The sequence below is a fragment of the Homalodisca vitripennis genome, unplaced genomic scaffold, assembly GCF_021130785.1.
Source record: "Homalodisca vitripennis isolate AUS2020 unplaced genomic scaffold, UT_GWSS_2.1 ScUCBcl_513;HRSCAF=2684, whole genome shotgun sequence".
NCBI classification, from domain to species: domain Eukaryota; kingdom Metazoa; phylum Arthropoda; class Insecta; order Hemiptera; family Cicadellidae; genus Homalodisca; species Homalodisca vitripennis.
The window spans coordinates 82,451-136,431 of NW_025776629.1; the positions used below are offsets into that span (position 1 = coordinate 82,451).

Sequence of the window (53,981 nt, forward strand, 5' to 3'; positions counted from 1 at the left end):
ATACGTTTAGGATACGTTTAGATTACGTACTCTGGGTTGGTACGTTCTTTTTCTATTTTTGGAAAATCAAAATTCCTGTTTAATCAACACTAACGAATCAATTTGTTACAACAAAATATATACTTACTACAAATATAGGAAGGGGTTTTGATACACACTTTACTACAAATAGTTAAAATTAACAAAATTTTACATGACTGTACAGAAAATCACAAACAGTACAAAAAACAACACAACCATCTCCATACCACTTTGATATGGCTACATACACAAGACACACAGAGTTAATGTTTTAATTATTACATTGTCTTTTATTAGTTATCACATGTCAATTTTACAAAGGTACGACACAATATTGCTTAAGGTACTAAACATCATAAATAGAAAAATACCCTTAACATAAATTTGTATATAATATCTCAAAAAAATTTATGATTTTCAACCTTGGAAGCTTGTTAAAATCATTTATTATTAGTTAAATTTATTAATAGTTATTAGGAAGAAATTTTTGGTCCTGGTATATTGAATAAGATTTATAAAAAAATTAACAACACTGACATAAAACATGTTACGTTATAATTATTAGTAAAACTTGATTTACAATTTTTTCTAGTGAAGTACTGCAAAGCACCTTATGTTATATCTGGCACTTTAAAATACACATACATTTGAAGCGAACAAATGTCATGACAGATCATATTATTATATGGCACTGAAAAGGTTAAGAACACCTGTTCCTAGGAAATCATCACATAAATGTCACTATTAAAGTCAACAATTAAAACTAATACCAATTAAACATTTTGAATATCAAATTAATCTCCAACTTTGCCACCTCGCTGCCTGCAATAGTTCAAAGCGAAAAAAGATATAATTACCCTTAATTGATACTAATAAAAAAAAAAAATTCCACCAAAGTTCCCCTTTAAAAGATTAAAATCTTAGCGTACTATATACGTGAAATTCATAAATGACAATAATGTGTATTTATTATAAAAATAATACTATCAAACTATATAAAGAAACCTTTTTTTGAACAACGAAATAGATTAACAAAAACCGAGTGTAAAATGTTTTAATAAAAACTTCATATACTCTTGTAATAGTTAAGAAGATAAATATTACATATATCAGCTTGCATTGATAAGGCGTAATACACCTTAGCAGATCTGATATTTTTTACACAATGTAGTATAATAAAAATAAATAATCAAGCTGAATTATATGAAACCTCATATCATTCTATTGGACATGTACGTGTCATCTTATTAGTACTAATTAGTAATTAGTTTAAAACATTTCAATAAAATGACAACTACACTACAAATGGGGTTTCACTATTAAATGTACACAAAATTAAATACTGTGTGCACGAACTTCTGATCTTCACATTTTTTAAAAATTAACAGAGAATCTCAATAGTATAATTTATTAAAAACAAAATTGTAATTATTTTAAGACATCTTTCGTACGTACAATTTTTTTTTATTCATGTAGTTTTATTGAACAAAGTAAATAAAAATACTTCTTAATCGCCCTCAAACATTTTTCTGATACTTTGGTATTGAATCCATATGCTTTGGGTGTATAAAATAAATAAATATGTCCAAACTTAAGAGATGCTTTATTTGACTTTCATTATAACTTTATATTTGTTTTGTTCTACTGATTTTTAAAAGTTTAGTTGACACAGTCATGGATATGTAATTGTATGTACATGAGGCATGCTACAAAGTGAAGCTACGTTGAGGTATATTTACTCTAGAAAAACAATTTACTTTTTGTGTTGTGCTGCAAAACTTAAATAACAAGGATCTTGAATTTCTTGCAATACGCTGTTTTACTCATACATTCTCATACTGTGTAATTATCATTAACAATTAGCACGCTAATTTTTAATTAAGGCATTTCAGCACCTTGGAATTCCAATTATTTTTGTTGTTTGGCATTTGATCATCATGATATACTTTTGTTCATCAAGACCTTTATTGTATTAAATAGTTGTAATAAATTGTATAAATAAATTTATATTTTGTTTTCAAGTTATAGGTTAGTTTCTGATCTTAAGTGTAGTCAATTGTAGAGCTACATTCTGAGCACGACAGCTTCCATATATTTTTCCTTATATGAAATAGAATAATACACTATATTTGAGTTCTAAAATTGTGATATGTACCAAAGACAAGCATTTTCTAGTTGTATTAAGTGTTGCAGAGTTTGTGTAAGAAAATAACTGGGACCTGTTGTGATAAGATTGTAGTGCCTACAATTGACTACACATAAAATCAGAACTAACCTGTAATTTGAAGAAAAAATTATTATTTTTTCAATACTCGTATAGTCAATTATTAATCTTCATCACATACTATATATCTAATTTATGACAAAATAAATCAAATTCAGCAGTAACAAGAATTCTTTGGCAAAATTAGACAACTGACAAAAAAAGAACAAAAATCAATACCATGAATCAAACTTAAACTATTTTTAAGTGCGTGGAAAAAGATTAATACAACATTTTGTACGAGCGACTGTCTTATCAGTCATATCTAGATACTATTTTTTCAGTTCTACATTGAATTAATATTTATACTACACAGTGGCATCATTTTTGACAACTACAACTGGCAGGCCCATTAAAATGAATATTAAAATGAGTTCCTGAATTTAATTCAGGGAACTACCAAGTACCTTATGTGTGAAAGTGAGATTTTTCTGTGAGGCTTCTGCATGTCTAAGCAATTTGAACACTTCCAGACCAATAAACTTAAGTTTTGATTCTAAATAATTAATTCTGACTAATCTGGTTGAAGAACACAGATTACAAAATCATTGTTATGGGCTGATAAAACGACAATACAGAAGGGGTTGTTTAGGTTCAAAAAATCTATTATCTATCTATCTATCAATTTAGCAGTGAAGAGAAAGTGGAGAAAATGTCATGAGTTAACAATTTGTATCAAAAACACAATAATATTAAAAAAAACAAGGCTCCAAGAAACATCTTAACCCTAGAAGTGTGTCCATGTTACCAAAGATAAAACGTCAGTACATTTTTGACGTGTTGCAAGGGTTTTTTTAAAAATTCGTAAAAAATACTTAATATCAAGAAAACATATATTGTTATATATCGTTTTTCTTCTCAGAAGTTGTACTATTTAAAATAGGAATAAATCTTTTTATATTCTTTGGTTTAGTATATATTTTCATGAAAATAATGAGAAATTGCAAAAAGTTTTATATGAAAATTTCAAGTTTGGACCTCTGTAAGGTATTGAAATATTACAGTAAGGTCAAAATGTTAAATGTATAAAATGTAGAGAATTCTATGCCAAATAAGAAAATATATTAAAAATTTCTATTAAACAAAAATTGTAATTTTGCCATTTGTTTTTTACAAAAGCGAAAATTTACAAAAATGTACAAGGGTTTGGGCTTTTCATTTTTTTACCTCCAAATGTGACTATATATTTATATGAAAAACAGTTTTCTATTGTAAATTATACATGCTATTTGAAAACACTAAAAGTAAACAACAACAAAATAAACTATTATTTTATTATAAGCTTACAAAAAAAATCTTTTGAAAAATGAAAATATTTTGTAACAAAATTTAGAAACAAGCTAAAAATGTTCACTTATACTTTATGTTTATGTAATTTTTTAATATACCCTTAGTACGTATGTTTGTTTAGCTAAAATAAAATATAAGATATGTTCAAATACTTTGAGAAGGAACTGAGTTATGACATTTTTTGTTAACAGTCGCACGATGAAGAATTTACTCATAAAAAATAATCTGGTTTGCAATGTAAAAAAAATATGAAAACATTTTTTAAATTTTGTTGCTTGTTATATTATGTTAGCACATAATGTTTGAAAGAAATACACTCAATAATTTTTGACATTGAGTAAAGAATAATTGTTGTGCGTCAAATATTGTAAAACATTGCATTGTAAAAATTTTTGACAATATATAAACAATAGCTATTATAGTTCAAAATAACATTGTTTTATAATGTTTCTGTCATTTCATATGCATTTATGCAGTTGAGTATTTCAACCTGAAAAAATAGAGACCTAAATTATGAAAATCGGTAAAAAAATAAGCTCGTGGTGAAATAAAATGGTCAACAATGGCCGACAGGGATGGGTTGGGTTGGTCTTGATGCGACGCCGTGATTCATCTCTTTCGTTTCGCACTGCCGGAAACCTACTGAACTAAATTTACCGTTGAAAGATTGTACCGGTAGATCGTTTCTTTCACTTTACACTGTTTTTTTTTATTTTCTTTATTGACAATAAATAACTGTGTGAATGTTATTATACTAACCAGCATAAAATATGCTGGTTTACAACTTTAGAATTGTCCCTTTTTATAATATTCATAGTAAATCAACTATTCGTTCTAATGACTTTCTGTTTGCACTGGAAGAAAGAATATTTCATTCCGCGTCTATTGACATATGGCAGCACTGTTTGCAGGCAATACGTAACTTGCTGTGATTGGTTTAAAATGACGTATTTCTTTGACCCGGCCACCCGCGAAATTCAACTCAAATGATGACTTCTTCAGAAAACATTTCACCACGACCGTAATATTGAAGTTAGAAAATAAAAGTTTATATGATAATTGTAGAGTGGAATCTCACAATTTCAATGATACCAAAAACATGGTGATTGTTTGAAGATAAATAATTGTTTTTAATGAAAAACTGAACCGACATACAATATGCTGGTTCCGCACAACACACATAAATTACAACCGACATAAAATATGCTGGTTCCACACTTCTAGGGTTAAGTAGGCTTTCTCTAGTTTATCTAGTTCTCCTTCCAGTTTTTACTTTCTCAATCTATACTAGTCAGAGAAGTAGCGACAAATGTAGAAGTCTTTTACATCTTTGAAAGAATAAAAGGAGTTTGGACATTTGCCATTGTTATTGTCTTCTTTCAAGACATCTATTGTCAATAACAAACATCAGACGTAGACGATTGGTTGTTTTACTTTAATTTTGATGTAATTATTTATAATGAATCGAAAAACATTAAATTATATACGATTTTAAATAAAACCAATAGGACTCCAAAAATTACTGTATTAAAATTGTGGAAAATTTGAAAAAAAAAAAGTTAGGCAATTTGAAGTGACTGCGGAAAAACTATCTATATTGCACTTCTCAAATTATGAAGTTCTCAAAATTTGGACAAAATATTTTAATCCACACTAACACAGTACTTAAGAATTAGAATGTTAAGTAAACATAATAATAACATTGTAAACTTCTATGTCATGAGTTCTAACTTGAAATTATTATTGTTTGTTAAATTGTGGATTAAAGAATAAGAAAAATCAGAACCAGTTTAAACAGTGTGGTATTTAAATAGTTTTTAAATATTATGAGTACATGGTTACATAAAAATAAAATAATTAGATAGTTTCATTTAATTAGAATAACAAATAATGTATAATATGTTTAAAATATACATTTGGATTATATTCGACAGTACAATCTTAAATTAACAAAAATTAAGATTGCACTTGTTATTTGAGAAAATTATAAATGAATCAAAGAAGTTTATATTATTTTCTGGTACAATCCATAAAACAGTTAAAAAATCTGGAATGGGGATTAGATGAAACAGTTTCATACATTCAAATCCACTAATTTAAAGTCACTGCAAGAAGACAATAAAAATAAATGTTGTTTACCTTAATTTATGTAAATTGTTTACATCGATACTGTACTTGTGTAGTAACAGCTTGTGAGGATTACACACGATTTTGTGTACATTAGAAATGCAATCCTAATTAAGACCCTGCTATGGCACTAACTCTAAGGCTGTCATTTACATTAAAAGTCTTTGAATCAATAAATATAAAATCTTACGTATCTATTAAAAATAAATACTTTGTTGCATCATAACTTATTTCAACCTAATTTTACTATCACAGTTACCATAGAAACTTTCTTCATTTTGGGAGTTGCTTCATTTTGGTTTTGATGGCTTTGGATCAGTTGCCCTAAAACAATACAATTAATTTATTACGAACACAGTAAAAACTTTGTAAACTTTAATAAAACAAGAATAACAATCTAAAATACACGTGGTGTTTCCATATTTATTCATCTAATTTAATGTTGCAATTCATCAATGAAGAAATTGTTGAATTTCAAGTAACATTACCTGGTTTTAACCATGTAACCATGTTGTTGTTAGTTTTATGATAAAATACACAGTTTTTTATAGAGCCATCCAACGATGCAGGAACGAGAACCTCTGTTTTACTTGACAGTCCTGTAATGACAACAAGTCTATTGTGGTGAAAATTTGGCCTAATAAACTGAATATCCATTATTAAATTTAAAGTTATTTTTAAATTGACAATAGTCAGTGTGTGATTAGTTAAAGAAAACTGCTACATATTTTTATCTGAACCAACTTCAGCTATTTGTATTCTTCCAAAATATGTGATTAAAATTATGTTAACTAATTTATTAATACTGTAATAGCACCAGGAATAACGAGAAATTAAATTTTAAACAAATGGTGTTCTTTTTCAATTAAAAATTAAAAATTTCACTTATATTACAAAACAAATCCTAGGACCCTGCCAAATGTTAAAATTAAATACAAATTTTTAATATAGATAACACTTTACATTTTATATTTTTCAAACAATAGCATCAGTTTAAGCTAATAAAAATACAACAATAAAATTAATATCTGATCAATATTATATTTTATACACAAAGAGAATATTTAAAGGAAGGGATCTTCGAAAGCAAAGTTAATTTAAGAAATGCAATTTATTTTCATTACTTTGCGCTTGGGCAGAGTCTACTTGGTCTTGACCTTAGCCTTTTTGATTGTAAGGGATGTGAAATGAGGAAACTCTATTTCACCTCCAGCTACGATCTTTCTCAACATGCAAAAGAGTAAGATTTGAAATTAAATGCAAGATTTCAGAAGCTGCACTAAGTGGAAGGTGAAATGGAGCTGAACTTAACACTTAACATTAGAATTGAATCACTCTTCCCACCACAGCTACATTTTGTGTAGAAAACTCAGTTGCTCCACCATGCTTTAAGATTGTTTTTAAAACTTTGTGTGCACTCAATTGAGCCCCTGATTAGAAAAGGAGAAAACTTTTCATCTAGATTACACTTGAACGTGAAATCTAGGTGTCTCTGATGTCAAAAAATTCAGCGTTTTTTTTAAACTTTTCCTTTGCCTTTTTTTTGGATCTCTTCTGACAAACGGGACTCCAGATTCCAGAATCAAGTCTGAGACAGCGTTAGATTCCAGGTGCCGCACTAAGTGGAAGGATTAAACCAACTCAATCAAATAGCTATGTTATCCTTACTCTGCATGCCATCCAATCCCTTCCTCCTTATAACATGTCAAAACATTCACCAAATAATCAGCCTTTTGTTTTCATGAAACTCTGTTAAAAGTTTAGAAATCCAAAGAAAGTATAGCTTCTTTAAGTTAAAATTTTCAGAAACAATTTTTCACACCACTGACGAAAAAACTTGAAGGAATTCGTTTGAGAAAGTAGTTTTTGTGAAGCATCCGGTTTTACAAAATCACACTGAGAGCAGGTCTCATCATGGATTTTGTTACAGCCAACTTTAAAGGTGTGACCCTCTTATGCACTTTGCCAACAATCATAGCACAGCACCGTAACTTCACAAATCTGCCGGTAAATGGGTATAGGGCGGATGATTTGATAGTTTTAATAATTTTCAAAACACAAAACAGACCGTAAAATTTAACAACGGACAGTTGTAACTGAGAACAGTTCTAAACAACTGCCAGAACAGCTATTTTTCAGTCCAATTTTACATTTTACTGTCATGAAAGGTATTAAAAATATTATAATTACGTCTCTAATCGAATTGATACACGAACACATGGTAAATTTCCAATGCTGTATTTTAATTTCATGATATATTTATATAAAACAAATTTTGTATACAGAATTAGTATAAAATAAAAGATCTATATACAAAATATTCCCTAAAAGCAAAAGTACAATCAACATTATTAAATAGTAAGCGTGAGCTTTCAAGTAATCTCTTGTGTCTAAAAATCTGAGATTTTTCATGTGGTAAATTAGAGGAAGGTTTCTATCAATTCATATCCACCAACAAAAAGCAATATTCCTGTTTTTTTATTTGCCATCCATTAGTTTGTCTCTTTTGGCCTCTACATTATTTGTTCATAAAATACAATTACTTAGAACTGTTACCTCGTACCAGATAATAGAGATGTTATGTACTCACCTTACTGGGAGTCTGCTGGCCAACCTTGTCACTTTCGGTGGCAGATTCTCCACTGACATTGACCTCTTGGAGTGGTTCACCTTCTCTGTCTCCAAGACACACGACTGCGGTCGAACTATTCCTGACCTTGTCGAACCCAATTTGGGACTCATTACGGTATTGTTGTTGATGCAAGACATACTCTTCTTATTTCCAACATCCTTTTTCGCATCGACGTTCAAACTGTAGCGTTTATTCACATTTCCAGACCTAGTCTCGATTCTGGTGTAAGTGTTAGAGATGACCCCCACATCCAGGCTGTACCTCTTGTTCTCCTTCTTGGACGTCCTCGTTGTCCGACCGGGATACTTCAGCCGGTCAGATGTTCTGGGGGAGTATGGATGGATAGAGTCCGACACGATTTCTTTATCCGGCAGTAAAAGCTCTTTCTCGATTTCTTCATTGGTCAAAGGCTTGAAATTTGCTTTCTTCACAGGTAAGTTGCTAGGACGGTAATTGAAGTTGATATTTTTGTTGATGAGTGTCGGTCTGGACGTTGTTAATACTGGTAGAGTCCTTGTACCGGTCTTGTGCTCTGAGTTAGATTCCTCCGAGTCTAACAGCAGCAGGGGACGATGGACTGGTCTGGGGGTTGGTATTCTCTTGACTACTTCCGTCGCAGTATTAAGGGGTATCCCTGCATCCACTAGAAACTCATCAGGGTCATCCATTGCCAATCTGGAAAAATATTGAATAATGAAACACATAGTAGCAAGAAATGTTGAAATTTAAATTATGTTAATAATTAGAAACCACTGTAGAAAGACTAAATTTGTTAAAAGGATAGGTTCCAGAAACAGTAATAGTTGATAAACTGAACATAGGAACTATCATTGTAAGGAAAGCTAAAAACTAGTAATATAATTATATTTGTAATATATTACATTTAAAAACTGTAATATTAAAATAGTCATAATAGGTTGACTATAGAGGAAGACAAACATCCTGTTTATATATTCTGTTAATTTGAATTGTCCAATACATACTTTTGCATTACTGTTAATTATTTTAACTATAACGTTTTTATTAATATTTACCATTTCATCCTTTATTGTTATATTTCATCACCATAAAACAACAAAAGCTTTTTTGCTTTTTTGTATTTAGTTCTTTGGCTAGTCCTAAATAACTTTCACTATCTGACAAGTGTTATAATTTTGGAGGAAGGATTTCACCACCATTTGGTATAGTTTCCTCATTGCTAGATTAATAATTTCTTACACCATTCCATAAATGTGTAATAAATTTAAAACCCGAAAGAAAAGACAGCCGCTACAGAGATACCCAATATCAAAATCATGATGCTGGATGATGTCACAACTAGTTGCAACAGTTAGTTCATAATGGCATAAAGTTCACTTGCAAAATACTACATTTTTCTCGAAAAACAAATGATGGACCTTCTATGTTTGATCTTGACAGATATTGAGTGTCTTCATTCCATAAAAAAATCATTTCAATTCACAGATAACATGCATTGCTTATGTTCCATACATTGAACATGTCATCCATAGACTTTCTCAGAGTCAAAAGTTCTTTGAAGACTACAATCTTTTTTCATGGTGTTCCACTATGGGACAAATGAGAGAAATTTCTTTTAAAGTTCAAGTTTACAGACTAAACAACTTTCAAGTACATATCTAGGACACTTGAGAAAATATACAGTTACATATTTTATTGTATCGCTTACAGTTTAGCAATTACAATTTCAAAATATGGCCAATTTCTAAGATTTCTTAATATTGAAAAAATACTTACAATACTGTACAATGCAGTGAAGTTGATGGTTGTAAATGTAATTAAATAGTCTCAAAAATGTATTAATGTTTAGTCACCATTTGTATTTGTAACAGTTTAACTTATATTTGACTAAGTGATAGTCGAATGGTTATTATCTATTTGTTGGATGCGGTGAAGCGCATGCTAAAACACTCGGCGTGCTATAAAACATTTCAATGTTTATCTGTTTTCTGTCTCATCTGTATTTTTGGCTGTCAGTCTGTTATAGACTACACATATTAAAGTCTTACATTTGATAAACAGACAAAAACGTCAAAGTTAGCCTGTTATTCAGTCTTATTGTACAAAATCCTTATTTTCTGACAGATGTTTAATAAATTTTGCAGTACTTTTTGATTAAACGGAGGTACCTATTCAAAGCAAGCTGCAGCTGATGTGGTTAGGCGATTTAGGTTTACTAACCGTTAGTATTTATTGTTTAACTGCACACCCAAAGTTGCTCTAAGTCCTGTTTATTATCGGTGGCCTCCGTTTAATCAGAAAGTACCAAATTTTGCACTATGGTTTGTCTTGATAGTAAAGCAATTTTAATGATGATTAATATAGTTAGTTTGTAGATTGATCTGGTAATTAAGGCTCGATTTCATTCATATATGACCAAAGGAGACAAAACCACAAATAAAGTAAGTGAATACAGAAACTTTGTAGGTAATATTTTTATTGATCTGATCTTATAAATTTGAATGTATATTATATGGCTTATGATTGAATTTAGTTGATAGAAAACATATTTAGAGCAGAGTCCTATGGAGAACAATTTCTCTAACACTGATCTGTCTTTGGAAAGAAATCTCGATTAGATCAAACATATTTTTTATGAGTTCATCATGAAGCTAAAGGAATCATTTCAATCAAATTTGCAAGACTGTAAAACTCTTGAATGAAAGCAGTGGTTATTTATTATAATATTTTTAAAAGGAGATTCTGAAGCCCTTTTTATTTACAAGGACAAGACACTGATGACACCCATACTGTACTCAACTCAATAAGATGTTTTATGCAGCTTCTCAAATTACAGGATATTGAGGGTGGATGTGTGTGAGGGATTGAGGTGGCTACAGGCCGACATCAAGTTGAGTGGTCATTATTTCAGCCAGGCTGCTTTGGAAGAAAGTCAAGCTAAAAAGTCAGACTCTAGCAGTCAAAAGTGAACAAAGGATACTTCTCTCTCACGTATAAACTTACTGACCTTTTAACACATTCACTGTGTAAAATAAGACAACAAGCAGATCTAAAATGCGGAAAGATACAAATGGTGAAATTCCCTTGTTGACTGGAACTGATAACGTAATTTTCGGTAGTGGAATTTCAGTGCATTGCCACTGGTTCCAGTCCGTATTCAATACTCTGCTGGTTTCTCAACCCCTATCCCAACTGACATCTGTGAATCAGTTTGTTTATTTTTTTAATATTTATCGATAAAACAAAAATTTACTCCTCCCCCTCTCCAACAACAATATCCACTCTCATACAAGTCGTCATCATCAGAACGATTTGAACTTGACTCGGATTCTTCTCCATCAGAAAACACATGTTCAGTGAGTTTCCTCACTTGGCGTACAGTACATATGCACAGCCATGATAAACTTAATACCCACAAAATAGAACGAACCAAGTTGGTGATCATAAAATACATGAAACCAGCAATAGATACAGTAAGCAGCATAAAACTGGTCTCACGCTCTGAGGTAATACGGCAGAGTGGAGGGGCACCCATTGGGAAACTTGCCCAAGTGGCACTTGTGCTCTTTCTAGACACGCAAAATTAATCGATATCGGGAATATTTTTCAACTTGAAAATTACGAACTTAGCGTGACAGGCAAGGCCTGTCATCGGTAATTACGCTGATGCTAATTGATGACGGATGATATACTCCATCATTGGTAGCTAACGGATTAAACGATTTATACTACTGAAAGAAATGAAGATAATATACAATAATATACATTTTTATTTATTTAGAAAGTGTGTAACATAAAAGTACATTTGATAAATTATTAGTTTGTGTTTTAATCATACAAAATAGATTATCACTAAAGAAAGAACACTACCACTTCTGTTTACATCAGGAAAAGGGAGGGGTAGGATGTGGATTCATAAGAGGTAAATCTGCAACCAACTCATCTCCTAAAAAATAATATAAATTAAAATTATAATTTGTATTAAAGATAAATTTATTCATTTGCAAACTAAGTTAAAGTTAATCTTTCTGGTACAGCGATAATCAAAAAAGATTAATGATTGACTGCTATCTGAAATTTAAGTTGATGTAAACATACTACTAATATTGTTGCTGTGATGAGGTATTAGCTTTATGTTATGAAGATTTTCCAAATTTTGAATTGCTATGTTGTAGGTTTAAAAGAACAAAGAAGATTTATGGAATCATCTCTCATTTTGTAATATTAAAAATCATAAATTACAAGCATAACTAGCTGTTTCATAAAGATCAAAGTTATAACATAGTTGTCTAAACTATTTTGCTAAACCAAATGAAATTATCACAAAATAGTAAAGTAGAAGCAAAATATAACCGATTATATATTATACACATTATGTCCAAGTGTATTTAAAAAATAATAATTAATTTTTATATCTAATGATTGTATAATTTAAAGTGTGTTTTAAAATTTAGTTTTGTAGATTCTTCAGATTCATTATAACATTCATTCAGATTTTGCCATATTTCATTTACCGAAGAGTTTTCTACGTGTTACTACTTATTCAATCAATAACTGTTCAAATTCTAGTATTTCAAAAGTATTTAATTTTTATTTAAACCAAGGTTTTACACACTCATTAAAGAAAATAAGTACAAATAAAAATAAAATAACACTTCTACGTCTTAAATTAAATTCTTAAACAATTAAGATGAAGCATTTATGTGTGTGAATATTTGTATTTATTTTTAAATGTTTCTTTTTAAGAAGTAATAACTAGCTGATTATATAATTATTAAAATAGACTAATTTATATTTGAACTAAACCTCTTTATGAACACACTTTATTTTAATTGTAATGTATACTATTGTTTCTTCAAATTATAATTTATATACTATTAATTCACTTTTATTTTTGAGTTTAGATAGTGCAGGTCATCCCTATATTAATCTCAATGTATGGTGGAAATTTTATTCGATCACAAAAATCATGACGGAAATTTCAAGAACAACAAATTTCTTAAGTCAATAGTTAACTTTACAAATGTTCAACAATAATGGTGTCCAGGATTACTTTATAAATTTTAAATCTATTACGTGACCTTGACATTTTTAAATACCTTTGTAATGATGGCTTTCTTTTTTCACCTGGTGCTTTGACCCCGGACTTCTGTTGTGTGGTGCGGGGGGACACCGGATACCTGGGAGAACCTGTTGTCGCTGCCGGCGTGCTCTGGACTCGAATAGCCTGGTTACCTGCACATCACAACACAGGTAACGTACAAGCTTTTTTCACAAGGCTTCTACCAGGTGATGCAGGAAAAACAAGTATGAATTTTAACCCTTCCCATGCTGTAGATGGATATTTTAGAATGGTAGACTTTGTCCAAAACACCAAATACAATTATATCCGATATTATAGATTATGTCTCTTGGAAAGTTTTTTTAGTTCATAAGGCCTTCGAAATGCCCAGTGCATGCTCCGTGCTTATTGCAGTTGCCAAGGAAGTATTTATAAACGACCTTCACTCTGCAGCAGGGGGAGGGTAGCACCCTTTGTGTAACTCCGACCACCTGCTCGTCAGTTCTGCGTCTCCTACAGAGCCATAACCAAACATATCCATGGCATGTATTACTGCTTTCTCAGTTGTCAAGAGTAAGCATCTACTACGTATTTTGTTATTATTTTTCATCGTGTGGTAGTGTTGTGATTAGTTTGAAATCTTGTTTTATAGTGCGACAAGGTGTTTTCAATTTAATTTAAATTTATTTGAAATAAACAGTTTTATAAATAGTTCTTTTTATATTTTTATCAATAAATATGCTAATTTTAAGTAAAATGCTCTGTTTTATACTTTTTTTTGCCAAGGCATGAACCCCTTCATTTCCTAAGTCACCCTTATAACCAAGAATCCCAAGTAATTCTTATGTCCAAGAATCCCGTCACCCTTATGCCCAAGAATCTCAGGACAAAGTGTCATTTTTTTGATTCTGCAAAGAAAAAACTAACTGATAACAATCCTAGTCATGTTTGGAGTTCAAGACATGTCATCTCCTTTTCTTGGTGAAGGAGCAAGGAAAATGTTCAAGGTGTGCTAAAATAGAGTATCAGAAAAAAGGATGTAATTTGACAAGAAATATTTCACAAGTTAAAATTTTAGTGAATGTCATAGAAAACAATTTTTGTCTGAGAAATGTTTCAAAGACATTCACAGGTATCCTAAGGTTTGGGGATTTTTTATACAATTCAAGAAAATGCAATAAATTGACCAAAAAAGCAAATACTTTTTTTGTAATTTGAAACTATTTTTTTTTTTAATGTAATATAAAATACACATCATTTTTATGTGTCTATAATAAAAACTTGTTGAGTAAAGTACTCCGAAACATTGCATTGATAATGTCCTAGTTCAAATACATAGTTTCATCAAAGTAGGAAACTAAAGAAACTGATATCAGGCCGGTTGGCCTGACGTGGCAGCTAAGTTTAAAATGAAACTAGTTTCAATTGTAGTGTACAAGCAGTTCTTACCAGTATAAGGTTTTGGTCTGGAAGAAGCTGCTTGTTGTTGGCTGGCCACGCTGTACTGGGATGATATACTTCTTGCCCTGTAACAATGTAAGTAACTTGTTTTTAAATCACCAATACATAGAAAGCTTACAAAAATAAACATGTTATTTTGATGTTTTACTGGTTTCAACCACCAAAAATCTGTTCTATATATATATATATATATATATATATATATATATATATATATATATATATATAAAATATAAAAGCTGGTGAACACACATTTACTAAATTAAACTGTAAATCTAGATAAAAACAAAATTTCTAAAATATGCATTTAAAAATACTTACGATGATTCACTAGTAAAACTTCTCATATCTGTCAAAGCTGAAACAGAAAAATAACATTAGACTGCATACTAAAAATAACGAAAAAATACTTAACTGGTACAAAACAAATTTGAAATAAAAAAATGTAATAATTATTAAAACTTGTGTTTAAAAATACAGTAGTATCTCTTTCATCTAACGTTATAGTAGATTTTTAACTACTAATTCATAATAAAATAATGTATTTATCTGACCCTTGTACATTGAGTATAAGGTATAAACACTCACGTGATATAGTATTGGAAAAGCCCATTGTATTGCTTTTCCGTTGCATTGAACTGCTTTCACCATCTGGCTCTAGCCGTTTACTGCCCAAAACCTAAACACATGTAAAGAAAAACTGATTAATGTCTCTAGAAATAAGCATGAGCAACAATTCAAATACAATTTTAAATCTCCATACACTGGTAGTTACAAGATTTTATCATTATAATGATTTTTGTAACTAAAATTATTGCTATCAATTTAAATTAAAATAAATACTTAACCCATTGGCCTAGACTCACGTATATACCACGTGCAGTGATGCACGGACCGAATCTGGACTCACGTGTGCAGCACGATCTGGTGACGTTGCGATGTACTATTTAAAGTATTTATAGTTTTTTCCCGTTAAATGGTATGCCAATACGCTTTCTGCAAGACCTTTTGAGTTGTTTGTGAGTTCAGGTGTGCCAGCTATGGCAGAAAAATATTACTTTTTTCAATAATTGTAATCAATGCTTATTTTGTGTTGATACTAGGATTATGTTACGTCTAAAATTACGGATAGCACTTCTGACAATATTATTGAAAGTTTATTACAGTAGTTTTATAAAATCCATTTAAATATTTATTTGTGATATTCGGTAAAATTTTGTTTTGTTGCAAGGCTAAAGGCTAGCCTGCAAAATAGAAACAATGTCGTTTGTCGTTTGTTTGTGAAGTTTTATTTTTTATTTATTTTATTTTTACAGTGTATTTTTTTAGTGTAGTTCTGTGTTTTTATATGCAAATTGTGTGTGAATGCTACAAAATCTGCGACCCGTGCAAACTGATGGAAAAACTGCACTTGATGAGTACTCAAATATAATTTTTTCAAAATAATAAATGTTCAAATAAAAATTTTAATATAATTTATTTTTCATGACAAAAACTTACTGAACAATAATATATATTCAGTTTTTAGATAATAAATAATTTTAATAGCGAAAAAAAAAAAAATTAAAACTAAAGTTTTTTAAAATAAAAACCCAACACTTTTGTTTTAATTAACATTATTAGTAAATTTAAAACTAAATAAAAATTAATTTTATAGTTGTAAAATGTAGTTTAGTTTTTTAGAAACATGATGGTAAAATAACCATGGTAATAACTTAATTAGTTAGGTTTCTATAAATATTATATGAAACCTTTACACTTCCAGCAAAATTAATTGCTAGTTCAAGTCCATGCAGCACCAGAAAAACTACTAGGCCAATGGGTTAATACACATAAAATACCTAATATGTTACAACTAAATAATTGTCTAAGGTTAAGCAACAGGGGTTGTAAAATAATGACACAAACAGGTTACAAAACCCATAAGTTAGGTTTTAATACAGCCGCTCTATATCAGAACACTGGAAGTACTGGGTTAAATAAATGTTACCAATATTTTGATACAACTCTATGTTTTTTTTTTACTTTTTTCATATGAGTCGATGAATGAATTACTTTATTTCCATCAAGATTTTACAATGTACACAGGAACAGAAAACATACACGAAATAATTATTATTAATCTAAAGGAACAAAATAAAAGTAACTAAACTGGTTTCTTATGATAAATTCTTATCTTATCTGCCTGAGGAAAGGTCGCTCTAAGGAAATGGGTCTACATAGGCAATGTGCCCTGTGCGTGGACCCGAGTTGCTCAAGTAAAAACAATAATTGCAAGAATTATTCCAAAAAGGATGAGTTTGAACTATTATTGTACGGTTTAATTGATTAAAGCCACAACCCCAACTATATGCAGCTAATTGTGTCGGGGGGAGGGGGGTGGATGGTGGAGAGGTAGCGGTCAAAGCCCCGTCCATAGTTGGTCGCTATCAGTGACCGGCCTTTGATACAGTTCAATTAAAAATTATGTTATTTATGTTTTTTCAAACATCAAAATTAAAGATGCTGAAAAATATTAGTATTGATTATATTTGAAGAAATATTTCTATATCAAATTTGGGAGATGTAGTAGCAATTTGTTGTTGAGATCGATTTACTCACTCTGAGAGATTGAATTCCAGTACTATTGGAATAGCGGATATTATGTGAATGTGAAACTGGAGAAAAGAGGTTACTGGAATTTTTGTAAATAAAAAGTAGGAGATTCTTAATGTTAAGTTGTCTTATGGTAAATATTTGAATTTCTCTGTATAAAGCGTCAGTTGGGAATCGCTGGGGCTTTCACTAAACTTAAAATAAATACGGGCGTACACAACGTGTGCGGCGAAAGTCAGTTAAACCGCTGCAAGCCGGTTTCTCTGTATCCCAGTTTATCTAATCTAAGGTGTAGTCTGGATTTATTTTTTTTTATAAGATTAATTGATCAGCCTATCACTGGCGACCCTAAAGTTTGAGAATGAAGTGTGTGTTTAAAAAAAAATGTAATTTGGATGTATTTGTATGTATATTAGTGTCTACAGTCAAGATTCGCAAGCTTATTATAGATGAACGAGGTTCACTTTTGAAAAAGTGGTGGCATTTCATAAATGTGATTACGGCACTCAATCTCCTAATCAGCAAGCAATCTATAAATTAAACCAGGGGTTTCAAGAGATATGTATATTAAGTGATTACCACATGTATAAACAATGTAGGTGGCAACTTTGGGAATTTCTGTAACTGGTAAATTACAATAATTCTATTATAGTTAAGTAACGTATTAATTTTATTACGTTATGTCTACATGAAATAGAAGCTAGAGCTACGCTGCACCGATTCTCTGACTATCACCACACCTTGTGGACTAAAATGCAGTGTTATAAGAACCAAAAGAGCAAGCACAGTACACAACTGTTCTTACCTTCACCTTGTCACCCTCATCCATGAGATTCAGTGCGATCTTGAGCTGCATCTGCACGTCACGGTCGGTCTCTCCACTCATTGAGGTAGTGGCAGCATCTATGCTAGCCAGCAGCTTGCGATCTACTGGATCCATAGCTATTGTTTTCAATTTTGGCAACAGCTTGCAGAGCATCAACCGAATGTTGGGCACCTTATCTTCTACACAGACAGAAACACAGATATCAGCGCTATCGAAATCTGCAACTGCATGTTCTGATCGGTCTCTCCACTCATTGAGCCACTAGCAGCATCTATGCTAGCCTAGAACTTGCACAGCATTAATTGAATGTTGGGCACCTTATCATCTACACAGACAAACACAGATATCAGTGCTATCTTGAGCTGCATCTACATGTCCTGATCAGTCTCTCCACTCATTGAGGCACTAGCAGCATCTATGCTAGCCTAGAGCTTGCACAGCATTAATTGAATGTTGGGCACCTTATCTACACAGACAAACACAGATATCAGTGCTATCTTGAGCTGCATCTACATGTCTTGATCAGTCTCTCCACTCATTGAGGCACTAGCAGCATCTATGCTAGCCTAGAGCTTGCACAGCATTAATTGAATGTTGGGCACCTTATCATCTACACAGACAAACACAGATATCAGTGCTATCTTGAGCTGCATCTACATGTCCTGATCAGTCTCTCCACTCATTGAGGTACTAGCAGCATCTATGCTAGCCTGGAGCTTGCACAGCATTAACTGAATGTTGGGCACCTTATCAATACTAAATATTAAAATAAGGTTATTGCCATTTATACAATTTAACTTAAATAAAAGTCGTTTGACAGGTATGTGGTCTTCCGATCATATGTTAGTTTGCTTATTTAAAAACACATATGTGACCGTTACGGCCAAATACAAAATAATTGAATCGGAAAAAGTATGCGCTCTGTGGTGTAATGGTAGCACATTCACCCGGCAAGTGAGAGATCCAGGTTCGACTCCCGGCGGAGCAAGTTTCTTTTTGTGAGTCAATGTTTATTGAAATTAAATAAGGCTATTGCCATTTATACAATTTAACATAAATAAAAGTCGTTTGACAGGTATTTGGTCTTCCGATCATACGTTAGTTTGCTAATTTAAAAACGCATATGTGACAGATACGGCCAAATACAAAATAATTGAATCGGAAAAAGTATGCGCTCTGTGGTGTAATGGTAGCACATTCACCCGGCAAGTGAGAGATCCAGGTTCGATTCCCGGCGGAGCAAGTACTTTTTGTGATTCAATGTTTATTGAAATTAAGTAAGGCTATTGCCATTTATACAATTTAACGTAAATACTAAATATTAAAAATATAAAACTTGTGTAAAAATATGTCCTTTTTTCAAACAGAAACCATTATATACAACTATTTGCTCATGAAATTCTTTCAACATTTAAAATATTTACGTAAAATGGTATGTGTATTTCAAATTATTTTAGCTGCTTGAATTTTAAACGTTACTTAACCAAATTCCGTTAAATGTTCTGAAAAATTCAAACTCCAGCTTTGTTACTCATTGAAATAATTGCGTTCTCAGACTAAAAGGCTCCTATTTATTTTTCTTCACATTTAAATATTCAATTATTCAAAATTGGGACCTGATGTGGGAAAGTTGTTGAATTTACATTTCTAAAAAAATAAATCAATGTTACAAAAGAGGAAAGATTGTGATTTATTTTAAAAACAAATCATTTACACCTTACAGGAAAAATTTCAGAAATCCTTGATTCTTCATCAGTTTCTCTTGTCTCCATAGTGTTGAGGGAGAAACAAGCCAGGGGGGAGGGAAATGTTGAGGGTGTCCTCCCCCGGTGTCTATGCCGCCCCGACCATCGCGACATAGTGTAGCGGTCATCCACTTCATCACCGCTCCCATGGTTGTTACACCAAGACTTCGCCCCACATCGCCTTGCAAGTAGACACAACGGCCGATTGGTTGCAGGTGGTTGTAGAAAAGAATGTCTGGTTAGAGATTCTTGAAAACCTTGAGGAGCGCTTCTAGGAGTCGAGCTCAAAAAGATGAAGAATCCGATGAGTTGCAGAAACCTTTCTACTGAAGTTGTAACTTCTTTTAAAAAGAAGAAAGCTTGAAGATCTGCTTTAGACTCGGTACACCTGTCCTGCTGGAGCGGAAGCTCGAAGATGGACCAGAAAGAGTTTGGTGCTTCTTCTAGGTCGTTAACTCGACGTGCAAAAGGGGTGTGGCACTCCTTGAAGATGTTCCTTAACTTTCCGAGTTAAGACCTTGTAGACTTTTTTGCTGAGGTTGGGTCCTCTTCCAAAACAAGGAACGCTGGTAGTTGGGGCTTTGGTAGACTTCTTTCCCTTCCTGTGGCTTCTACGGAGGTGGATTTATTAGCGAAAACCTCCTAGAGTTCTTCAATCGACCTTTCCAAAAGGTCTCTGGAAGCCGAAGAAGTCTCTGGAAGTCCTTGCTTTCTTGGTTAAGGACTCTCGACCGGGAAGACTAAAGCCTCTTTGATTAACGAGCTGAGCTTTATTTGCTGGAAAAAGAGCTTTGAAAACACGTCTGACTAGCTCAAAATCTTTACTAAAAGACACCTTGAATCCATGGAAATAGTGAACAATTAAGAAAATTCGGATTGTTACTGTTTCCATGTGAGCAATTTGTAGAGAGATTCGCAAGTTTCACAAAATATCCTGACAAATTTTTGATTCGTTTATCTTCACTTAATTATCCAGTCTAAATTGTAATTAATTTTATTTATTAAGGAGATAGAAAGAAGAATACTTTCTTAAATCACTTTAATTTCTTATTTAGCAGATCGTTAATTTCAAATTAAAGTTGACTTAAAAGAACAATGCTTGTACTTGTTAGATATTTAAATTTAATTTCCAAAAGCATGCACAACTAATTTTGTACATTGTTTTCTCAAGAAAAGGTTTTCTTCTTTCAAATGAAATAAATTAAATTACAGTTAATTCCTTGTTTCAAAAATAAAATCGAACTAAAAATTTAACTTTCTTATAGATTATAAAGTTTATAATTAACTCAAAATAAAATGTACCTTTCTCTATTATAAACGAGGCTAAATAAAACTGAATTAAAAACTTCCTGAAAAATTTACAACCTTTACTATTAGTTCAGATCCAAAGTATAAACTGTAAACTATGTTTCACCCAAAAATATTTACTCAAAACCTTATATCTTAATGTATAAACATTATCCTGGCTATTGAATACTAAACGATTATTACAAGTAACTTTTGAATAATGTTAAAATTGAAGACTACTTTGAAGCACAATTGCAACGACATGTACTCTCTTAAAAACTTGCGATAATTAATAACTGAATTCAAATCTTATTCCCCTTTTGTATAAAAATTATACAATATCCGTAATATCCCAGTGCAGACTGGTAGGATAAAAAGAAAAACGCAAACCACTAACAAATTACCGCAAAACGATACTCAAAGAAACGCAGAGAATCGCGAGTCTGAGATTTTTATACTGATAACAGTGATATCTTGAGCTGCATCTACATGTCCCGATCAGTCTCTCCACTCATTAGGCACTAGCAGCATCTATGCTAGCCTGGAGCTTGCACAGCATTAACTGAATGTTGGGCACCTTATCATCTACACAGACACAAATACAGATGACAGTGATATCTTGAGCTGCATCTACATGTCCTGATCAGTCTCTTCACTCATTGAGGCACTGGAAGCATCTATGCTAGCCTGGAGCTTGCACAGCATCAACCGAATGTTGGGCACCTTATCATCTACACAGACACAAATACAGATAACAGCGATATCTAAATGCTGCACCTAAACATTCTGATCGGTTTCACTGTACAAGGTAGCTGGTGCAGTATATACACTAGACAGGAGCTTGCAATCCATATGATCAGAAGTGGTGTCTATAATATCAGCAATATATGTCTCAATATAATTTTTTTTTTAATGAATCAGAATGGTCTTGTTGAGGACTCAATATCATAAAGAAAGAAGCATCTTCAAGATTGAGAATTTAGGTCACAATAATATAAAGAAAATTTAAGGTACTGGCTTATCTTTATATTTTTAAAACTAATTATTATATTTTAATAGCAATATTTTCGCCCCTAGCCGTTACACAATAACGAATTTATAGATCTACACTTGAATTTTACTTTGGAATTTAAATATCCCAAGCTAAATATAATGAGTTTACAAATATGTAGCTCTTGACTCAATGCAACTAACCTGCCATGGAGGTAATGTTGTGGAAGAACAACTCCTTGAGCATCTCCGGTGAGACTGTGACGAGCGAGGACATTCCTCGCAGAAACAGCTGCCGGCAATGGAAGCTGGAGTTGTTACACAGCTCTGTGGAATATTTATTCTAGTTACAAAATAATAATGCTCTAGAAACACTAAAAACAGTCGGAGACTACAATCACAAAGTTTTCAAAAAGATTTATTACCTAATTATAACTAAATTATAAAAGGTAAAAGCAAAACAAAAATATATAAAACAGGGCATTTTACTTAAACGGCATCTTTGATGCTGAAAGGCCTTGTGTATAAAAATAAAATTATTGGATAATTGTGACTTTTCTTTCATCAATTATTAGAAAACGGTGTATTCCAATAAGAAGAGCTCCTCCTTCAATAAATATACCTTGTTGCACTATAAAATAAGATAAATATTTCAAACTTATCATAACACTACCACACGATGAAGAATAGTAACAAGATACGTAGTAGACACACACTTGTGACAACCGAGAAAGCAGTAATACACACCACGGATACGTTTGGTTATGGCTCTGTAGGAGACACAGAACTGACGAGCAGGCAGTTGGAGTTAGACAAAGGGCGCTCCCGTCCCCCTGCTGCTGAGTGAAGGTTGTTTATACAGGGTTCCCACTCAATCTAAATACTCAAATTCACGGCTAATTCACGGTTTTCACGGTTAAAAAAATTTAAATTCAAGGTCGGAAAGTTTTCATAAACAACGTTACCGGTACGAACAAAATCGTGTTGGAGAGGGGCGAAGTTGAGACGTAAACACTACAGACGCGGCGGAGCGGTAAAATACAATATAAAACTTCTTCCCATTTGACTAACGATGTCATTGGTCGTGCAGGAATTGACGGAAACGTCTAAAAGAACGAAATAACAATAGGCTTCGGTTACGACGCAAGCAATGAGCGGCGAGCGCCCGATTTTATGTGCGATTTGCTACATAATGAATATAACAAGGCATATTATTTTTACAAAAACATCATCATAACAGTCATCAAAGCAATGACAAAGACAAATTTCAATATAATTAGCATGCACATAGCTCATAATTTTCTTTAACTTACAAGTTTGTTGAAATCTGAAGAGAACTTTGTTGACACAGGTTAGACAAGATGCAGGGTGACAGGATTCGTATGTTGGCTAAGGCTAACTCGTTTGAGTCCATGAAGTACACTTGCGTGATTATTAAATTATTTTCTTGTTTAACACATTATTATTATTATTTCGATCGATTTCTTCCACAGGAAAATTTTCACATAATCACAGGTTCACATTTTAATTAGTACATAAGAAAAGGCAATTTTATTGAAATTAAAAATAACATATAAACGTTAAATGTATAAAAATTATATACAGCTTGTTATAAGAAAAGTTATTTGGTACCAGTTTATACAAAAAAAATTATATTTGTACACATAAATAAAGAAATTGATAAAAATGTCTAGAATAAAAGTGAATTACGATTTGCACTTTTTGCTAAGTTCCTGTATCTTATCGTCTAACTCAGCTGCCCTTTTCCTGGCGTCAGACAAAACCTGGAATTTTTGTGCTTCCAATTCCTTTTTTTCTATTGCAGCTTGCTTCCTCTCTTTCTCAGAATTAATTTTGTCTTTCATTTCTTCTCGTTGTTTTGCCAAGTGCTCCGAGTAGTGGGCGTGGGAATTTTTGGCAGCATGAACTAATTCATTAGTGATTTTCCATTGCCTCCAATCCTCCTGCTGCTGATACGCCGTCACAAACTTTTCTCAACGCGACTAAACTCTCCTCCTTCAAGTTTTCAACTATACACTGTTTGTTGACAGAGAAGCCTCTTTCAACAGAAGAATTTCCGTGAGAAAGTGTCAGAATGAGTTGAATGAAAAGCTTTAAATCTTTATACTCCTCCACACCTTCAACTTTTATTATTTCTACAAAGAAATCATCAAGTCGTTTTTCATGTCTTTGATACATTTTGCACTGATTTAATACGTGCTCATTTGAGAACAGTTTGAGGTACTGTCGTTTCACACTATCTGCCTTTATACCAGTCATCCATTTTTTCGCAACTAATTGCTCTAAACATGAAGTAAGATGTTTTTCTCCCGAATTATTTTTAATTACATTCGGATCTAGACAGGTGATGGCTTTTGACAAAGGGTACTTTATGGGTGATTTTTCGATTATTTTTTTCACCATAGCAAGTACAGCTTCCCTTGCGTTTCTCTTAAGATTTAATTTTTCCAAATCTGATGTTGGTTCACATGTCCTGAGAGCATCTTTAGTGGCAAACCCCAAATCGAAATGTTTGGTTGGGATAAGATTGTTGGACGATAAGTCCATTTTATCTATCTGATTTCTTACCGTATCCAGATGGTCCTGTTTTACAACCTTTTCGATGAGATTCAAAGCTAATGAGCTAATCTCATTATTTAGCAAAGGAGCCATTGGGGCATCATTTTGAAATTCTCTGAGGAATGGTTCAAATAGACCACAAATTGACATAAAAAATGCCAATTTGGCTGCCAAAAGCTTATCATTTAAATTATCTTTGACTACTTCAAAACTGCGACATGCAGGCTCTTTTTTATTTTTAACAACACCATCTACATATTTCCTAACGCAAGGCAGTATCAACAAGGCCCTTTGAGCCACACGGCCGCTCTCCACCCATCTGACAGCACAAAACTTTAAAGGGAATGTATCAGACGAGCTGTAGTAGGTGAAATCTGCTCTACGAGCTGGTGAATTTTTAAATAAGTTATACAATGCTCTAAGGAATCCCACAACATCCCATTTTGTTGCTTTCATGCCAGTTTTAAAGGCGCCATGAAGAGTGTGGAGACCACAACTACCAATATTTAACAGGGCATGGCCATTTGGTGAATCTAGCAGTTCTTGCTCGAAATCATTTAACATTTTTTTATTCACGTTAGGTCCGTCCATAGAAACCTGAACTATTTTATTTAAAGTGTCAGGCGAAATGGCGCTTTTGATTCCTCGGAGAAGATCTTCCGCTTTGGTATGACCTAAAAATATTGATGTAAAATATCTTGTTTCAATATGATTGTTGGCTGGATCCCACCAACGAATATGAACGTCCATTTGTTGCCGTTGACTAACTTTATTTAAAGATTCGTCGAAGCAGAGAACAATATGAGAACATTCTTTGAGTTTCTTTTCTATTTGTCTCTCGAAATGTGGTGCCAAACCAAACACGATCAAATATCCTACTTTGGTATAATCCAACTTTAGTTTTGATGCTATCTCACTATCAGGAAATTGAAACTTGAAACTTTTAGCACAGCGAGCTGCAACTGCAAAGGGAATATGATTAACAACTATTTGTAAACACCAGAATATTTCTGATCTTGTCACGGATTCAGAAATAACATATTGCTTCACTGTGGATTGGGGACGTGATGTCGAAACAGTTGTGTGACTCGGCTGTCTGAGGGAGCTTTCCGTACCAGAAGCCTGCGCTAATTGGATCCCAATAGCCCCTTGATCTCGGCTGCTACTAGGTTCTCCTGATAGAGAAATGCTGTCAGCAACATTGTCTTTAAAAAACATATTTAATGGAAGGCTTTTCTGTCTGTTTTTCTCGTTTAAAATGTGTTTGGCGGACTTAGAATGGCTTTTTAAAGCCGTTTTACCCATCCCACTGATGCTTATGCCTTTATTGCACCACGAACAGATTGCCATTGTTTTAATAGAAGGGTGTTCCTTGACCCAAGGAAATTCAAGGAGGTACGATGGTTGAAAACTTGTTGAGCTCGGTTTTGAATGAAGTGGCATTTTGGCCTGAAAATAAGGAAACCCCGTATTACAGTCAGTTAAACTTACATTGTACAAGTGTGCGAGTACTGGAAATTTCTAGTTCGAGTTAAGTGCTGTATCGATATTTTGAACTTTTAGAAGATAAGGAATTGAATCTGGCACAAATATAACCTAATTTTAACCAACAGAAAAATAACGCATAAGTGATGATGAAGAGAAAACAACTGGTGACCTAACTTTACATTATAAGTTGTGAAGTCTGCAGTGGACACACTGACATAAGGGAGACAGGCGATTCAAAGGCTAAAGCATCCCACATCGCGTCTATTATATTTACCACAACGGATGTAAATATTGAAAATGACAAAGAAGATATTCCTTCTTATCTTCAATAAGTTATATCTTAAGACGTTTTTAGTTATTTGAAATATTTTTGTAATTGTTCTGATAAACAAAAACATAAATAGTCTCTTATTTGGGTTCGTGTTAAAGTTTTCACATTTGAACAAATAAATGAGAAATTAAGAGTGTTTCATAACTGTACAATATATTGTTAATCGGTAACAATTTATTTAAAGTCAAAGGATTAATTTTATATGTGGATTTTATTTATTTATATAAAATAAAAAAAACAGCAGATTTTTTTTTATTTTGTATTTTAGCATTTTATTAAAATTTTATCCCGACGACTACTGCATAATCTGTGTAAGACACGGACAAAGCCAGTGACTAGACTGATGAAGAGAGTCGTCGTTAATCAAACAATGCACCGGAAATAAACAATGCTTCTCTGTTCAAGATCACACATATACAATTATTAAATGGAGTTAGCATATTTATTTTACGAAATCGCCCCTAATAAAACATTTGAACAAAGAATTTTAACACATTACAAACCCTTTCATCAATTATTTTAAGAATATTACCCATTCATTCTCATTTTTCTAGCGTTTTTTATAATTATGAGAATATTGCTGACATTTTTGTTAATTACTACAAAAATGTACATTGTATAAAAATTCAATATTTGAATTATTCTTTCAAAAGCATTTTACGATAAAAAATAAAATATACTGGTTTTGAAAAGTAACGTAAGTATGAATATTTTATTTGCACTAGACTCAATCTAGAAATCCTGTTCTCGCACACACACATACATTGAATCATAATAAATTGTAAAGAATATCAAAACGTACACTGTCAATTTATTTTACACATCCTGACGTTCAAAATAATCTTTCAACATTAAATAATGTAATGATAATTGAGTTTGCAAAATGAGGTCTCCGGAGGAACTTGGACACATGAACAAGTAAAAAAGGTTTTCAAAAGGTCAGTTTAGAGAAATTTAACTTACAAATTAATCTTCTCCATATATATATATATATATATATATATATATATCTCAAACACAATAAAAAGAATGTGAGATATTGTAGATTTTCTAAATCATTGATTCGTTAAATAAAAGACGAAGAGAGGTTGCCACGTATAATAGATAAGAGATCTACGAGGTGAGTTATTTATAGCCCACAAAGAGGAGGGGACCGGCTCCGCAACAGGACCTATGCTGATTGTCAGCAGTGTTTACGTTTAAGGTAGGCAACAGTATTTCACAACTTTTTGTACGAACATCATAATCTGTGTGACAAAATAAAAATGAAAATTGAATACATGGGAAATAAAATGTTATAAACATCGAATAGTACCAAATTGTGGAATTGAGGAAATAGTTTACAGGTTATATACTATTTATAAAAATAAACATTAAGCGTTAGTAAAATAACATTTTCCAATAAATTTTACATTTTAAAAACATTACATACTTTAAAGTGTTCATTTTATTACGTTAGATTTAATACTTATTCATTCCTACTGCAATGAGAACGAATTCCTACTGCAATGAGAACGAATCACGATCAGTTTCGGATTGCATCATTTGATACCTTGGCTGTTTCCTGCCCCCCCCATGGTTCTGTGAATCTGTATCCTTACAGCTTAAATAATTAATTTTATTTAATATTGGTAATGGGGCACAGCCATATGATGAAATCAAAAAGGTGATCTAGTCATAATTAAACTACTTTAAAAAAATATTGCTTGATTTATATACTATTTTTTTTAACAGAGTACATGTTCTTATAACATGGATATGAAAAAATGTTATAGTTTTATAAGTTTGATTATAAATAAATTTTAAAAGAAACGTTGCATCGCTGTCGTCCTACCATTACGATTAATACTCTCTCAATGGAGCTGGCATTGACAACCCTCCGTGCCGCCGTCGGCTTCTTTAGTTCAAAATCCTTTCCTAAATTGTTAGAATCTGGTTTAAAATTTAAACATGGTCGATTCTATAATTTAAAATAAATAGATTTTATATAATATAAAATAAAATAAATTTAATTATTACATTACGCTACCGAAAATTTACAAGAACTCGCCTTTTTGATAATTATAAAAGCTTTATTTGAAGTTAAGTTTTCAAACCTCCTTGTATCCAACGGCCAATCCGCCACTGATCAGTGATCACGATCATAAAACTGATTATCTTGCAAGAAAAAGAAGTGTCTATTAATGCTGCTACCGGAGGCTACAAACTAAATGAATGAACATTTTCTTACCTCGTGTACTGGTTACTGCTTCTTCTGAAGGACAAACAAAGAACAAACAACAAGACAGAAGAAATTAAATTTTCACAACACAGTTCGTAACTAATAAATATTTGACGTAATAACTGACACACCAAATGAAATCTAACTCAATTCTCACAATAAGAATAAGATTGGAGTGCCGAGCTGGGGAAACAAATCTTTCATGTTGAGACATGAAACCAGCTGTTGTCCGAGGATGGGGGAGTGGAGTACACGATATACCCCTCCCCTTCCACTCTCATTGACAGTAGACAACAAAGGTTATTTTTACCATAACATCGCTGCACCACATTACAATAAATGAACCTTGTACGATATATTTTTCATCTGCATGAAATGATTAATAGCGTTAACGTATTCGCATGGAACCCGACAAAATTATACTTGGACGACTTCCTCGATTTGTAGTAATAAAGCTTAACACTACAAAGTTACTTGACGTTTGTTGTTTCCTGGTTAGAAAAAAATGCAATGGTTTTTTTCTAACGTTTTTATAACATGACGTTTCATTTGTAATATTTTACTAATACATTATACAATTTAAACACACATTCACCATAAAAGATTTAAACCGTGTACACTCGTAATATCCATGCAGGTTAGGAATCATAAAAAATATTATTGATAAGGAAAAACGCATATCACTACCGTTTAATATCTAAAGAGATGAAAAATAAAATTGTTTTCTCAAACGACCTTACTGGTAATTAAAACAGTTATATAGGCCTATAAAGTTATGGTCTCGCTGCGTTAATTGATATGTGTCGTGTAGGTTCTGCTCCGTCACATTATTATACTATTTGTTTACGCAAGACCCTAAATTAATTCAATTTATTGTCCACCATAAATTAAAATTTTTTATAATTATTACATTGTGTTAACAGTCATTACACACAACGATATAGATATCGTACTGAATAGCATTTTTTCTCATTAATATTTAAATAAAATAAGGGATTTAATAGAATGAAATTAAGTTAAAACGTAATTTAAATTCCTTACATTAGATTAAGGATTTGTATACTTTTTTTATTTTATGAAAACAATAATAGACTATATCTGATACAATAAAACTCCAATACGAAAAGTGTTTACATTAAACGACAATCTATCAAATAATTAAATTGTGTTATTAATCTCGCGTTCAATCAGAGAATGCCTTGTTTACAGCCGCGTAGCGTAGCCAAGGCCCGGAACCTGGCGACAGACAAAGACAGGCCTCACGTGATTTGAGCCGGAAGCGTCATCTCCCACCGGCCCTTCCTTTTCCTCATTTGTTTATAAACCATATTATCAGTAAAATCGCTCAGATAGCAGCACCTGTCAAATTTCGTGGTCTATCCCCTACATTGCGTGCTACTTTTTACTTTGCAATAGCGAAGGTCAACTTTCCCATATGATCGTCTGACGACGACCCGTGTTGATTTTATTTATTCAAAAGTTGTAGAGATTTTCACGGTATGTAAACAAAATTCACGGCTTATTTAAGGTTTTTTCACGGTGAACGAAATTCACGGCTTATTCCCGGTTTCACGGTTTTCACGGTCGGGTGGGGACCCTGTTATAAATACTTCCTTGGCAATCGTGATAAGCACAGAGCGTGCACCGGGCATTTCGAAGGCCTTATGTGAACTAAAAAATTCTCCAAAAGACAATATCTGTATTTGGCGTGTTGATCAAAGTATGCCATTCTAATATATCCGTCTACGTCGTGGGAAGGGTTAAAATTCTTAAATCTAATACAAGACTTGAAATCTGAAAAAGGAAAAAAATTCTTGGACTCTACTGACAACACCTAAGACGGACTAAGCAGATTTCTTTGGAGTGTAACAGGATCTATGCCACATCTGTGGCTGAATGTTGAAATAATGCTGATAAAGCATCTTGTAATAACTCACTTCAATCACTCTGACATAGCCATTAAATGGCATTACAGTGGGACTTTCTAATAAACTTCAGAAGATGCTCAAAACTTTTGTACTAGATTAATTTTCAATCTCAGGTATTATGGTCACGTAATGCCCTACGTTAAATAATTATCTCTTTTCAGATTTTAAAATCTTAAAGAGTATCACTTTCGCCCTATTGCCCACACTTTTAAATACAAATTGTCCAAGTTATTTATCAAACAATTTTAAATTTCCAAAATATGAGAACAGGTAAATCTGTATTATCCATTCTGATTGATCAAAGAACTACTTTTAGTAAACTATTTACAGATTCAGCCACTCAATAGTGGAATGCTCCCTCAGCAAACATCTCAGCAGTGAATGCTGACGGTGGACAGTCTTAGGTAATGGTGTACTTGGGGCATCGGAATGCTAATTGAATGAAAGCGAGTGTGACTGGCAATAAGAGTGAAAATATATGTGTATGTAAATTAATTATTGATGACTATTTATTTTAAGCTATAATTTTTGTTTATTTGGTTATTTAAATTTAAAATTAAATTACGTTTAATTATTTAATTTAAATATACTTGTTAGGAGGGACTTATTAAAGTCCTAACTTCACTCCTCAAAAAAGTCACTTCGCCCAAGTGTAAATCTTGTTCATTTTATAGACGACCTTTGAATATATTGGGAAAAAACATTGTTCAGAAAATTAATAGAAAGACATTATGAACAGGTTTGTTTTCTTTTTAAAAATCATTACTATCTTAGTTGATGTAAATCTAAGAACATTACCTAATACTTTGTTGCGAATTTTCAACTTCTGTTTCGCTTGGGATGGATCAGCAATGATGACCAGAAGCGTGTTCAAGGCTGCAACCCGACAAGGTAGAATTCTCTGGAACAGTAAATTCTAATAAGATTATTATTGAAATATTTATTATACAGTATTACCTTTGTTTTAACACGTTCACAACAACAGCTTCTTTCCGGACTTTTTTTATTTACCATAAAACTTTTCAATAATAATGGCAAAAAAACCGCATCATTTTTGTATGTTAAACATCTAAGTACAATGAAATGTAGGCTTTGCAATTTTGCACAAAAAAATAATTTCAATATGCTTTTTTAATGTTTCTCCATGTACCCCAAGAGGTACCTAAAAAATTAATTTACCTTAAAAATTAGGCAATCATGTGCCCTACGGTGTACATAATAAGGGCAATAATTAAGTTCGTAGATAAAATTCCAAAGAACATTGGAACCACTAGGTCCGCCCTGCAGATATCATTTTAGTATATTATTACTCTATTTCGGTGGCATTTCATGTATTTTTATTTAACATCTAGAGTGGTGCTTGTAAGTTTTATTTGCCACAGTTAAACTTACTTGTAAATTTCAAAATTTGAGTATTTATTACTACGACCTAAGAGATCTCCACCCCCACGTTTTCATCCTTTTGGTACAACTACAAGAAGTTTAGAGACCTATTTATAGAGCTATAGTGTAAATAAAAATGGTCCTATTCTTAATAATTCCATTAAAATCTTTGTAATTTTTTTGTACAGGCCCTTCCTTAATCTACTCACAAACTTTAGTTAATAAACTGACAATGTCTACGTTCTTACTCAGGATGATTTGAAGATATGGTAAAATTTTTTAAACTTGTTACATTTCATGACAAAAATAACGTAAATAAGTTTTAAACTATTTAGTAACACTCATTTAAAAGAATTCAGCTTTGTAAATACAAATACGGTGTATGTTAAATTAAATGCGGTAGGTGAAAGGGTGGTAAATTTCCCTAGGAGGACCTGATAGGTTGTTTTCGGCGGATTGTGGAACTGCTGAAATCATAGACTGGTAGGCCTCATGGTGTGCTTCTGGGGTGAGCAAAAGGCCCTTGAGGCTTAAATGCATGGCAGTAGGCCGCCCCATAGAAGAAGAAGAAATTAAATTTTGTTTGTGCTCCTAATTGACAAATCAAATTTCTAGAATATTATTTGTGAAGTGGACTTTACCCCGCTCACGGCCCTGGTCAGCAGGAGAGGCACAAAGTAGAGGTAGACAAACTCCGGGTGAAAGACCTTGGGTACAACACTGAACCCTGCCAGCAGCTCTTCCTGGAGCCTCCAGTGTGGGGCATCGTTCAGGTTCTTCTCACAGACAAATAGTGCCTGGCCCACGTCCTTGCCTGACTCCTGCAATAAACATTGGGTAACATTAGTGCTAGCTTTGTAATAGATCAACTACAGAAGTAACAATAAGTCAATTTCTATTCCCAATTCCAATGTTTTAATTCTTCAGCCATCCGTAATCAATTCAGATACCAATCACTAATTGGTACCAAAAATCTTAATAAATCGTAGTTGCCCATCAACAACAAAATTTTTTTGGATAATACATAGTTAACTATGCAACCTCATAACGAAGTATCTATGCAGCACATGTCTGCTTGTAATACTGTAGTATATGGACTTACATAAACAGAGAACTGTAAGCTCTCAAGTTAATTTAAGTATTCAGAACCATTATTAATTGTTGGACAGGCTGTTATTATTGTATCATAAACTTATAAAATATAAATTTATTCCAAAAAAGTTATTTTTTGTTTACAAATTTGTACCTGAATACAATTCTAGAATCACACCATACTGTGTAACATAATTTATTTATATTATACAGTGTAACAACAGTGTTTTTATCTGTTTATTAAAAAGTTACCAAAGGTACTTTTTTTATTTACCAATAAAAAATTGTGTTTTGTGTAAATTGTAAAATGTATAGTTTTTTTGCAGTGCAATTTGAAAACAAGTTAAATTAAAATAAGATCTATTCTCATACTGTATACTACTTTATCTATTACATTTCATTCAAATTTCAATGTACTACTAATTTTATACAAAAATATTACTAATTTACTGGAAGCCTAACAAATTATTGTAAGCCAAATTTTAAAATGTACTTTACCTCCATACTTTTATTTTGTTAAATGAATGTTAACCCATTGCGGGTCGTATTGTTTTGGCGCGCGGGCACGAATTAATTTACGGCCAGTGACCGCACGAACAGCAATGGTACGCCACAGTATCGCTCGCTATCGTATACTAGAAAATTCAGCTGTGAAGGTATTCGTTCAGATGGAACATGGGCCTGCTGGGGTATCCGTGATGTAGGAACGATAACACGCGAGCAAGGTTCCGGGGTGGCAGGGATGATGTCTGAATCATAGTCTGAATAAAGCGGCTTGGGCGAAGCGACTACAACATCCGGGCCATTGTCTAGACTAAACCCGCCAACATGTACGTCTGCGTCTTTTCGTTGTGTCATAACCTCAAAAGTATTATAATAACAACTGAGGAAAACACCCAATCAGAAGCGCTAAAAAGCAGAGAGTAAAACTCATATGAATGATTTTTCAACTTCGACATACAACTGCGATCTGTTGGATATTTATAAAACTTTTGAGAACTCTAAACGTAGACCGTTGTAAAACACTCTTAGTTGACAAGTGAAGACGATCGCCCGATCTATCAGACATTATAAGAACTATTTGGAGGGAAATTTAAAAGCAGACCGCTTTTACGACATGAGCTCGTCATCGCGCCATTAGGCCCGGCCGCTGCGTGAAAAGTCCAGCTCGTCAGTGATCCGCAATGGGTTAAATATAATAAGAAACTTCTAGAGATTTAAATATAGTTATCACTTTCAGTATATCTTATCTCATTGGAGAAGCTGATATCCAGGTGAAACATTGTACTGGGTGTGAAAACAGCACTCGAAAAGCCTTCCCAGATTATTCATTATATTTTTCTTCAAATGCTCATGTTACTAGGGTAATTCGGAAAGTAAGGTCAGTTTTTTTATTAAAAAAAAAAACACAACAGATTTGTTCAATAAACTTGTTTTATTTGATTCCTGACATCAATCACTATTTTTCTACATAATTTTCACTTTTGTTTAAACACTTGTCACAACGATCTACAAGTTTTTGAATGCCGGTGTCATAGAAGTCGGCCGCCTGCGACAATAACCAGTCTTGTACTGCTTATTTCACCTCATCATCAGTGTCGAAGCGCTTCCTGCCTAGGAACTCTTTTAGGTAGCAAAACAAGTGGAAGTCGCTCGGCGCCAAGTCTGGGCTGTATGGCGGGTGTTCTAGCTGTTTCCAACCAAACGATTTGTACTGTTTGTCTGGTTAACACGAATCGGACCTTACTTTCCGAATTACCCTCGTAATAATAAAATCACAGTGATTCTGCATTTATTTATATTGCTTAGTTATTATAAATAGTTTTTTTGTAACAGAAGTTTATACTTGTTAACAGTTTTATATAAGTTATCCACGGCTTTGCATGAGATTTCCTGTTGAATAACAGGTACATCATAGTCAAAGTGAACACTGCCTTTTTGAATGGTAAAGTAATGGTCACTGAAAGATATTACAATCAATCTCTTGAAAAGTCTTCTTTGGTCAAAAAAGCATACATTTTCATAACAATCTACTTTCGATCTAAGGTATTAACTGGTGCAGTAGAAGCATTTGAATTGTTAATCTGATCATGAAAAATGCTTTTGTTTTTTTATTTAAGTTATGAGGCATGTGTGTGTGTCAAATTTTATCTTTCTAGGCTATTGGGGCAATGTAAAATGAAAATATATTTCTTCTAGAGGGTGAAAACCATTTCAACCCCTATGGATTATTGATCTTTAGGAAAAATCAATACTCAGTCTGTCGAGAGCATGAAGTGGGTGTACATCAAATTTCATTATTCTAGGCCATCCGGATGTTTAAAAACAAATACACAGTTCTTCAAAGGCTTGCAACCCTGTTTCAATCTTTATGGATGTTTGTTCTTTATTATAAATGCTTCCTTGAATTAAATGGCTTAAATGGCTTGAAGAATTAATGGCTTACACCAGAAGTGAAAAAAATGAAAGAATTCATCATTTTACTTTATGACAGATACAAGAACAGTAAGGGTACAATAAATGAAAGTAAACATAAAGAAGCATATACTGATGCAAAAAGAATTTACAAAAACAAAAATAACTTGCCAATGAAAACTTTATTGCCAATGCTTCAAATAAATGTAAAGCCGCCTGGAATATAGTTAAAGCTCAATCAAATAATGGCAATGGTAGTAACAGCTCTAGTCAAGTTAGTGTTATTGATTCTGAAACGTTTAATGATTATTTTGTTAATTTAGTAGGTAAGTTAGGTTTAAGTAATTCTAATAGAAATGTAACTGAGAATCAAGCCATTGATTATGTAAATACATATGTCACAAATTGTTCTGAGGATGGAAAACATTTTAAATGGAAACCAATTAGACAAGTTGATATTTTAAAAAGTGTGCAAAATCTAAGTACATCTCGTAGTGAAGACTACTATGGGTTTTCAAACTTTATTGTTAAAGAAATTATTGAAATAATCTTAGAGCCCCTACATTTTCTTTTTAATAGGGTATTAGAGAAAGGTGTATATCCCAGTTCTTTTAAGATAGCTAAAGTTACTCCAATATTTAAAAAAGGAGACAAAAATGACCCATCAAGCTATCGACCAATATCTCTGGTTCCCATTTTTAGTAAATTATTGGAGTCTTGTATTAAGCAACAGTTAAGCGGCTATTTTACTGAAAATAGCCTCTTTTGTAATGAACAGTTTGGTTTCATACCAGGGCGAAATACAGTAAAAGCAGTAGAAAAACTTGTGGAACAAGTTATTTTTAATTTTGGGAACAAATTAATATCATCTGCTACTTTAATTGACTTGACAAAAGCTTTTGACTGTATCTCGCACAATTTATTAGTAAAAAAAGCTGTTTGTATATGGAATACAGAATAAAGAACTTGATTTATTAGCATCTTATCTTAACGATAGAAAACAAATGGTGGTCCAGGGCCAAGAAAAATCAAGTTTTAAAGGTGTGAATGCAGGAGTCCCCCAAGGATCTGTCCTTGGACCATTTTTATTCATCATATCAATGAATGACATAGCTTTTAATTTACCTTGCCCATCAGTTTTATACGCTGATGATACTACACTTTTGAGCTGGAATAAAAGTTTGGATACACTGCTTGAGGACGAAACACAAGCCATAGAAACTGCATTAGAATGGTTTGAAGCAAACAACCTTGTTGTAAATAGTAACAAAACAGAAAAAATTATTTTTTCCTTGACTCACTATATTTATAAAGATGTAAAGCCTGTAAAACTGTTGGGACTTCACCTAGATAGTAGATTGAGCTGGGACCAACACATTCAAGAGTTATGCAAAAAATTATCTAGAGTTACATTTCTTTTACGTAAGCTTTTGAATTCTGTGACAACGAATATGCTAATTACTACCTATTATGCCTTTTACCATTCTCATCTTAGATATGGCATTACACTATGGGGTAATAGCTGTGGTTCTCAAAAGGTTTTCATATGGCAAAAGAGAGCCCTAAGGGTAATAAAAAATGTCCCAGAAAGAGAGTCCTGTGAGCCTCTTTTTAAAGAACTACAGATAATGACTCTACCTAGCCTATACATTTTGTAACAGGTCAAATTACGACATTTGAATATTCGCGGGGAATTGGCAGACTGTGACGTCAATGAATCGGCAGACTGTGACATCAGTGAATCACATGTTGTCGGAATTGAGATTTATTTAATAACGAAGAAATTTATTGAACTTTATTCGGGAAAAGATTTGATTAATTAAAATGAAGTAAACATAACCAAAATTCGTGTTTTACAAAAACATTAAATAGAATTACGCAGAAGAGCCAATTGTGGTATGAATGACTTGTAAATTTATGACGTCATAAAGCACATGTTGCTAAAAATTTAAATAAAAAGCTTTGAAAAATTAATAAAAAGAAAATAGAAATACTTAAATTGATTAATTATAGTAAACGTGATAAATTTCGACAATTATAAGAAAGAATTAAATTAAATTAATTCGTGAAGACGCTGATTTGAACGAGAGAAGTGATGAGTGTTGTTTTGAATCAGTATCCGTCGTATTATACGGAGATTCCTTCTTCTACAATCAGACTCGAAGCAAGGAGGTTGTGTTAGTTCTCCTGGGAAAGTAATGATCTGTTGTATAGTATATTGAAATTTAATCAAGGATGGGATATTGTTTAGACTTTTAAAATTATCAAAGCACTGCAAGGTGAGTGAGTTTATAATATTGTTGAGAGTGTGACATTTAATAAACTAATCTCGTGGTCACTTGCTTTGACTTTCTTTAAATATCCCTTTTACAAAAAGTGTGGAGTGATGTTAAATTTTGTAATTATTACTTAATATATTTTGGAACCCTGACATACACACAGACTTGTCTCTGGTGATAATACCAGAGACATTCAAATCTAATAATTTTTGAGTAATACGAGGAAATACAGCTAGCATTGGGCAAGATGGCGACCGATACTATGATGAACAACATGGTACAACAACGTGCCACTGGTGACAAGGCGCGTACAACTACATGAGTGACACATAGCAAATTGGTGTTATAACCTGGGACTCTCATCAAATTTACACTCGCATCAAATTTGACTTACATCAATAGGCGCAGCAACGAGGGGTCCTCATCAAAATTGACATCTCATCAAATTTGGCTTACATCAATTTACTGTTGCTTAGTTGATGTTAAAGAAAATCTAAAAACACTCAGGGTTAGACAAGAAGTTCACAGATATCCTACTAGGAAAAACCATATGATAGAAATGTTACCAATAAAATTAGAAAAAACTAGAAGTAGTCACTGTATTATGAAATTAAAGATGTTCAATAAACTGCCTCAAGAGGCATGGCATGTAACATTAAAAAGATTTAAGGCAGTTTTAAAACATTGGCTCAAAGATAAAGCGTTTTACTCTGTACAAAGTTATTTGGCCTGTGATATTAGTACCTTAAGATTTTAAAATTAGTGTAGTACCCCCTGTTTATTTATTTAATTGTTAATAATTTATCTATTACAATTTATCCTTTTGTAAATTTTTCTGTTATATCGTTGTTAAATTTTTTAATTTAGCTAAATTAGAGCTAAGCCTGGTTGATGAAAGAATGTAATAATTGTTACCTGTAACATTGACTAAGCCCGCTAGACAAGTTTGTTAATGTACACAATATATAATAGTGGGATGTAAGCTTTAGCATAGAATGACTTTGTCAATTGCATATTTTATGTTTTAAAGACAATAAACTTTCTCATTTCATTTCTCATTTCTCTTGAGGCAACAAGTGCCTATTTTAAACTTTCTGAGATATCAGGAAGTTTGAGAATTAGTAATGGGTGGTTGAGTGAGGATGTGCTTTGTCTTTTATATAAAGAGATTCTGAAATCTAAAGACTTGTAAGTTTTGAAAAGCAATTTATTGAAATTGCAATAGTTTATACTGAAGAACTAAGTTAAAATTAAGAACTAAATAATAAGATGCATGTCTTTATAAAAACTTGAGGTATATTGACTTACAACTTTATCTGAAGTTAGCGTGTTGGTACTAGACATACTGAGTAGGATGTCAGAAACATTTGGTACGAGGCCTTCCAGAACTATATCTATGTCATCCTTGAGCAGCCTGATGAACTCCACCTTGAGTGCTGCTTGCCACTTGGGCATCAGCTTCATCACCTGATCAAACACAAAGTCAAAATGAGTTTGTTCTTGAAGATGTTAGGCACGAGGCCTTCCCAGAACTATATCTATGTCATCCTTGAGCAGCCTGATGAACTCCACCTTGAGTGCTGCTTGCCACTTGGGCATCAGCTTCATCACCTGATCAAACACAAAGTCAACATGAGTTTGTTCTTGAAGATGTTAGGTACGAGGCCTTCCAGAACAATGTCTATGTCATCCTTGAGCAGCCTGATGAACTCCACCTTGAGTGCTGCTTGCCACTTGGGCATCAGCTTCATCACCTGATCAAACACAAAGTCAACATTAGTTTGTTCTTGAGGATGTTAGGCAAGAGGCCTTCCAGAACAATGTCTATATCATCCTTGAGCAGCCTGATGAACTCCACCTTGAGTGCTGCTTGCCACTTGGGCATCAGCTTCATCACCTGATCAAACACAAAGTCAACATGAGTTTATTCTTGAGGATGTTAGGCAAGAGGCCTTCCAGAACAATGTCTATATCATCCTTGAGCAGCCTGATGAACTCCACCTTGAGTGCTGCTTGCCACTTGGGCATCAGCTTCATCACCTGATCAAACACAAAGTCAACATTAGTTTGTTCTTGAGGATGTTAGGCATGAGGCCTTCCAGAACAATGTCTATATCATCCTTGAGCAGCCTGATGAACTCCACCTTGAGTGCTGCTTGCCACTTGGGCATCAGCTTCATCACCTGATCAAACACAAAGTCAACATTAGTTTGTTCTTGAGGATGTTAGGCACGAGGCCTTCCAGAACAATGTCTATGTCATCCTTGAGCAGCCTGATGAACTCCACCTTGAGTGCTGCTTGCCACTTGGGCATCAGCTTCATCACCTGATCAAACACAAAGTCAACATGAGTTTGTTCTTGAAGATGTTAGGTACGAGGCCTTCCAGAACAATGTCTATGTCATCCTTGAGCAGCCTGATGAACTCCACATTGAGTGCTGCCACTTGGGCATCAGCTTCATCACCTGATCAAACACAAAGTCAACATTAGTTTGTTCTTGAGGATGTTAGGCAAGAGGCCTTCCAGAGCAATGTCTATATCATCCTTGAGCAGCCTGATGAAACTCCACCTTGAGTGCTGCTTGCCACTTGGGCATCAGCTTCATCACCTGATCAAACACAAAGTCAACATGAGTTTGTTCTTGAGGATGTTAGGCAATAGGCCTTCCAGAACAATGTCTATATCATCCTTGAGCAGCCTGATGAACTCCACCTTGAGTGCTGCTTGCCACTTGGGCATCAGCTTCATCACCTGATCAAACACAAAGTCAACATTAGTTTGTTCTTGAGGATGTTAGGCATGAGGCCTTCCAGAACAATGTCTATATCATCCTTGAGCAGCCTGATGAACTCCACCTTGAGTGCTGCTTGCCACTTGGGCATCAGCTTCATCACCTGATCAAACACAAAGTCAACATTAGTTTGTTCTTGAGGATGTTAGGCATGAGGCCTTCCAGAACAATGTCTATATCATCCTTGAGCAGCCTGATGAACTCCACCTTGAGTGCTGCTTGCCACTTGGGCATCAGCTTCATCACCTGATCAAACACAAAGTCAACAGTAGTTTGTTCTTGAGGATGTTAGGTACGAGGCCTTCCAGAACAATGCATATGTAAAATTGATATTCTTTGTAAAAAAAACATTTTTAAGCTAATTATAGTTTAAAAAACTAAAATTAGGTTGTTACTACTTAATGTTTTAGCTTCAAATTTAACATGGATGTGTTTCAGTCAAAGATTGAATCCAAAACATAACCCTATACTGGTTAAGTGTTAAGAGTCCTCAGGTTGTGTTAGAGAGGGCTTCTTAGCCCTCATAGCATAGAGATATAGAGGTATTATCCCGTACTTGGTTGATGCTGACCCAGTTATAATAATGAACCAAAGGGAGATCAACTGTGGAGAACCAAAAATTATATTTATACTTTAGATGTCCATTCAAAACACCATACTTAATGTTTCTCGTTAAAAACATCTTTGCTATTTGCAAGATAAACAACAACTACATTTCTAAATTTGTTGTTGCAAAAATAAAGAAAATGATTATATAGTTTATAAACTATATCAACAATAAATAATAAGCGAAGGAAAACCATTGAACAAGTTCTAACAGATATTCGGATGTAGTAGACGATGAAAAAAGTAATAATTGTGCGGGAAATGTGAAAACTCACCTCATAGAATCCGGAAGCTATCTTCTTGCGGACCTGACAGAAGCTGTCACTGGCTAGGTTACGCATGACACTGATCAAAGCATCTATCAGCTCCTGCTTGAGATCCTGGGAGAACAGGACCATGGCGGGAAAATTGTAGGCACAGTTGAGTCGGCACTCAGTGAGCCGTAGCGCCAACTCATCCTCGTCCATCACGATCTGCCTTACAAACATGTTGTCTTGTACTTTGATGAGAGACAATGGAGACTTGAATAGTGCTATATTTGGAAACCTACAAACCTTCTTTTCACCTAGAAACTTTGTAATCTAAACTTTAAAAACTGTTCAGTACTCAAAAGATTTCACCAGCTATGTATGGTGCAATCTGTGGAATCTTTGCCATCGTATGATAATGGAAAAGAGATTGTTAATCTTTTCTTATCTTCATTCTCTTTAGGCATCCTGTGTTAGAGTAATGTTAACCTTCAAACTGAGTTTAGAGTATTTGGTATTACAGTCACAGAGATGAAGAAATGTATATCTACAAAGAACATCATACCAAAAAATATTTCAGTTCTTATAAAATTCTAAATTGAACAGATTCTTAAAAAGTTTTAACCATATAACTGACGCGTAATGTGTAATAATAGTTGATAGTTAATGAATAGCTAATGTTATAATCTTTACATTTGTAAATAAGTTTTTACACTTACTATATTTGCGATTTCATGAAAACACACAAAGTTCAAAAGATTCAAATCCACTAAGTTTAAATACTGATTAATTAGGTCATCAAAATGATTGTAATGTATTAAAAATGTTTCAAAATGATAAGAGAAATAAATTATAATGTAAAATACCTCATGTGCAGTCTGCCTGTTACAGTTTCTTAGTGCTAGAGGATGTACAAGTGAGCATACAAGTATTTTCAATTTTTTGATTTTATTCATGGGGTGCTCCATCCAACAAAGATTCCAACTAACTCTTAACCCTAAACGTAGGCCTTATATCTATATCAGGTTCAGAGGTATTTGCTCTAATCCACAGTTTTTTAACGTTAGCTCGAGGCATTCTTTGGGCTACAGGAATAGGCTTAGTAGTATTTGGATCGCTACTCTCATTGATTTCATCATCAGAGGTTTCAGTTTAGTCGACATCAGGACATAGTCTTTGTCACTACATGATGAAAAATCTAACAAGTTAGTTTCCGGAACATCTTCTACATCGGTCATGTACGTTACTGCCACTAATTATAAAGTCTTCATTTATTTCTCTATCAATCTCACTTGTTCCTAAAGGCTCCATATTTACATAAAATATCCACACCAACACTAGTAACAACAACACAAACATGACAAAAAGTAAACAAACATAACAGAGTATAGCTGAGACATATCTTTCAGCTGCATTTCAACGCTACATCTGTTATTTAGTATAGTCCTTAGTTTCTAACGATCCCAGATACAGGGCTATACTCAGCTTTGGCGGACTGGAAAAATATTTGACCGAGACCCCCATGTCCCGCCACCCGCCCCGTACAAGTGTGGCGGACCCTAGAAATGTTGTCCAGAACAACCGGTCTGAGTACGGACGGGCCTGCCCGTATATAACGTGTTTGTGAAGTATGATTGAAGCTATCACAAATTAAAGACAACACTGTCCAATTGCTGATGCAACATCAATAAACCCTTTTAATGCGTTAATTATGCAGACACATCAATAAACCACGGTAAGGTTAAACAATGAAATACAAAAGTTTGATTTGAAAACAAATTACTAGTAAAAAACTGAAAAAGGCTAATAATAAACCATATTGCCATATTTGACCATGTTCATAACGACCATATTGCCATAATTAGCCTACATGTTAATTCCAATATTTTTTTATGAAGATGCAAAAACTTAAGTAAAGGCGTGTTCTTTTTATCTTAACAAAGCGTTTTTATCTTGTTAATTTTGATATTTTAAGAAGAAAACTTTTCAAAATTGGTATACGCAGCCTTATCCCGTGTTTGAATTAGTTTGCAAATTATGTACATAACAAATGTCAGTTTGTATAGACAAATCACAAAATCAAAACAATATCTACCTCAGAGTTTTATTTTAATATCAACGATATAAAAGATGGAGTTCCTCAGGGTTTCATCCTAGGCCCTCTCTTTTTCCTTATCTTTGTTAATGACATTACTAACATGCTGCACTGTCACTCATAAAGCTTTCACCGTATACTCGTTCCATTCTACGGTGAATTTCTGCTGCAGATAACCCTTCAGCTTGCAAGAAACGAATGACACTTCTCAACTCACACTTGGCGGGAGATTCTATCATGGTAGCCATGTTTATGTGTCGCTAGATAAATTGGAAATGGCGTCGGCCGTCCGAAAATGAGTGAGGTTGTAGTGGGAGAGGTGCGCAGTTGACTGCCGCGCATTGCTGGCCGATACCGCTCGCCCAGCCATCTAGTGGCACGATTGGAAGTTAAAAAAAAAACAGCCCTCGTACATGCGCACACGCACGCACACACACACACACACACACACACGTCAACCAGATTTCAGTTATTTCCAAAATAACATGATAGTAAACCCATCAAAGACCAAATATATAAATTTTAAGTTAACAAAAATTAAATCAATCCATTCACTTTAATTATGGTTGATACTGAATTAGAGGAAGTTATTGATACTAAATTTCTGGATGTTAAAGTGGATATATTCTGATCTGGAAGGAACATATAAATTATACCTCATCTAAATTAATTATCAACTCGACTTTTCATAATAAAACATATCTACTCTAGAAAATAAAAAATTTATAAAATTCTCACACTACGAGGTTCCTCTTCAAAAAGACAATTTACAAAGAATCTTTATTTTACTAAAAGAGCAATTAGTTATATCGAACATTTAACACTTAGAGTGCTAATCCCGTAATTTTATGGAACGGCGAAACTTCCGAAGAATGCTAATCCCGTAGTTTTACGTGGTTGTCATTTCAATTGGTATTATATTACATTGTCGTATTTAAAACGGGTTTTGCCTACTCTACAATGTTATTTGGGTTTTGAGTAACACAATTCACCGCTAGAAAGCGTCAGATGTATTGTATGAGCTTAATGACAAAGCAACTTCGGTCGCGTTGTTTACGTGCCGCTAACGTGACGTTCGTTGCAGCCGGCAGTCGATGTCGCAATCATGGCTTCTCGCAGCTTGACCGACGTTGCGATCAGTGATGTATTAGATAAAGATAATTTTATTGGATTAGATAGTATTTTTGACGATTCTGACATTGATCCTGATTTAATGGAAGAAGATTAGACACATACTTCAGGTAAGAATAAGTAAGTCTATTTATCATATAAACATCAGTCTAAAAAGTTTGGTTATGTTATTGTTTTCGTGAATCAAACTATAATTTGTATTATAATAAATTAACTTTATACAACTAATATTTTATTCTTATGAATAAAATAAAAATATATTCATATTTTACATAGTATATCATTATGTTACAGATGCTGAAAACAGTGCTGACAGTGAAAGTGATGCCGACGCATCAATATGACGGCATAGTTTTTTGTCAAAAAACTACAAAATATAAAAACATGATTTGTATTATTCAAAGGACAGTTTATATTTGTAAATTTGTCATTGTAAATAATTGTATGTATGCTTAGTTTAGTAAGTTAGATAAAAAAACTGTCTCAAAAAATATTTTTTTTTCCAAAAATATATGTTTTTAAAAAACATGTTTTATGTGTAGTTTTTAAAAAAAACCACAAAAAATCTGACGTTAAAAGAAAGACGAAAGTAAGCTGAATTAAGGTATGTAAGTATTTTTCTCATACCTTAAATACTTTTTTTTAAATAAATTTTTGAAAAACCAACCAAAAACGCCCAGCATTCTACAGAGTTACATGTCATTTAGGGCCAGCACTCAAAGTGTTAAAGAATAATGAATCATGCAGAAATCCTTTTAATGAATCATGCAGAAATCCTTTCCGGTTAAACAAACTTTGAACTGTTGTATAAATTTATATATTGTCCGATAAAAGACAATTAACATGGGTGATAATTACACCTTAGTACAGGTAGTACTCAGTGAAGCTTACCGGATTGTAGGGGTTGATCTTGTTGCGTCTAGTGTTGGAGTTGAGCTGGGACATCTGGATGTAACGCTGTTAGAAACTGGCTCTTCTCTATCACTGTCATGTAATCTGAGGGACATAACAACTTTTTCTCAACATAAACACAGTTTTCAGTAAACCATTGCATTCACCCAGCAGGGATCACTTCTGGCTGGTTTATACCTTCCAGTTGAACCCTCCACTGGGCACAGCTAAAACCGATGTGTCACTTAAATCTGGGCAGCCTTATGGATGTCCAGGAGCGGCACATCACTAACCGCGAATGTCGAGCTTCTGGGGTGCAAAGGGCAATTCTATAGGTCTAGTCTACTGCGGGAGATGACTGTTGGAGTTTGGTGGGGTTCATTCCCTAAGTGTCAAAGGTTCTTGCTAGTCTAAACAAGGGTATGCCACCCCCTGCCTGCTTTGACTGGAGAGGCTGGTTTAGAGCTGACCCCCCCCCCCCCCCTTGATTGATATTTATTAGAGATATTTATTACAATAGTTCATAAACAATATATTGTATTCAATTATTTTGTTTTCATGAATATAATTGGAGATATTTTTATAAACCAGGATCCAGTTCAATGTAGATATGAAGTGAGTATATAATAACGAGTGATACGATGTGGCGCACCATTGCTGTTCATTCGGCCGCTGACTGACCGTAAATTAATTCGTGCCCGCTGGTGCCCGCGCGCGCCAAAACAATACAATCCGCAATGGGTTAATAAAGTTTACGTGCGAAATTAACTAAGGATTAACACTTTGAGTGCTGCTGCCACTTTTACAAGTCATATGCATATAATGTGCCGACCGTTATTCTGTAAATTTGCATTAAGAAAAAACTATTGTACAAACAGATCTTCATAGTTCTTTTTTGTTTTTGTGCAATGAAGTGATGTGTACTATTATAAATACCCAATTATTTTTACACACAAATAAAAATCACTGTGTTTTAGTGAAAAAAACGTTCTTATTGTTTTATAAAAAATCAAATTTTAACAAACTCTTGGTATATCTGATATTGTTAAAGCATTACTTTGGTACCACCATATGAAAAGACCATAAAGAAACTAACCAGATTTAATACAGTATTAATTTTTTCTAGATCAAAATTTTTTTTATAGTAATGCACTGAAAGTAAGTTTAATTCAAATCCAAGTCTATTTTATTTTAAGATTATTGTATTAAAATCATTTAGTAGTTAATGATTATACTTTTCTCATCATGTTATTGAGTAAATTTTAAAACATTTATAGATAAAATTGTTGTCTGTGTTTTACACGAAATTTTTAAGTTTTAAGTAAGTTTTGTTACACGCTACATTTTTTACATTTATTATAACTATTCTATGTAAGAGGGCATAGCACTATAGATAAAGCTCATATACAATATACGTTTTTTGAGGTATAAAGACGTACACGGCATTTATAATGTAGGCTTTAAATATAATGCCAACTGCTGCAGCTACCCTTATCTATACACTACTAGGAGGGTTTTAATTTTAAATACACAGTGTGTCCATATAAGTATTATATAGTACTTAGTTTATTAAAAATACTTACTTTTCAAACCGACAGCATACTGCCCATAAACTTTAGTCAGTACTACCAATAAACCATCTTCATTCTTCACGATATCAGGAAATACTTTTTTGGTAAGTGGTATGATTGTACTCTTCAATATGTCTGCAATAAAGACATTCAAATTTAATTAATGCCACAAAATTAATGTTACAACACACATGTTTAACATCAGCAACAAAACCATCTTTGAGAAGGGAACTGGAAAGGAAGGGTATCAAAGGCAGTAGTGACCGCAGTATAATCGTTTTTATTTTACCGTATCTCACATCTGCAGTAGACTGATTTCTTTAAGCAGGTAATATGTGAGGAGTAAACTATTGACACTATGGTCTGGTAGTGCAAAAACAAACTGTAGGGTTTTGAAATTAAATATTTCAGTTAAATCGAAAATTCAGGTAAATGTTTTATACTTATTTTTAACCCTGGAACTAGCATGCATTTTAGCCTTTATAACTCATTGCAAGGAGTTAAAAAAAAAAAAATTAACTGCAAAAACAATTACTACTCAAAACCTAAGGTGTTGTATATCATTTTATCCAAAACAAAATACAGTTTATTATAGAAGAAATAAAAACTGGGTTTACTGTTACATTTATGGAAGTATCGTGCTCCGAAGTTGAAATTTTTATTTTCTACAGCCCATAGAAATCACTAATCACTTTAAATCCAAAATATACTAAATATCTGGGTTGTAAAGCTGATCAAGAAAATGTCTTCTTCATAATACAGAATGAAAAAAAATGAAAAAACTCAACAAAGCAGAATCCAGTTGACTTGGACAGTAACACTTGTCTAAGACATCTTTAGCTTTTAGTTGGCCAGTAAAATATAAATAAACATTTTATGTATAAAAGTGAGTACATTAAAATAAAGTGCGGAATCTGCCGATTACAATGATATGGTTTTTCTACGCTTTAAATGAAGATTATTCGAAAGATAACATAACTAGCAGACGATGTCTAATGTACAGCAAATACGATTCTGCTAGTTCACGGTGGGAAAAAAAATGCGTTGTAAATTACAACTTTGCCAGTTCTAACGGTTAAAGGTAATGTTTACTTTTGACTAGATTTCATTGCATACATCCTAACACTTCTTCCTGTATTCAAGTCAGCAAGTCTCGAAAACTGTGAATTAATTTTGTTAATGTACGCCCAAAAACTGTAAGTTGTCTTAGAAAATATGATAACTATGAAGAATATGTTTATATTGATATTTTGTCGGATACAACATACGGTAAAATGTTAGGCTGATTTTTCAACAATTATGATTTAAATGATCACACTATTTAAAAATATGCATAGATTTGAGCTCCCTAATGATATTTTACGGTTCCGTGGATTAAAAATCTTCTCGCCCGCACAATAAGAGATTAACTATTTTGAATATTATTTGAAATCTTTAAGTAGGTTTATCAAAGTTAAGTATATTTTATTGTTAAGAAATTGGAATACTTTGGAGGTGCATAAAACCGTTGACACATCATTAACAAAAATATTCATTAGGATATGTTACAGCTATGCCATTGCACACATTTTACTGGATTGCAAGAGTAATATCTATTTGGAAATACTATTCGAGCGTTTTCACACATATCTGCATGGGAATTATGCGGTTTTCACACACATATACAAAACCAGAACCGGATAATTGTACTCTTTCAATAGTTCAGTAAACGGTCTGCTTGTATGAAGTGAGGATACATCCTACAGTTAACCTATGGTAACTGCTTAGTTTCTTTATTTGAGGATTAAGTACCAAAAACTAGATTTTACTAGGTTCACCCCTATAAGTGTGGGTCACTTGGAGGGGATTTATTACCCTTTTTGATAAATTGGAAAATAACTATCCACCCTGAATGAAAATTAATTTTAAAAATGAGGCATTAAGTAATATTGACAAAATATATTGGTAGGCTAATGACCCGACATTCAACATGAAAACTTTGAGGACAAGTTGCTAGTTAAAGACACATTTAAAATTGTATTATTTTTTATTTGTGGGTTTATCGATTTTATTGTATGCACAAAACTGTTCAAAACTTCACAAGGTTATAAGTGTTACAGATTTTAGGTATTTTTTTATACAAATTTTAAAAAGAAATTAATACTATACAAAGGAACAGAACGTATGTACACCAAGTGACGTACCCGGAGGGAACTTTGGCAACATGTAGGCCACCGCTTCCACAGCAGCCTCTCGGACCAAAACCTCTTCGTCTGACACGAGGTCCAGCAGATGGTTCAGCAGGAAGTTGCTTGTCTCTAGACCCAGAGTGGATGCGAGGAGATTGGGCAACTCCTTGCTCATGGCTGCTCGCACCTCTCCGGAGACATCCTGACACAGAGAGATCACCACGGGGATGATGTCTCTCTTGACTCTGGAAGTAAATTCAGTAAGTCAGGACATATGGTTAGCATGATACCAATTTTCTGTATGTGGCCAATAAACATATACAAACTTTAACACTCCTCTCTACATAACTATTTTTAACAATATGATTTAAAAATATATATATCCAGAATAATTGTAACAAAGACAGATCTCGAATTAAAATCTTTTATTGTCTGGACATTATTAAAAAGGTATCGCAATAGTAATATTTTTTTCTACAATTTTGAGCAGGGACAATTTGTTGATGAAATGGACTCCTGCCTGCAAGGGTAAGTGTTCGTAAACCTCATCTTGTGACTTCCAGTTCAGTAGATATCTCTGCCTCTTGTCTCACATGAATGTATGTCTCAGCCATGTGTCATAGCACATTTAGACATATAAAACAAGGTTGTCTCCAAAATGTAGACACGCAAAATTCATCAGTTGCAGTTTTTCAAAAGCTCCCTTGCATGTTTCTCTGAACCTTAACTGTGCGATTATACGAATCGCTTGCTTCTGCTCTGAAGAATTTGAATACTCTGAAGAACTGGTTGTCTTAATTTAACTTGTTTCAAATTAGATTATTCAGTTACAACTCTAGGTTAAAATTCACAAAACAGTAAAAATTATGAAGTTAAAAAGTTTATGTAAGTATATTCTTTATTTCCTTCCAATAATAATTTTGAGTTCATACTAATCTCAAACATCATAAAAAAAATGAAAAGCAGTTAAGTTTGGGAAATAACAGGTAAGTAGGAAAGCTGCAGAGAACAAAGAATGGCAAGATTCAGAAGTAGATAGGTTGAGATGTAAATGAAAAGTTTAGAGATGTAAATCACAAGTTAAGTTAGAGATGTAAATCACAAGTTAAGTTAGAGATGTAAATGACATTCTTAAAGGCCATGCGGATGCTTTAGAGAACTGTTCATTGTTGAACACTTCTGTCATGGAAATACAATATTATACCAACCATGGATTCCACATGAGTAAATCTGAGAAACACGATATGGCTGGGATGATTGATGATTCTCTAAAGGAGGATACATCAAATTCAACTGTCACTAACCAATATAATAAGAATGCTTTAAAGGAGTCTAATAAAAGTAGTAAAAGTATCCAAGTGACAAACAAAATGTGATCAGCAACAAAGAAACAAAATACAAACGAGTCGATGTTTGCAAACAATAGGTTAGGGCGGATAAAATCGAATCACATGATATGGCCAGGTACTCACCGTTGGAAGTAACTGCCACATATAAGCGTAAAAAATGAGTTAAAAACGAATCAAAGTAAACAAATTTATATTGGAACACATTAAAATAATTCTATTATAAAGAGTACGAATGAAATTTGTATTTTACAATAAGATATATTGGATTCATTGAGCATGTAGATGTGGTACGAGATTGTAAGAGGAAGGAAGCTTCTTCCGCCCCACTTGACCTCCTTTTTGAGTAGCATCTTATAAAATATGAGTTTTCATTAAGTAAATTACCAATTAATGATGATGATTTGGTAAACACATGTTTCATAAACCTCACTAGTTCATATTAAGTTTATAAAATAGAATTCAATAGTGAATAAAAGTTTAGCGAACGCGATAAAGGTATCAGAACCGGAGGCTCAATATTCGCAAAATGACAAACAAAAAACCAAAAGGAACAACAATTTAAAATTATTCTTCAAAGTTATCCATTGAATTGTTGCTAATGGCAGGCGAACTGCATCATGATGTATTTATTATTTCTGAAACACAATTTCAAGCCTGAGACAGTTGGACTTTTCAGGATTGAAAGCTATAAATTGGCAAGCACTTTAAAGGGTAAGGTGTGAGGTCACTGGAGTTAAAAGCGATTTAAGATCCATGCACAGAGTTATTGTCATTGTTCTATACAGATCTCTGAATGGTAGTAGCAACAATTTTTTGAGGACTTTTGGAGACTTCAATATCAATGTTTTAAAACCACATTGACCCCCTGACCCAGTGGCTTCAAGATGTTCTAAAATCGTTCGGTTTAAATTGGTCTGTGGACTCTCCAACATGAGCGACTGCTACATCGAGAAAAAGGCATCGACAACGTTATTAACAATACTGTATTCCAAACGTCTTGGTCACTGTAGCCCACAATCATACAGGCAGACGTATTGTGACCTGTAGTCTGTAGTTCAGTTTTAATTATAAGTGAAGTTTACACACAACATGGTGGTTGTTATTTCTGACTTAGGCGTGTCATAACGCGTTGGTATGATTTGTTTTATTTTAACCAGTTTCTAATTATGTATTAGGTTATTTTATTTACCTGAAAAAGATATTAGATTGCAGATCTCGAAACGTAGTGTTACTGATTTTTTGTTTCACTGAACGATAGCAAATGTCCGGAAAAATCCTGTTTCCTTTACAACCCTTCCATCGTCAAAAATAAACTTCAAATAAAAAAACATTGTTGAGAAAAACACGATTTAAAGAGCAGTTGTATAATGATGTAAACTCACTGTGCAGCTGAAAACGAGAGAGCAAGATGGCCGAGGATGCGACAGCTGGTTACTCGGACGTGAACAGGCTTGGAGATATGCGCTTTGTTGACAGCAATCGGCAAAACCTGTACATCCATGTCAGACATTGAAGCACCAAGACAATTTCAAAATACTTGTTATTACACTCAAAGTAACAATATAAATATAAAGTTGGGTATGTGGTTAACACCATTTACAATATTTCTAGCTTTTTATGCAAAGTAATATCCTACAGTATTATAAACTAAAGATGCAACAAAATATATTCATTCATTTAATTTCAAGTGTTAAATTGCCCAATCAATATTTAACACTTTGAAGACCTAACCAATATAACTCATACTGGGGAAAAATGTTCATTTACAAGCCAAGTTTGCCCAAAACCCCAGAGTAAACATTTTATTTTCTGAAGTTAAAAAAATATCCATATCTTCAGTTCCACAAAAGATATTTTATTTTAACCTTTTAGGGGTCAAAAATTCTTGGAATAGTTCCCTTTATAAGAAATAAATTATATGAATGACCTTACAATATCTTTTCTTTTTATACAATACAAACACCTATCTCCCCCCTGCCTCACTAGCTTGACTGTGAGGTATTTTTTGATTGCAAAGCTTGCGGTTACAAAACACTATCATATGTGAGCAGGCTGGGCATCGCAGGGCTGGATATGATAGGGTGTACTGTATCTTGAAATGTGGTATACATTTTTTGTACAACAAGTAGGCTACATATATACATAGATTTAACACTCCATCTTATAAATTATAAAGCAACAAATTTGAGATAACCTTGAAACTAATTCTACAGAGTTACCCTGCCCCGTAGTAATGTAATATTAGTTTTTGTACAACAAAATGAATTTTTCGGTTGAATTTCTTTGTTAAATACAACAGTCTTACTGACCTCAGTGTGAAGCACGTTTATTGGCAACACTTTTATTATGTCCAATAAGACGTTGAGCCATTCATCTGCTGCAACTGAAAGAAAATTAAAATTGTTTAAACTTTACCTTATTTATAATACATTTACTCTACAACACACAATATTTTATTGGCCTGTGAAATTAAAATTATAATAACTAAAAAAAATAAAAAGTAAACTTTTTTAAGAGTTATTAAGTATTTAAACATAACATATAAGTTGTTTTGAGCAATAAGTTCTGGTTGGTATATGGCATAGCAGAAGCACTGTTTTTACTAAAACATTCATAGGTTTATTCCATTACTAGTACTACAGAATTTTAATTAAAAATAATCAGAAAAACTGTTGATCAGTGTTTTTTTACTATGAAATTTGCTACTGTACTTCCAATTCAGAAATCTCAGCCACTACCAAAGTGAAGCTATGAGCAACACTGTAAACTATGCGAATTGCCAAAAACATGACAGAATAATAAAATAGATACGGTGACATTGGTAGACAAATCACAGTGTTCACAGTCTTTTAACCTGTTGATTAGTAGCGCCGCAGCATCTGCGGCGCAGTGCCCCAAGGTATAGGTTAGTAACGACGCAACTGTTGCGGTTTGAACAGTTTTACTGGTTAGTTTCACCACAGTACTTGCGACTCGTAAGGATACTGATTTCTAGACATCTAGCAGCTGTGGTAAGTACTCCGGAACATCACTGGCCCAAGTAGTTCTCAGAATATCCGCTAGATCGTAGGAGCATTCAGTTTTGTTTCGTTCTGTAACAAAGCCCTACAAGTGGCTTCGCGGGAACCAGTAGTT

At 33.2% G+C, this 53,981-nt stretch overlaps 2 protein-coding genes and 1 long non-coding RNA gene across 3 annotated transcripts; all 3 read right to left on the reverse strand.

The window, feature by feature from the left end:
• Positions 1-5,464: 5,464 nt before the first annotated feature.
• On the reverse strand, positions 5,465-39,381 carry LOC124370797. The gene is made up of 11 exons (XM_046829092.1): positions 39,304-39,381; positions 32,851-33,030; positions 31,625-31,727; positions 22,483-22,605; positions 18,236-18,435; positions 15,424-15,514; positions 15,157-15,193; positions 14,824-14,900; positions 13,412-13,547; positions 8,292-9,008; positions 5,465-6,025 (listed from the first exon to the last, which is right to left on the reverse strand). Exons 1-11 carry the CDS (start codon positions 39,337-39,339, stop codon positions 5,992-5,994), a joined length of 1,734 nt encoding a protein of 577 aa, XP_046685048.1. The 5' UTR covers positions 39,340-39,381; the 3' UTR covers positions 5,465-5,991.
• A 753-nt stretch (positions 39,382-40,134) lies between these two features.
• On the reverse strand, positions 40,135-45,822 carry LOC124370799 (serine/threonine-protein phosphatase 4 regulatory subunit 4-like). The gene is made up of 3 exons (XM_046829094.1): positions 45,759-45,822; positions 41,669-41,866; positions 40,135-40,321 (listed from the first exon to the last, which is right to left on the reverse strand). Exons 1-3 carry the CDS (start codon positions 45,810-45,812, stop codon positions 40,175-40,177), a joined length of 399 nt encoding a protein of 132 aa, XP_046685050.1. The 5' UTR covers positions 45,813-45,822; the 3' UTR covers positions 40,135-40,174.
• Positions 45,823-49,648: 3,826 nt separating this feature from the next.
• On the reverse strand, positions 49,649-53,230 carry LOC124370800. Its single transcript, XR_006923215.1, has 3 exons — positions 53,156-53,230; positions 52,229-52,335; positions 49,649-49,742 (listed from the first exon to the last, which is right to left on the reverse strand). It is a non-coding gene; the product is annotated as an uncharacterized LOC124370800 (long non-coding RNA).
• Positions 53,231-53,981: the final 751 nt, after the last annotated feature.

What these genes read in the sequence shown, in the direction of transcription:
- LOC124370797 (XM_046829092.1), bottom strand. Translation starts at nt 39,339, where the DNA reads ATGTCTAGTACCAACACGCTAACTTCAGATAAAGTT. An exon ending in AGTTTTACTAGTGAATCATC is followed by an intron (nt 14,901 to 15,156) that starts GTAAGTATTTTT and finishes ACATTGTTACAG; the next exon opens with GGCAAGAAGTATATCATCCC. An exon ending in AGAAAGCCATCATTACAAAG is followed by an intron (nt 9,009 to 13,411) that starts GTATTTAAAAAT and finishes ATATTTTTCCAG; the next exon opens with ATTGGCAATGGATGACCCTG.
- LOC124370799 (XM_046829094.1), bottom strand. Translation starts at nt 45,812, where the DNA reads ATGTCCCAGCTCAACTCCAACACTAGACGCAACAAGATCAACCCCTAC. An exon ending in AGATCAACCCCTACAATCCG is followed by an intron (nt 41,867 to 45,758) that starts GTAAGCTTCACT and finishes TTTGTAAGGCAG; the next exon opens with ATCGTGATGGACGAGGATGA. An exon ending in TAGCTTCCGGATTCTATGAG is followed by an intron (nt 40,322 to 41,668) that starts GTGAGTTTTCAC and finishes GTGTTTGATCAG; the next exon opens with GTGATGAAGCTGATGCCCAA.